Raw genomic sequence first — 70,118 nt, forward strand, 5'->3', positions numbered from 1 at the left:
GTGCCCATGCTGGAAGTGAAAATCCCTAGGCAATTCAGAATCGGAGCGGTCTATGTGCTTGGTTAACTGGGGGAGGACCCATCATCCGAGTGGATGTTTTGAAGTGCTTACTAGAGAAGTTGTAGGCAGGCGTGGAGGCCGCTGATCGCCCCGCGGTGACTCGGGGACTGCGCGTCGCTCTGCGCCCGGTGGTTCGAGAAGTAGCAAAGAAACGTGCCGGGGCGCCCGTAGGCAGAGAAAAGCTCCGGCACCCCTCCCCAGCGGCACCTGGCAACAGAAACGTGCCTTCGCCGGCGGGAGGGGGGGAAGCAGTTTCGGGAAGCCGCGTCCCCCGCCCCCTGCTGTCCTCCGCTTGCCTCCCGGCGGCGGCGCCCCCCACCCGAGCCCCGCCGCCGCTGCCGCCGCGCTGTCCCCGCCTGCCGCCGCGCCTGGACAGCCCCCAGCTGCCGCGGGAACCCGCAGCCGGCGGGGGGGGAGGAGCGGAGCGAAGTGAAGCCACACTGCGCGGCTGCTCGCAGCCAGCCCGGCCGGCTCTGCGGGGAGGCGACTGCCGGAGCGGACTGCGGGGCGCGCCGGGCGGGGCCGCCTCCAGACCTCCCCTCCGCCCCCCCCGAGTCTCTCCCGCCGCCCCGCGGCATGGTCGCGCCCGCCCCGCCTCGCCCCCTCCTCGCTCCTGCCGCCCGCCGGGGCCAGCGGGAAGATGGATGGGCACGTCCTGGGCTGGATCGTCCTCATGTGGCTCACAGGTAGCAGCGGGCAGCAGCCCATTGAGCGGAGGGAGCACGGGCGTCCCGGTGGCCCCGATGTGCCTGTGCCGTGCTCCGCGGGGCTCTTCGCCTTTCTTCATGGGGAAAAGGGGATGTTTGGGGAGTTGCCCTGGCAGAATGCGGGAGGGCAGCTTCGGCGGGAGGGCAGCTTCGGCGGGAGCCAGCGTGAGGTGGCAGGGCTTGTCTGGGGCGTCCCGCGATGCAGTTTGCGGAGACTTCGCGGAGAGGGCTAGTCCCGCAGGGGACGGGAGGAGGCGGCCGGCGCCTCCTGCTTGCGCGGGCCCGGCCGTGGGGCCGAAGCAAGCTGGGGCTGGGGCATGTCCCGTGGATCCCTAGCGCTTCTGGGTGCGAGGCTGCTTGGGTCCCGGCGGCTCCAGCGAAGAGAGGAGCCGAGGAGAGGGGCGTTTGTGATGGGGAAGATAGGAGCAGGACTAGGGGGACAGAAGGAGTGCGGGGGTGCTGGAGTGGCCTTGGCTACGGTGCAGGGGGCATGGTGATAACCCTCCGCTCTCCCGCCCGCCCACGCTGGGCCGGGAACAATTGCAGGAACTTCTCCTTGCCCGATGTCCTAGCCGCGCACGCCGTCTAATAGAAGTGCGAGAGAAGGTTGCTCTGCTTCTGCCCCGGCTTCCAGGGGGGCAGGATCCGTCCTTCCCTGTAGTGGCCAGGCCTTTGTGAGGGCAGGACGGGATTGATGGCCCCCAGCGCGGCTCCCACACCGGCTCCTGCCCGGCCGGCTCCCACAGAGGTCGGGCATACTCTCTCAGCAAGGAGGAGGGGGAACCAGAGGGGAGAGGGGGCTCTGCGGTGGGAAGAGGGTGAAAAGGAGCTGGGCCTGAGGGCTGGACAACGAGGAAAGGAGAGGGTAGGGTCTACAGCGAAATAGAAGCGACAGAGTGTCTGGGAATCGGAGAGATTTGCCTCCACTGAGCCAGTGCAACATCCAAGCGCAGGCAGGAGCCGGAGGCTTTAGGAAAAGCTGGAGCAGGCAGACTTAGCCAGGCAGGCTGGTTACAGGCTGAAAGAAGCATCAGACACACTTGGATTAAGTGGCATATATCTCCCACCATAACCAATGTATCCCACAAAAAAGACCTCAGGCTCTTCCTGTTCAGATTTAGAATTCACGAGCAGTAAATTCGGCTTTTAGTCATAACACCTCTCTCCTACCACCCACCCATCGCTTTCCTTGCTTTTTCACTCTGAGTCATCTTCAACACTGGTGCCTGCCTACTGCTCCCTTCCAGGGTTTCATGGCCCCAGCTGGGACTTCATCAGCTTCCAGCTCATCCTCCCTCCTTGCCTCCGGGCCTCCCGGCCATTTGGCTGCTTCCAAACATGCCCCGCTTCACTGACTTGGTCTGGAGTGCCAGTGCACCTGCAAGTACTAGCACTCCTTTCCTACTAGCTATGGTAGTACACTGATAAATAGCATCTAGGGACTGCTAAAGGAATTCAGGGTGTAGATAAACATGACACTGCATTCCTCCCTCTTTTTAATGATCTGGACAAGTCTGGCTAAATCAGGACTTTAACATCAAGCTGAAAGGATGGGTTGTTGACACCGTTCATGCTCCGTTAAAGGTAGTTCGTGATTACTGGCAGCGACCGCTGTTTGGAGCATGCAAGGTCTATGCAGAGAGAGAGAGGGAGAGAGATACTGCTGCACTAGGAAAACCTTCCAGTCTCCTCTAGTCCTGGGATTTTGAGGCAGGACTGCGTGCTGCTGCCGCTGTCGACCGCCGGCAGGCAAAGGCTTCCGGCCGGCAACAGGTTAGCTGTAGCCTTGTGCTGAGATGGAGGCAGCTGGTGTCAGCTTGTTCTCCAGCCTCCCGTCCGCCGCTTCCCAGCGACAGATCAGGCTCTGCTGTCCTTTTTCACGGCCAAGAGAAAGCAAATAAGCAAAGGTGTGAGTGTGTATGTGTGTGCACAGAAAAGGGAGACAGGCTAGCAAACATGGATTCAAGATTTTCCTGTCCCCAGTGGCTGTGCAAAGGAATGAAAGGTAAGGAACCCTAATCCAGCCAGAGTGGTACACTCCACTCTGGTAAAGAGAAGTGGGGGTTGGGAGGTAGAGGGGCCAGAGTAAGAGACAGAGTGCAAGATGGGGAGGAAGCAGGGAGACAAAAGGGAGTAAGAATGAGAGGCTCTTGCCCCCTTCGCTCCCCCTTCTCTCCCTCCCTTCTCTCCCCCCACTCCCTCCTCGAGGTGGGCTGAGAAATTTCTAATCAGCACTCACAGTTCCTCTTCTCCCAGCAGTGATTCCTCTCCGTGCTTTGTTTGTCTTTAGTTTTTGGCTCTTTGCATTTATCTTTTGTTTGATTATGTGCATTGTGGTTTACTGCAGTTAAAAAAAGTCTGTGTGATGTTCAGTGGCTTTGGTCAGGCTTGTTTGCCTCCAGCCCTGCTCTCCCGTATGCCTAAAGCTGCTGTTTTAATGACAACAGCAAAGGGATGAAGAGCAGGTCATCCTTACTCCTTCCTGTGAAGTGAAAGGGTTTAGGAAATGCGTGGGACTGTGTTCTCTCTGCAGAAAAAGAAAGTACAATTTGTCAAGTATCCTTAAGCCCCATTGTGAAGCTGATTCTTGTAAACTACCCAGTGCAGCTTGATTCTCGAATGAATCCTCCCCTCATGGTTACCATTATTGTTACTGATGCTGTAATTCCCGATGCATATAAAACTACAGAGAAGTGTTGTGCTGGAAGCTGAGCTCCAGTTTTACTTACAGAACGAGCAGAGCAAAGTTTTGTCCACCTCATGACTCAAGCTTACAAAGACTGCAGGTGGAAGACTGCACATTGCATTGCGATCTGCTCTTCCTGATACATAATTTTTCACCACTAGTTTAGCAGTCAGTACCTGTTTACTCTCCCTATGCAGAAGAGTCATGGCAGTGCAGTGGTACAGTACAGAGCAGGGCAGGTAGATTTACAACCTCTATTTTCCAAGCCACACTTTATCAGAGCAGGCAGAGGGACATGCTGGAGCATGGTTATTTCCTGACCAACTGAGCAGACTTCTTGGGAAGCAAGGGAAATGGATGTTTTCTTTTTTATCTGCCTTAAAGTATTCATCTGACTTGCCTTGTCTGGTTGCACACAGCATAAGCATTGTGTAACTGGGAAGAAATCTCACATTTTCCTCCCTTTTTATTCCTGTGAGATCACTCTGAGTGATTCTGGCACCTGTGGAAAACCCTGTGCCATCCCAAGGATTGGTGTTATGTCTCAGTGTTAAAAGGCTTGGAGAGGCTCTTCCCATTCCTTTTCCTTCATTCTTGGGCTTCTGGTGGTAATGAGTTCCTTTGTGATAGTTCTGGGACTGATTTCTGGGGTAGCAAACAAGACTGTAGACTAGGAGCCATCTGACAATGGTGACAGCTCTCAGGGGGATTTGATCTGGTGGTCAAAACTGAGATAATTGCTCTGGAAAGATTCAGGGTGAACTTTGTGAATGTGTGAAAGGGCCAGGTTGTACAAGTGTAGTGAGCACAGGTAAGCTGATGAAGGGAGACCAATGACTAGAAAACCCCATGAAATGTCCAGAAAGATGTCTTGTGGAAAGCCCTTACACAGTCCTTGCCATTTCAGAGCTTTGTACTTTAGCTGGAGAAGTCAGGAACTGGAGTGTCTGGCAGACAGCATCACAGAGAATGGGGAATAGCAAGGAACAGTCCAACATGTACTGTGGTCAGCTTACAGAGCCTGAGCTGTGTCCTACATGGAGTGTTTGTGTGCTGAGAGTCTGTGCTGTGAGTGATGGCTGTGTGCAAGGCCATGCCTTTCCCTGGCTGCTTTGGTTTTGTCCCTTTCCAGATCAAGCAGTTAGGGAGCTGAGATTCTCATTTTTGCTATGGAGCTGTAAAAAGCAGTACTGTGCTTTCACCTCAGATGCAGCTGACCTATTTAGGCACTAGTTTCTTACTGTCTAAAAAAGTTGACAGTTGGTGGCTAGAGAGCTAAGAACAGAAGTGTGATAGGAACCAGAGCAAGACATCCAATTAATTTCCCATAAGCCACTCAACACAATCTGATGGTGATAGCTTTTGCTGATAAATTGCATTTATTTGATTTAGTCCAGCATGAGCAGGCAAGAATCTGTAGCACACAATCTCAGGGAGACCATTATCTCTCCATTCACCTGTTTACACATCTATCATCTCTGACCTTTCAGGCTTGAAGCCCAGGTCTTGCACTTCCTGTTTCAGGCTTGATCCATGCTTGGAAGTGTGGATGGTGTGACTGTGTATGGTCTGCTGGTATTCAGCAGTAGGGGAAAGAACACTTTATTTGATGCAGAGTAGCCAAGGCACAAAAAAGAAAGATGTATCACTCTTTTACCTCTTGTAAAGGGGTTTACTTTGCTTGGGAAAGTGATATAAACTACCCTGGGACCACTGTCTCTTACCAATCAATGTATACTTTTCTTCCAAAGCCCTTTGGTGTAGCCTAGGAGTAGTTTTTCTGAGATGCCTTCCATTCTCCTGTGTGCACAACTGCCACTCCTGTCAATAAAGGTACCTAAAACTGGAGGGTGTAATTTTTGTCATTTTGTAGCATCAGCTGTACTGCCTCAGGCAAGTGGTAGCAAAAGCCAAGTAACTGCCAAGAAAGAGAAGTGGTGCATGCATGGGTATGGAGACACTTGCTGATCTGAAGAATAATGTCTGCTGCCTGCTTTTGGACTCAAATCTTATGCACTAGAAGGATGCAGTCTGAGACTTACTACACTGAGCTACAGTGCTTGGCTTTGAGATTAGTGCTTCAGATCAACTTTATTCTAACTAGGTGATCTTTAAAGTCCCTTCCAACCCAACTGTTCTGTGATTCTATTCATAAAGGCTACCATAAGGCTGTGTAGTGAAGGTGAATCTTCCTGGGATGAGATTGAACACATCCAAGTGCCGGGTTCTACACGTTGGCCACAACAACCCCAGGCAGAGCTACAGGCTGGGGTCAGAGTGGCTGCAGAGCAGCCAGGTAGAAAGGGACCTGGGGGTGCTGGTTGACAGGAGGCTGAATGTGAGCCAGCAGTGTGTGCAGCTGGCCAAGAAGGCCAATGACATCCTGGCCTGCATCAGGAATAGTGTGGCCAGCAGGAGCAGGGAAGTCATTGTGCCCTGTACTCAGCACTGGTCAGGCCACACCTTGGGTCCTGTGTCCAGTTCTGGGCTCCTCAGTTTAGGAAAGATGTTGAGTTGCTGGAAGGTGTCCAGAGAAGGGCAACAAAGCTGGGGAGGGTTCTGGAGCACACCCCTGTGAGGAGAGGCTGAGGGAGCTGGGGTTGCTTAGCCTGGAGAAGAGGAGGCTCAGGGGAGACCTTCTTGCTCTCTCCAACTCCCTGAAGGGAGATTGTAGCCAGATGGGGGTTGGTCTCTTCTCCCAGGCAACCAGCACCAGAACAAGAGGACACAGTCTCAAGCTGTGCCAGGGGAGGTTTAGGTTGGAGATTACGAAGAAATTCTTCACAGAGAGAGTGATTGGCCATTGGAATGTGCTGCCCAGGGAGGTGGTGGAGTTATCATCACTGGAGGTGTTTAGGAGGAGACTTGATGGGGTGCTTGGTGCCATGGTTTAGTTGAGTAGATGGTGTTGGATGATGGGTTGGACTTGATGATCTCAAAGGTCTTTTCCAACCTGGTCTATTCTATTCTATCCCATCCCATCCTATCCTATCCTATCCTATCCAGCCTCAGAGGGCAATTGAAAAGTAAGTCACCACCTTTCAGCTGCCTTCTCTCTTTACTTGTGGAAGGTTCTTGGGAAGATCAGGCTCGCAAGGCCCAGGTGCTCCCCTACAAATATCTCTTGTATAATCACTTACTGGAGTTTTCTTTATCCCCCACTAAAATGTATTAGTGATAGTTTGTCTGTAATGCTGATTGCAGAATTTGAATGCTTCATCTGAGGATAGTTTAGGAAAATAATTGGAGAAAGGGGATAAATAGTGCAGATGTGAAGCAGACAATCCCCACACAATTATATTTCTGAAGTGTGTTGGTTTTTAAGCTGGTTCTCTGGGAGTGTGTGTGTACACATGCACAGGCACACAAACCCATAGGTTCTGCCCGTTTCTGAAGGGTATCTGTGTTTTTAAGATGCACCTGATCAATCAGAACTCTTTGCAGACCTCTTTCTGTGGATACAGGAGGACAAGAAAGAAGGAGAACAGAATTAGGAGAACAGAATTGTCACATAATCATGACCCCCCCCCTTCCCCCCCCAGGCAGATTTTTCTGGTGCAAGTTCAAACATCGTGAGTTTCACAATGAATAGGTTGCTTTGCTGAAGCGCTGGAATTCCATTTCCGTGATGACTTTGAAATAAGGCCTAATCTTGCTTGTCTGCATTAGTCAAAACACAGCAGAGCACAATTAACTTTCTTTTTTAGTGCTACTTGTGTTAGACTAGACAAAGAGCTACCACGGTGCTGCCACGAAGCTTGTCATCCTTTTCATCGCATCCCTCACTCTTTGTTTGTGACTCTGCCGTATAAACAGCCCAGAGTTCTGTCCTGGGATGCTTTTTTTAAGTCTTGGCTAGTCTCTTGAAGACTTTTGAGGTCAGGAGTTTCTTCTTGAAGTTGAGGCAATCCCTAAGCAGCCCTCTGTAATTCACAGGCATGGACCTAAGTGGTGGTCCTCAGGCGGTGGAACATCCTGTCGGCGTTTTTGATGGACGCCGTCACGGCCCTGACATGAACGGATTCCAATCACTCTTTTTTTTTTTTGGCAGAGGAAATAACAGGTGTATAATTTCCCAGTTCAGCCATGTATAATTGTATATAATTTGACTTAAATAGACCTACCTAGAGTTTTCACTGCTCCAGTCTCTCAAGCACTGTGTTGCTCTTAGGTGCTATTTCTGGAAAGGATCCTAAAATAATACTTCAAAAGTTACTAAAGAGCTTGAGATAGGATATAGAAGGTGCCAGATAATTTACAATGCATCTCCAGAGTGCTCTTGGGTGGAAAAAGAATTCCTGTGTTTTCCCAAAAGCTGCTTTTCTTGATACAGACATTCACATGTGGGTAGGGTGGGGGGAGTTAGCCAGAGGAGAATTTGCTACAGTGCGGCTAATCATTTATTAAAGCGGTTCCTGGCTTGCCAAACTCATTAATCTCATTAACAGGGAAGGAAGGCTATGGTGCAGGGTTAGCTGAAAGCACTGTGTTTATAAGCAGTGTACTTCGCTCACAAGGGAAAGATTTAAATATCCCCTGTGTCACTGTTTTATCCCTGAAGTGGTGTGAGGAGTCACTTGATCGGTTTGTGTCACATGCTGGAGCAGATGTTGGTCAGTTAGAGGGCAGAAGGGCTCTGCAGAGGGACCTCGACCCACTGGACAGATGGCGGAGTCCAACGGGATGGCATTCAACAAGTCCAAGTGCCAGGTGCTGCACTTTGGCCAGAGCAACCCCATGCAGAGCTACAGGCTGGGGTCAGAGTGGCTGGAGAGCTGCCAAACAGAGAGGGACCTGGGGGTACTGATTGACAGCTGCCTAAACATGAGCCAGCAGTGTGCCCAGGTGGCCAATAGGGCCAATGGCATCCTGGCCTGCATCAGGAATAGTGTGGCCAGCAGGAGCAGGGAAGTCATTGTGCCCCTGGAATCTGCATTGGTTAGGCCACACCTTGAGTCCTGTGTCCAGTTCTGGGCCCCTCAGTTTAAGAAGGACATTGAGACACTTGAAGGTGTCCAGAGAAGGGCAACAAGGCTGGGGAGAGGCCTTGAGCACAGCCCTGTGAGGAGAGGCTGAGGGAGCTGGGGTTGTTTAGCCTGGAGAAGAGGAGGCTCAGGGGTGACCTCATTGCCCTCTACAACTACCTGAAAGGTGGCTGTAGCCAGGAAGGGGTTGGTCTCTTCTCCCAGGCAACCAGCTCCAGAACAAGGGGACACAGTCTCAAGCTGTGCCAGGGGAGGTTTAGACTCGAGGTGAGGAGAAAGTTCTTCACTGAGCGAGTCGTTCGTCATTGGGATGTGCTGCCCAGGGAGGTGGTGGAGTCACCGTCCCTGGAGGTGTTCAAGAGGGGATTGGACGTGGCACTTGGTGCCATGGTCTAGTCATGAGGTCTGTGGAGACAGGTTGGACTCCAGGATCCTCGAGGTCTCTTCCAGCCTTAGTGATACTGTGATACTGGCTTTGGCCCTGGAGTGCATGGGGTCAGATACAGAGTTGCCAGGTAGAAGTCTGGCCTGCACCCGTTTGTTTCTCAAGGTGTTCCTCATGTCTCTTGCATTCAGATGCAGCTGGGGAGTCAGGAGTCTTTGGGGAACAGAGAGTAAAACAGTGTTACCGCTTGGTTCACCTTGAGAAGCAAGTGTTGATGTTCTCAGTGCTGCATGGCCCCCACATTTCTGCCCCTCTAGGCCCTGGGAACAGGCCTGGCAGAAATGTCCCAGCTCACACTTCTTGACTTCTCTTTCCCCCTTCACCGTGGGATAATGGAGGAGCTGCCTCATGCCTCTGCCTCTCTGGGAGAGCATCTTGTTGGGACCACTGCTGTGTTTTTCGCTCCTCTGGGGGACACCCACGTGTCAGCATTTAGCTTTGCATCCAGGCTCTTCTGGCAAAACTAGTGACATCTCCTGTGTAATTTCTGTATGGCACAAGTACAACGTGCATGATGTCCTATATTCCTTCTGTGCATAATGCAGCATTCCTGTGCAAGTGCCATGGCACCCTTGTGCCTTCACATAGGAGTCCCCAGGGTGAAATCCTGCCAAGATCAGTTACTCTGCTAGTATCAGTGGCTGCCTTGCCTCGCTGAAATATGCTTTCCCCTAGGTTCTGTCCATACTTTTTCTCCCCTGACTGGTATTTATAGACTTCATGGAGATTTGTAGTTTGAACATTGATAGCTTGTTGAGATGAATATTCAGTGTTGGTCCAGCATCTTCACTTTCTTTTGGTTCTGACTGCTGACTATGAGGTCTCTGCTTATTTTTGCTTTTCAGGTGTGCAGCTGTCTCCAACTTAACCTTGTCCCTTCACGCCCGTGGTTGTCATACTCCTGCTGCATTTATTGCTCTCCATCTGCTTTAAGCTCCAGTGCTTTAGTCTATGCCTTTCCCCTCCTCCCTTCCCATCCTAAAGATATCTCCTGTCATTTTGCTTTGTTTTGCCAGCTCCCATCTCCTTTTCATCTCTAGTTTCTATAGTGGGTGGTTTATTTTTTCTGACTCCATTTCCTCTCATCTCTACACTGTTTCTTAGTTGCCTGCAACCTGGCTCCAGCCCTTTGAAATTATTTTGACCTAGGCTGAGACACCTTCTTCAATTTGTTCCAGCTGAATGTAAGCTTCCTGCTTCCATGATTGTCATCCTGCTTACCCTTCTGCTTCCTATACCCTGATACTTTATCTGTACTCTGTTTTGTTACTTCTTGGCATATGCCCTTCTGTCCTGCTGCTTTCCAACATTATGAAGCCTTACTTTGTCCTCAGTGTTTTATTCCTTCCCAAATTTCCCCTTAGTCCACTAGTCCCTCCTGATGTTATATAAACATCCTCCTCTTCTGCTCCATTCTCTTGCATGTTTCTTTGTGTCTTGCCCTCTTTTTCACTGTATGCTGCTCTGGGCTGTGGGGTATGTGGTAATGGGGTGTAGGCCATGATCCCCATCTCCCATACTGGAACTAGTTTCTCTTACAAACCCACTGGCTACTGCTCCTCAGCTGCAGAGTGTGCTCCTGGTTACAAACTTAATTCCTTGCTTCTGGGGTGTTTGTGTTCCTCCACAGGCTGGCACATCCCTGCTTGGGAAAGTGTCAGCATGTGTTTCCAGTGTTGTGTAAGTGCTCTCAGTCGCTGCTGCCTGCAGTGCAAGAAGGAGGGGAGCAATGAAGGGCATGCCTGTGAGGTTTGAGCCATGCTGCTGCGGGTAGATGGAGCACCTCACTCTCCTGAGGGCTCTCTGCTGACATTGCTCACTGACTCTCAGCTTCTCCCTAAGCTACACAAGGATGTGGTAGCAGTCCCATGCATCTTCTCTGAAGTCTTAATATATCAGCTTCAGGATGCAGGTCTGCTGTCAGCTGGTAGATAATCGTTGCATGTAGAGATCCATCTCCTCCCTGGGAATGTGAATAACTTGAGTGTTTGGGCCATTTTTCTCCACACCTCCCACACAGAGCAGTTTCTCTCAGTGCTACATGCCAGCCCTGGCAGGAGCTCTGCAATTTGGATCTGCTTCTTCATGCATCTCTAGAGTTTGGCAGAGCAGTCAGCACTAACTGGGCACCAGTGTGCTGTGGGCTGGGCCAGACACTGTGCGACCCAACTTTTAAAGTGGAGGTGTGGTGCTGCCTAGATTGGGAGGGGGGTGGCTTTTTCTGTGTTGGGATTCTCATTGAACTCTCTCCCCTTGTATGGCCTGATGTTGAAGTGGAATATGGCCAACCCTAAAATATCTCTTCTGTATCTGTGAACCTGCCACAGAAGCTATGAATTGCCACACCAACGTGTTGGAGTCTTCTACGGAGCCTAAGGATACCACATTTGAGCCCTCAGCCCCATCATGCTGTGTTTTTCTTTGTGGCTGTAGGCTGTGAATAAAGCAAAATTCTGCTGCTAACATCTGTGCTTACATACACTGAGGAGTGTTGCACTGTAGCACCTGAAACACAGACAGGTTTTAATGTTATGCATGCGGGGAGAGTGATGCCTTGATAAAAATGCAGTAGCTTCCTGTTTAAGCAATGCCAAAGCATATGACACTCATGTTTTTGTCTTCTAGTTGAGGTGGAAGGGCTGCAAGTCACTGTGCCTGAGAAGAAGAAGGTGGCAATGTTGTTTCAGCCTGCTCTGCTTCGCTGCCATTTCTCTACTTCTTCCACCCAGCCAGCTGTGGTACAGTGGAGGTTTAAATCTTACTGCCAGGACCGGATGGGAGAAGCTTTGGGTATGGTGACTTCTGGTTTACAAACAATGAGCAAGAGAAACCTGGACTGGGATCCCTACTTGGACTGTGTGGACAGCAGGAGGACAGTCCGTGTCGTGGCTTCCAAGCAAGGATCTGCCATCACTATAGGGGACTTCTATAAGGAAAGGGATATCAGCATTGTCCACGGTAACTCTCTTACTCCAGTGATTATTGGTGGGGCTTGGAATGGACCCTTAGCAGTTTGGGATACTGGAGGCTGTCAGTAATTGTTCAGTTAACTCCCTTAGAAAACACTGCTGGAAGGGAGCTGTTGTGTGTCAGACATATAGGAGTCAACCAACCGTCCCCTAGCCCCGAAGGCTCTTCCCTCTGCCCAAATCCATTCAGGTCTTCAATTCTGATACAGTATTATTTTCCCTTTGATGAAATGGAAGGTTTTGATTCCTGGCTTCTGCATATTGCTCTTCATATGGGTTTTCATTAAGACAGGGATGCCAGCAAGATGAGTGCAGTCTTTGTGGGCTAGATTATTCTTCCTTGCAGCCTCCACTGATGTTTTCTTCCTTAGTTCCAAAATACTATAATTATCCTATGTCTCATGTTTGCTCAGCTCTGGGGTTCACCACCTTACCTTGTCATGAGCCTGAACCTGCAAAGCCTTGGGCACTGTGAAGGGAAGAGATTTCCATGAGGTCAAGTTGTGTGGAGATGAGGGTTGGCAGAGTCCTTAAACATTTGGTCTGGAAGTCCATGTGAGAAACCTTGCCCTCAAAAGTGCAAGGCTTCTGCTTGACTCAGGAGGCCACCTCACCAGAAGGGGAGAGTCTTTGGTGAGGAAAGCACATGATGGGGAGTATTTTCCTTTGTAGCCATGTAACCTATTTGGTGGTTGACTGAAGCGCTGTAGTGAGACGCTGTCTAAGCCCTTCTTGCGCAGTATGGATACTCTTGGGACCCCAGGCCTCAGGTGATAGGAAGGACAGAATGTGACATTAGTTGCCCCTTCTCTTGGCACTTGCAGAGTGAGCTGCCTCTGTGGCATTAGCCTGCCTTCCCATGTAAAGCCACAGAGTCCTGAGCCTGTTGTTTTTCCCCCGGTTCTGTGATACTCTGGATGAGGTTAACACCTCTTCTTGACAGGGAGATAAAATGGATTTGGGACACAGAGAGGGATGCAATTCCTTCAATGCTTCACTGCTCCTATAGATGTTGGAAGGAAAGTCTGATGTTTCTTTTTTGCCTTTTAGATGCAGATCTTCAGATTGGGAAGCTGATGTGGGGAGACAGTGGGCTCTATTACTGCCTTATCATTACACCGGATGATGTGGAGGGCAAGAATGAAGAATCAGTGGAGCTGCTTGTGCTTGGTAAGCTCCTTTGTTGGATTCCTTTTTTCAGCATCTAGCTGATGCTTCTTCCCTTCTGCTCTCTGTCTCTCTCTACATTTCTGTGCACCATATTACTATGGGTGTAAGATCTATGTAAAACAGTCCCCTCGGTACCTTCGCCGTTGCCTTGCACCTTGTGCAGTCATTCACACCTAGGCAGAGCGGGTGGCAAATGCTACAAAACCAGAATAGTAATGTTTACACCCACACCACTCACACATTGCACAGGCATAAATGACTACAGAAAGTGCAGGGCTGTGGAAAGTCAGAACCCTTGTTTCTTAAGGCATAAACCCATGAAATTGCAGCAGAGTACTCACTGGAGACAGAGTCTTTTAAAAATAGACACCCAGAAGACATTCAGTCATATGCTGTTGGCAGTCTTTTATCTCTGCCTTTGTATCCCACTCCTCTGACCTGCGAGGGTGTCGAGAGGCACTGTGGTTTATCTGCTTGAGTGTGTCAGTTTGGGATATTTTTCTGTTTGCCTGATTGTAGTTGTCCAGTTGGAGCTGCAGTTTCACAGTGAGCCTAATCAGCTTAGGCTCATGCTGCCACTGAAGGGGTCTGTTCTCTCTGCACTGTGCTTCTGCTTAACTCCTCGAGTAATGTGGTGAGCAGGGTCAGTTTCTTTTCTGTTTGCAGAGTTAGTTTTCAGTAATGGCTTCCATAATCCAGCTCACTGTAAAGGTCAAAAAAAATCACCTACCCCAGCTAGTGGAGAAAAGCAGGGACATCTTTTTGACACTGCCTTGAGCTAGCTGTAGTACTTCACGGTTAGAATGCCCCAGGCGAGGAGGATGAGTTTCCCCCGAGTAACTTTAAGACCTGCTGACAGCAGGGCTTGTCTGTCAGCATCCTTGCATGGTTCTTGAGTGTACAGATTCTGTACATCCTGTGAAGGAAATTTGAAGAAGCTTGGGTCTGTAGTGTGAAGGTGATTTGTGAGGTGTATGGAAGAACATGTCTGTTAAGTGTCCTGCTGGGGTCAGAGTTAAACAGAGATCTATATTTGAGCCTGTAGTTGTCATTACAAACCAAACCAGATTGAGTGCTTGACTGAATATAACAGTGCCATCACCTCCTCTCACTCCTTCAGGTGTCAGTCAAGCAATGGACAACTGGAGAATGTGTTCCTCCAGGAAACAGTGTCATACCCCTGTGTAAATTGGTATCATGAGTTGGTTTTAACAGGCACAAGACTGACATGTTCAGCGGAGGTTATCTCTGCCAGCTGGCAGTTGTAGCTGTCATGTAGCCTCTCCAAAGAACCTGTCTGTGACTCTGGTTATGGGTTGCTGAATTTTGTCCCTTCTTCACCTTCCTGTCCAGGATTTGATGTCTTCCTCTTATATGTGTCTACAACTGCTCAGACACCAGTGATGAAACAGTGCCATGGTAACAGGAAGATTCTATTTTTCGGTGTGTGTGTAAGACTACATATGAGGAGAAAACAAAGAAATCTCCTTCTCTGAAGTTGGATTGATGGTGTCCCCAGATCCAGTTCATTGTGGTTGTATTGAGCAGGCACATGTAGCTTAGGCTGCATCACCTTGACCACATTTGCTTTTCTGTGCACCACAGCCTGTGGATCTGACCTTGCACTACATGAAGCACTCTGCTAAGTTTGGCAGCGTCATGAAAGCATTCTTGTCGTGGGCATACTTCGTTCTGCCTCATGCTGTTCAGTGCAGCTTGTGTGTATTTCTTTTCCTAGGTAGTGTGTATGAAGGCAGCATTCCAGCTTTTGGAGCAGTTCCACATTACCTAGCTATTTTCCCTCCTCCCTTGTTTTCTCTCTGCCTTTGCTCCCTGCTCCTCTCTGCCTGCTTCATTTTCTTTACCATTGATGGAAGCAGCCAGCAGTGAAGATGCAACATGTAAATATGCTATCATCCTACATCTGGACAGATATAGGTTAGAGCAATTCCACTCCTGGAAGACATGGGGTAAAAGGGTTTTGATTGTTGTTTTGCTGTTTGCTGCTCTTTGGGTGGAACTGGTTGAGAGTAGGCTGAACATGAGCCTGCAGTGTGCCCAGGTGGCCCAGAAGGCCAATGGCGTCCTGGCCTGCATCAGGAATAGTGTGGCCAGCAGGAGCAGGGAAGTCATTGTGCCCTGTGCTCAACACTGGTTAGGCCACACCTTGAGTCCTGTGTCCAGTTCTGGGCCCCTCAGATTAGGAAAGATGTTGAGATGCTGGAAGGTGTCCAGAGAAGGGCAACAAAGCTGGGGAGGAGTTTGGAGCACAGCCCTGTGAGGAGAGGCTGAGGGAGCTGGGGTTGCTTAGCCTGGAGAGGAGGAGGCTCAGGGGAGACCTTCTTGCTCTCTTCAACTCCCAGAAGGGAGGTTGTAGCCAGGTGGGGGTTAGTCTCCTCTCCCAGGCAACCAGCACCAGAACAAGAGGACACAGTCTCAAGCTGTGCCAGGGGAGGTTTAGGCTGGATGTGAGGAAGAAGTTCTTCCCAGCAAGAGAGATTGGCCATTGGGATGTGCTGCCCAGGGAGGTGGTGGAGTCACCATCACTGGAGGTGTTCAAGAGGGGATTGGATGTGGCACTTAGAGCCATGGTTTAGTTGATTAGATGGTGTTGGGTGATAGGTTGGACTTGATGATCTCTGAGGTCTTTTCCAACCTTGTTAATTCTCTTCTCCTCTCCTCTCCTCTCCTCTCCTCTCCTCTCCTCTCCTCTCCTCTCCTCTCCGAACCTCTCCGAACCTCTCCGAACCTCTCCGAACCTCTCCGAACCTCTCCGAACCTCTCCGAACCTCTCCGAACCTCTCCTCTCCGAACCTCTCCTCTCCGAACCTCTCCTCTCCGAACCTCTCCTCTCCTCTCCGAACCTCTCCTCTCCTCTCCTCTCCTCTCCGAACCTCTCCTCTCCTCTCCTCTCCTCTCCTCTCCTCTCCTCTCCTCTCCTCTCCTCTCCTCTCCTCTCCTCTCCTCTCCTCTCCTCTCCTCTCCTCTCCTCTCCTCTCCGAACCTCTCCTCTCCGAACCTCTCCTCTCCGAACCTCTCCTCTCCGAACCTCTCCTCTCCGAACCTCTCCTCTCCGAACCTCTCCTCTCCGAACCTCTCCTCTCCGAACCTCTCCTCTCCTCTCCGAACCTCTCCTCTCCGAACCTCTCCTCTCCGAACCTCTCCTCTCCGAACCTCTCCGAACCTCTCCTCTCCTCTCCGAACCTCTCCTCTCCTCTCCGAACCTCTCCTCTCCTCTCCTCTCCTACCCTATCCTCTCCCATCCTACCCTATCCTATTCTAAATCCCCTGTTAGAGCAGTTGGGAGCAGTGGAAGGATAGTGTCTGTAAGAGACACTACTGTTCCCACAGCAAACATTACTGTTTGCTCCCTGCTAACAGTGGACATTTCAGATACAGTTTACATGGTTTATTTTGTGGTTGTTGCAAGATTTAAGGGTAAAGTGAGAATTCTGAATAAAGCAGAGGTCCCACCCACTCATGCTATCAGTAGGGGAAGACAGGAAAATGAAAACAGAAAAGGAAATAGAAGTTTCCTGTTAATGCCAAGATGAAAGGCATGTTTTGGTGAGAGAAAGTTACTGCTGGACAGGACAGTTTACTACTGTGTAGACTTTGAAAGGTCTGGGAGGCAAAATGATTGATACCTAATAGCATGAACAAATTAATGGAAATTAGCTTAGCTAGAAGAGGAGAATCCTGCTTTTATACAGTGAGTTGCACCATTAAAAATTGGTCAAATGCTGCTTTGTCACAACTTGGGGCAAAATCCACAACCTGAGCAACTTACAGCGTTCCTGGCTGTATTTCTTACAGTATTGTTTCTTAGGGAATCAATAACAGAGACTTCCAGTGAAGTCTTAAGTAGTCATCCTGGGTCATGATGCTATTGAATGTTGAGTTCTGTCACCTGGATGTGTTGTGTTGACACAGAAAGCAGCTGGGCAGCTCTGGGTGGCACCAGAGAATCCCATGTGCTCTCTCATTTCAGGCCTGTTTCAGAAAACATGTAATCATAGAATGGCTCAGGTTGGAAGGGACCTTAGAGGCCACACCTTGAGTCCTGTGTCCAGTTCTGGGCCCCTCAGTTTAAGAAGGACATTGAGACACTTGAAGGTGTCCAGAGAAGGGCAACAAGGCTGGGGAGAGGCCTTGAGCACAGCCCTGTGAGGAGAGGCTGAGGGAGCTGGGGTTGTTTAGCCTGGAGAAGAGGAGGCTCAGGGGTGACCTCATTGCCCTCTACAACTACCTGAAAGGTGGTTGTAGCCAGGAAGGGGTTGGTCTCTTCTCCCAGGCAACCAGCACTAGAACAAGAGGACGCAGTCTCAAGCTGCACCAGGGGAGGTTTAGACTCGAGGTGAGGAGAAAGTTCTTCACCGAGCGAGTCGTTCGTCATTGGGATGTGCTGCCCAGGGAGGTGGTGGAGTCACCGTCCCTGGAGGTGTTCAAGAGGGGATTGGACGTGGCACTTGGTGCCATGGTCTAGTCATGAGGTCTGTGGAGACAGGTTGGACTCCAGGATCCTCAAGGTCTCTTCCAATCTTAGTTATACTGTAATACTGTGATACTGTGAACTTTGCTTCTACTGCAGCAGGACTACTAGACTGGTACAGTTTCACAACAGGAGTCAAGTGATACTCTGCACTCCTGTGTGTTGCTACAAATGTGGAACCCCTTATTGAGATTGCAGCCTGGTTAGTGAATCCATTTGCAGCATTACTATTATTTGTTCATGTTAATTTTTTTTTAGAACCAGTGTACTGAATCAAAATGACTGAATGCTCAGTTTGAGTCTACATTCCTAGCAGCTAGGGATTCTGCTTCTTGAACCACAGACAATGCTATTAAGTCGTTATTTGTAGCCCTCGTGCACACTGCTGTTTAGATGAGAATGTCAGTGGCCTGCAGTAAAGTGATTCATTGCAGCCTTGCTTGAGGAGAGCTGCAGGTGTGTGTACCAGCACGATGGGCACAGGGCACCAGAGTAACCTTCAAACCAGTGCCAGTGATACTCCATCCTAGCTTCGTGTGACCCTGCTCACATGAGGAAGCAGTCTGGCTTAATTGTGTAAGGCTGCATGCAACCCAGAGTCCTGGTTTGAGGCCAGGCAGATCCTCTCTTGCCCCTGAGAGGGGCAAAAGAATGACACTCATCACACAAATGGAGTGCAGAAATGATGGAAAGTTTAAATGGAAAAGCAGTAAGTGTTGTACAGAAGCTACAAAGCACAGTGACAAAAGAATCCCAAAGCATACAGAGTCCCCTCCAGCACACCCAAAGCCTCCCAGCACTTCCCTTCTCCCCACCTGAGGGTATACCCAAACCCCCCAGGGCTCTTTCTTCCCCCCACCCACTGCTAGGCTGGGCTCAGGCTGGCCAGGTCTGAGGCTGCCCCTCCTGCTTCTCCTCCTGGCCAGGACTAAGAGACCCTGAGATACTCCCCCAGTGTTACCTGATAGGGAGCATCTCCCACAGGAGCAGAGAGGGAAGAAAGAGGGAGAGAAAGACTTTGCAGCTGGATTTATAGGGCACAGGATATTATGGGTATGAAATACACAGCTCCCTGTGTCCACCTGCTGGGCTGCACCCTCGGGACCCTGGAGGTGTAGCTGTGTGGCAGCAGCAGGAGGCACCCAGCCTGAGCTGCCACAGGCAGTAAGCCTTTCTGAGAGTGAGAATTTACTAATTAAAGTGCAGGGTCGTGGGACAGCAGCTCTACTGCTGCCTTCCCAAGCTGGTACAGCTGTAGGGCAATGGCTGTAGTTAGAGCTAGGCACAGCTGGCTGCCTTGAAATGCCTGCTTCCGTGCATGTGCGGCAGTGTTTGCGTTACGAGGCTTGTCATAGCTTGGACATGCTCCATGAAACAGTAGGTTCATTCCCAAGGATGTGTCAAGTTCCTGGAAGAGGCAGGGGAGCGATCCACTAAGCCCAGCTGTTGGTTGGATGCTTTGGTTAGTGATCCATGTGCTTGGTTAGACAGCTGTTGCTGTGCAGTTTGGCAGCTAATATTACATGAATAAATTATATATTAGTGAAATATTATTCTGTAATGAATCTTTCAGGAGCTTCAGCTTCTACTGTTGCTATGCTTTAAATAACAACTATTAGTACTTAGAATAGAATAGAATAAACCAGGTTGGAAGAGACCTTCGAGATCATCGTGTCCAACCTATCATCCAACACCACCCAATCAACTAACCTATGGCACCAAGCATCCTGTCAAGCCTCGCCCTGAACACCCCCAGTGACGGTGACCCCACCACCTCCTCGGGCAGCCCATTCCAATGGGCAATCACTCTCTCTGTGTAAAACTTCCTCTTAACCTCCAGCCTAAACCTCCCCTGGCACAGCCTGAGACTGTGCCCTCTTGTTCTGGTACTGGTTGCCTGGGAGAAGAGACCAACCTCTGCCTGACTACAACCTCCCTTCAGGTAGTTGTAGAGAGCAATAAGGTCACCCCTGAGTCTCCTCCTCTCCAGACTAAGCAACCCCAGCTCCCTCAATCTCTCCTCATAGGGCTTGTGCTTGAGGGCTTTATTGATTTCATAGAATCACAGAATCAATAAGGTTGGAAAAGACCTCAGAGATCATCAAGTCCAACCTGTCACCCAGCACCTCATGACTAACTAAACCATGGCTTCAAGTGCCACCTCCAATCCCCTCTTGAACACCTCCACCACCTCCCTAGGCAGCACATCCCAATGGCCAGTTACTCTTTCTGGGAAGAACTTTCTTCTCACCTCCAGCCCAAACTTCCCCTGGCGCAGCTTCAGACTGTGTCCTCTTGTCCTGGTGCTGATTGCCTGGGAGAAGAGACCAACCCCCACCTGGCTACAACCTCCCTTCATGTAGTTGTAGACAGCAAGAAGGTCTCCCCTGAGCCTCCTCTTCTCCAGGTTAAAGTCAGCCAGCCCTTGACACGGGCAAACTGGAATCTGAAGTAGTTTGTATTACCAGTCAATATTGATACAGGCTAAACACCAAATTTATCAAGTCTGACACCCATAGGTAGGAAAGAATGTCGATCCATATACACACAGCATATTGCACAGTAATTAATGTGCTAATAGAGACGTGCGTTGGCTTTCAGAGAGGATAAATCCCTGGTGGGACGTGTGTGTATGGCGTGCAATGCTAATAAGACAGCTCTTACTCAGCAAAGTGACTCACGGCTGGTATAAATATAGTCAGGTTTGGAGTCTCTTGTGTGCCAGGGGAGACTGTATTAGAAAAGTTGATGTGGTTTTGGAGACAGAAAAGTACTTGGCAAACTTTTCCCTTGCTAGAAGATGGTATTAGTATTTTGCTCTGTTGTGCTGAAAAGCTGCCAGTAGCATCTGAGCCAGTCCTTGGTCACAGCAGTTGGCAGAGATGTCAGTGCTGCTGGCCGTGTGTTGGGGATGAGAGGGCCAGACCTCAGCCAGGGAGGGGTCTGTAAGCAACTTCGCGGAGGGCTCTCCAACCTTGAGCTGTGTGTTCGTGACCACAGGCAGGGAGTGCCAGCAGGTGAAGGAAGTGATTGCACAGGAACCCTCTGCTTAAGAATCCAGGAAAGGCATTGAGGCCAGGAAGGCTGCTGGTGTCCTCCCACCTCCAACGCGCTCGTCCGGTCCTTGCTGGGCACAGCTGTTGTCCTGCCTTGGACTACTGTGGGGCTGCCTCTGTTACCTAGGTCCAATCCCCCTCATCCTAGCCCAGCCTACTCCTAGTTATTTATTTCACACCATTTAGAAGTGCTACTTGTTGCCAAGGTTTTTTACCCCCCTTTTCCTCCTTACTTGCCAGCGACAGCCACACGCTGCTCACAAAGGAGACTGGCATGATTAAAAGGCCTCTGTTACTAAGGTAGCTATGGCAACAGCCTCCTTGGAGGTCTTTGTTGCCTGTTAAAACTTTGATCTCTAAGAGAGGCTGCTGCTGTTTCTCCCTCCAATTGAAGAGAAGGATAGGAAGAAAGGATAAAGTTTACTCTGAGCAGGAGGAGTGTGGAGAAACTCGCTGCAGAGCCGTGGTCTCCCAATAAATCTCCCAGCAGCTTCTGTGGAGAAGTATCTGATTTGCAAGGGCCACACTTCCTCTCCTGTGCTTTCCAGCCTCCCCTCAGAGCAGTGTCTCGTGCCAGGGGCATTTTGACACAGCACAACTTGGCAAATTTTTCTGCTACTGAGGAAGAAATAGTTCCTTCTGTAGCTACTGTCCCCTGTGGTCCCACTGCTGCAGGTAGACGGGGGGCTGAAGAGGCAGCCCTCAAGAGGGAAACCACTTCAACAGTTATTCCCATGTTTAACCTGTATTTATCACACTTATGCAATTGCCAGTATTTACCATGCTTCTGTGTTTACCCACCTGCCATCTTCCTGGCTGCACTTGCTCCTGCTTTATTCACAGCACCATTTCTTTTCAGCTTTACCACTTACCCTAATTATTTTTGTCTCTTCTCTGCAGACTCTCTGCTAATTGTCTGCTTGACTCCAGGTCCTCCCTGATGTCCTACTATTGGCTCTCTTGCTCTGTCACCTGCCTGCCTCCAGTGTATTAACTCCTGTCCTTGCTTACCTTTTCTGTATCTTTGCATGTTTTGGAGCTGCTCTGCACCTCCTCAGAGCTTTTCCTCTCCCATTCCTTCTTCCACCTTCTTCCACTCTGTCTGCCAGTGCAGTCTGGGGTCTCACAGGCTCCCTCACACTGGCCAGGGCTTGGGACGTGCAAGATGCCCAGTGAGAGGCCACTGTGGACAGGTAAAACCCCACAGCAGCTTGGTAAAAATAGAGATGGGAGTGTGTCCCAGAAGTGCACTGGAATGAGGACACGCTCCTATCCCCAGCAGAGCTCTCCAGAACCCTGGTAAATGGGGCCATCTATTCCTTCTGTCCCTCAGGAGTGTCTGCTGGGGTTCAGTGGTGAAACCTGCACAGAGGACGTGTAGCCCTTGTCGGTGCAGGCACAGAGCTGTGACTCAGCAGCTGTGCCCAGCCATGTCTTGGAGTGCCTGCAGCCCTTCTTCTCAGGCGGGCAGAGATGCTGTAGCCAGATGGTCTTTCAGCAGGACACTTTATTAAAGTGGTTTGGCCTCACCAACTGCAATCTAGGCCCCCAGCCCTCTGTGAGAGAAGTGAGGCGAGCTTGATGCCCGTGGAAGGAGCAGTGTGGGCAGAGGGAGTCAGGAGGGTGCAGGCCACAGGTGCCGTGGTCTCCTCCTGGCTGACATTGAAGCCTGGCTTCAAATGGAGACCCTGCCCTCTGCCACAGCTTTGGGCACTGTGCTGCCCACCTTGGTGTCATCTCAGCGGTGTCATCTCGGGCTCCCCTCTGCCTGGGCCAGGCTACCCCCTCCCCAGGCCAGGCTTGCACAAGGCAGGCAGGCAGGCAGGTGAGAGCCAGTGGTGGCCCTTGTGTCCCCTTCCTGTACCCACCCTGCCCTGTTCCTGCACAGCTCGGCTGCCTGGCTGGTGGGCTGGGAGCTTTTGCTCCACTTCTTGCTGGCCAAGCAGGAGGGAAGTTGCCTTCAGTGAGAGGCGGTGGTAGGGAGCCTCATGTTGCCATGGCGACGGCAGGGCCGCCATTGCCGCGCCGGCTGAGGGCTTGCTCCTGTTGTGGGAAAGGGTTACCAGCGAATTAATTAGGCCCAGGATGGGGACAGCTGTGGTGCACCGAAAGCTGCTGGGGGCAGCGCAGGCCAGAGGTGGGCTTTGTGCTCGCTGGCTCTCTGCTGGGCTGGTCCAGGCAGCAGAGTTCAGGCTGAGCCCGTGGTGGGGTTAACTGCTGCCATGGGCCCTCCTGGGCTCCGTGCATCCCCTCAGCATTGGTGCTGGTGCCCCCAGGGCTGTGCAGGCTGGGCTGGCATGGGTAGGGCCCCTGCATCTTAGCAGAACTGAGTGAGGCTGCAGAAGCTGGGAAATTCTTGGCTGCTGATAGGCAGCACAGGGGAAGTGCTCTGATGACTTCAGAACGAGTTACCAAGTTCTCAATCACGGTTATTTTTGAGAGATTCTTCTTCCCCCTTGAACATATGGCTCCCTGTGGGAATCAGGAGGCACCATAAGACCCAGCACTAGCAGAGACTTGAGGCTCTTTGGGTAGGTTAAATATAAAGCAGGTGCTTTATTTGGACACCTGAGGTGGGTCTTCTGCTCTTTGTAGGTGTCACTCCTTTACTTCTGCTACTACGAATCTCAGCCCTAAACTACCTATATACCTCCTGCTATTTGTTGTCTGTTCTCAGACTATGGCTGCACATGAGTTTGTGTGAAGATAACATGTGGGAGGCAAGCTGTGTGCCTGCATCTGCCCATATGTTCTGTGTGCATGTGGTTCACGTGTGCTTGTTGTACACAGACACACACACACATGCACACAGAGGCCTATGCAAGAACTGGGTATTTTGTGTGTGTACTGGGAAAACAAGGAATATATTTAATATGCACATGGGATGTGATGTAAATCTAGCATACTGTGACACAAGGCATACATGTCTGTGAATATCTGAGGGGTGGGTGTCAAGTGGAGGGGGGCAATCTCTTTTCAGTGGTGTGCAGTAATAAGGCAAGGACCAACGGATACAAACTTGAACAGAGAAGGTTTCGTCTCAACGTGAGGAGAAACTTTACAGTGAGGGTGATGGAGCCCTGGAGCAGGCTGCCCAGGGAGGTTGTGGAGTCTCCTTCTCTGGTGACTTTCAAAACCTGCCTGGATGAATTCCTGTGCAGACTGCCCTGGGTGATCCTGCTTTTGGCAGGGGTTTGGACTCAAATGATCTCTGAAGGTCCCTTCCGACCTGTGTTTTGGCACATGTGCTTGGAGCCCACTTGTGGCAGCCAGGACTTTAGCCACCCATGTTGTGTATGTACCTATATTATGCCATCAGAAGGCATGCATGAGGGCTTTTCTCATAAAGGAGTTTGGACAGTTGATGCTTCCAGAAAATGGACAGCAAAGAATGTCATGAACCTCTATGCATATGTAGATGAAAACGTTGTAGTAGACCGATGGCAAGTGTCCTCCTTCAAAGTAGTAAATTATCTGAAGGATCAGCATTGTATCTTTTGCTAAGTCTTCAGGAGCTCCTCATCATAATGGCAATACTGTGAGCACTAGACAGCTTTGATGAGTTGCAACTGGTTGCAGAACACTGCCAGCATTCAGAGTATGTTTATTATGGCTCCACCAGGAATCTGCATGGATTTGTGATCTCTACAGAACCTCTGCTGAAGGACTGAGACAAACCCACAGTGGGACTTTGATGGTAACACTTCAAGGACAGATTAGAGGCCAAGGAACTTGGGATCCAGTTCAACATTGTGTCTGAGTGCTGCTTAGTGTAGGACCTGCAGGGCATGTGGTTAAAGGTAGCTTTCTGCCACTTTTGCACGGGCTTACCCATAGTTGTTTCTGTTATATCCAGGATGTGTGTCCCTCTTCAGAGTGCAGCTCTCCTACCTTGTGCATGTCCTTCAAAAACCTGGCATGGTCCTGCTGCTGTCTAAAGAGTAGAGAGCAACAGCTGCACAGAGGGCTGCTCTGGCGATGCATGGATGTGTGTAAATTCCAGCTGAACACTGTGCATGGTGTTTGCTGTGTATTAGAAACATCCCAGACACCGAGTGCCAGCACAAGGAGGCACCAAGCTGCCTTTGGGCTTGGATTTTGTTTGTATTCAGTTATAAATCAGAAGCTGACTTGCCACTCCTCCCCTCCCCCCCCCTTGCAAAGTGATTCCACACACTTCTACAGAAACTCTTCCCTTTGCTTGAGAGTTTGGCCTCTATTACACAGACTCACCAAGCTGCTTGTGGAGCTTAAAATAAGCAGCACATGGTGACTTCAGGCGTCCTTTTCCTGGAGCTGCCTCTGCAGGTGCAGAGCCCCCATGCAGAGAGCACCACCTGCAGGTGTCAGTTGCATGTGGCTGACTTGTCAAGGGCCTGTGGTTAAAGGTGCTTCACATCCACACGAGCTACATGAGTGCTTTTAATGCCCTTCGGGGGCTGTCATGCATTTCCAGGAGCTTTTTGCATGTGTAGAGCGTGGCTCCAGAAAGATGTTACCGTGTAACCATGCAAGGGGACCTCCCTCTTCTTGTTATTCTGTGTCTGGATCCGAGAAGCTCTGTTCCACATTCTTTCCCCCCAGCTCTGCCGCCAGAGATAAAATACCAGGACACAGAAATGGCAGAAGTATCAGAAGCAAACACCAAGCGTCGAGCAGGATGGCATCTGTGGTTGATAGGAATTCACTTAACAGAGTGCCAGTGGGCTGATGAGAAAGGGGACTGGAGGCTAAGGCAGGGGCTGGGGAGTGTGTTTTTCTTGCAGTAACCTCTCTCCTTGTTCTCCTCCTTCTGTCTTTTCTAGGCAGGACAGGGCTGCTTGCTGATCTCTTGCCCAGTTTTGCTGTGGAGATTATGCCAGGTATTCAGTCATTTCACCCTTCAATCACCCAGTCCTCTGCCATCATGTCTGTCTATCCTTCTGCAGCATCCGTGTGTGGTGTATGTTTCGCTCTTACGTGTGCTTTATCGGGATGAAAAAGAGACAAACCTACTGCTCACTGGGAAGGCGTGTTGGGTAGTGATCTGAGAGCGCTGATCCTGGGTCTTGGGGGCAGAATGGTCATGCTGGCAGCCAACATACAGAGATGGTTGATGCCATGCCAGGATCAGTGTGAAAGCAGAAATGCCAGTGCTGTTCAGGGGAGGTTTTATATCAAGCTCTCTTTGCTCTCCCTTTGCTAGCACAAAGGTAACACTGCTCCAGCCTGTGAGACCTCGGCAGCCTCTTGTGACCGTATGGCTTTGTGTCAGCTACTCTTGTCGGAGAGTAGTTCCCACTCCCCAGACCCTATCTTGTGGGGTACCATTATAGCTATCACCACAGATGGTGGCACAGGAGGTGCTAGAAATAGAGCACTGATTAGCAGCCCATCAGTGGCACAGCACCTCTAGCGCTACATGGCCAAGGCATTATCTAGGTAACAGCAGGTGGCTGGACGAGGCATGGAAACTCTGTGCCCATGATAAATCCCTTGATAACCAAACGAATGAGAGCCCCCAGTTCTGGCCCTCCTTGCAGAAGAAACAGAGACTGTGCAACAGATTGTCCTTGAAAGGGAAAATCTGTGAGAACATTTAGCCCTTGAGTCATCTGATCATCCCCTGACGGTGCCCAAGGAATGTTTCTTTCATGTGTTTGTGAAAAAATGCAACTCCACATAAATGTGTGAAGCTATTTGCAAGTCTGTCCCAGAGATGCAAATGGAGAGAAGGCAGACACTCCCCCACCTTCAGTATAACCCAAAGCTCCCTGGAAATTCAGCGTGGAAGCAGAAGGATTGGTGTTTTCAGCAGACTGAAGTTGATTTTCCGTTGCCTGACACTGTTGTTGCCCCACTATTTACAGCTTAATTGAATGAGTATAAAATTCTTCTGTGTTAGCCAGGTAGGTCTCCGTGGTACCCTCACTGCAGGGATATAAACAAGAAAGTCTGAAAGGCAGCAGCAAAGCACATTTCAGCTGTTTGCATTGCCTGTTACCTGAACAGACCAAAGCAGATGCTCCTGCAAGCACTAAGCAATAGCTTCCAGACAGCGAAGACACAGTGTTTCAGTGTGGTACTCATTTGAATTCTAGGGTTACACTTTTCTATCTAGTACAAGTCCAATCCCAGCTTTGGGCATAAAGGCAGGGGCCAGCAGGCTCTTTTGCTGTTCTCTTCACCTCATCAGAGAAGCAAATGGTGTAACTTCTTGTGGAGTAAAACCCTCCCTGATTCAGAGGTCCCCATGCTGGGACACCGATTTCCAACATCCAGTTCTGGCGCGGAGTGATTATCTTGCAGTGTGCAATGTACGTAGTAACCTGACCTTTTGTACTCCTAGGAAGTTTGCAGAGACCACAGATACACTTAGAATGGACTTGCTGTTTGATCCCTCCCCCCACCCTCCACCTTTTATCCTATATGGAGTGGTTGTGAACTCTTCACTGGAGGAGATCTGACATCAGAGCTTTATTGCATCGCTGTGGCTGCCCACTTCTGTCACGCAATACTGTTTCACCACCTTCTTGGTATCAGGGATGGTCGTAGCGAACAAGATGAGAACCTTACAAAAGGAAAAGCTGTTGCCCTGCTGGGATTGGCAGAGATTAGGAAGCACAGGACTGGAAAGGATTGTCTGGCTCATCATCTTGCTTGCTATTCTAAACACCATGCAATTTCATCCTTTCCATAAGCTTAACAAGCTTAAGAGTAGCCTGGTTTGGGCTTTTCTCTCTCCTATCAGACCACTTTCTTTGATGTGCTGCTTCTAGCTTCCATCTACATTACTTGTAGCCTCTTTATGCACTTTTATGTAAGACCTTTAACCACAATAGCTGCTTTTCCTCCTAGCATACAGGCAGCAGCTATGTCTGCTCTCAGACTTCTTTTAACAGACAAATGCCGCAAGCTTCAGTTCTCTGGCTGCAAGGCAGGCCATGGAAACCCTTCATCCCTTCAAATCTCTGCTTCACACCAGATCCAACCTGAATTAACCTTTCCTTGTACAAAGATGACCAGAGCTGTGCAACGCATCAGTAACTTCTGATGAAGTTAACGTGGAGGCCTTGTGTGACGGCTACTGGAAGTTCCTCCTCTTTTGGACACAGCCTTAGGTTTGCCATTTCTGTGGCTGCACTGTGTAAATGTTTACAGCTGTCCTGTGATGGACTAGCATTGCTCTTAGGTTAATTTTCAGTTCCTTTCAACTAATGAAGTCCTGATCAGAACAGAAGTTAGAATAGAATAGACTAGAATTAGCCAGGTTGGAAAAGACCTTCAAGATCATCAAGTCCAACCTGTCACCCAACACCATCTAATCAATTAAACCATGGCACCAAGCACCCCATCCAGTCTCTTCTTAAACACTTCCAGGGATGGTGACTCCACCACCTCCCTGGGCAGCACATTCCAATGGCCAATCTGTCTTGCTGGGAAGAACTTCTTCCTAACATCCAGCCTGAACCTCCCGTGGCACAGCTTGAGACTGTGTCCTCTTGTTCTGGTGCTGGTTGCCTGGGAGAAGAGACCAACCCCCTCCTGTCTACAACCACCTTTCAGGTAGTTGTAGAGGGCAATGAGGTCACCTCTGAGCCTCCTCTTCTCCAGGCTAAACAATCCCAGCTCCCTCAGCCTCTCCTCACAGGGCTGTGCTCAAGGCCTCTCCCCAGCCTTGTTGCCCTTCTCTGGACACCTTCAAGTGTCTCGATGTCCTTCGTAAACTGAGGGGCCCAGAACTGGACACAGGACTCAAGGTGTGGCCTAACCAATGCAGAGTCCAGGGGCACAATGACCTCCCTGCTCCTGCTGGCCACACTATTCCTAATACAGGCCAGGATGCCATTGGCCCTCTTGGCCACCTGGGCACACTGCTGGCTCATGTTTAGGCAGCTGTCAATCATCACCCCCAGGTCCCTCTCTGTTTGGCAGCTCTCCAGCCACTCTGACCCCAGCCTGTAGCTCTGCATGGGGTTGCTGTGGCCAAAGTGCAGCACCTGGCACTTGGACTTATTAAATGCTATCCCATTGGACTCTGCCCATCTGTCCAGTCGGTCGAGGTCCCTCTGCAGAGCCTTTCCACCCTCTAACTGACTAACATCTGTTCCCAACTTGGTGTCATCTGCAAACTTGCTGATGACTGACTCAACCCCCTCATCCATATCATCAATGAAGATGTTAAAGAGGATGGGGCCCAGCACCAATCCCTTGGGGACGCCACTGGTGCCTGGCTGCCAGCTGGATGTGGCACCATTCACCACCACAATTCTCTTTGAATTCTCTCACCGCATTTCTCTTTGACTCTTCAGCTGAGTGATGCATGTGAGAGGTGCACTGTTTTTCCAGTGTGAATCTGTACTCACATTGCAATCCTTGTATTGGTACTTTTCCATCCTACATGTTAGCCTACCAGGAGACCCCTTAGCACTGGAGTTCTGTTCAGAAGCAGTGGTCTGCTGCTTTATCTCTCTGAGATGGGAGTAAACCCTTCCCCACTGCAAAGCAGCCCCATCACCTCTTCTTGTGCCTTCTTACCATCTTTCCAAGGTTGTTGAATAACCACCTGGGTACACCTGGAGCCTTCACCCACCAGGCATCTGATTTCTGGGTAGGTTAGAATACATAGAATACGTAGAATAAACCAGGTTGGAAGAGACCTTCAAGATCATCGCGTCCAACCCATCAACCAATCCAACACCACCTAAACAACTAACCCATGGCACCAAGCACCCCATCAAGTCTCCCCCTGAACACCCTCAACAATGGTGACTCCACCACCTCCCCAGGCAGCCCATTCCAATGGGCAATCACTCTCTCTGTATAGAACTTGTCCAACCTAAACCTCCCCTGGCGCAGCCTGAGAGGTTGGTGCATCTCTCTGGCATGAAGCCAACTCCAGGATTCCTGCACTGGACACCAATTATTTTTTGTAATGTGGTGGGTTGAAGTTTCCCCTCACCATTAACTTTTGCCAGACCAACTCAGAAGCAAATGGAGCTGTATTTACAAGTCAAAACTACACTCTGCAATGGATATGCACAAAACAGACAGGAGTTACAATATTATACAGGTGTTTACAATTGATAAACAGCACAAGGATCCCCCTGGCCAAGGAACAGGGGAAGCTACCAGCTTCTCCCTCCCTTACCCCCCTGTATAAAAGGGACAAGAAAGAGGAGCAGAGAAGTTAGACTTAACTAAGGCCAGCCGATAAGCAGGTTATCTCTCCTGAGCAAAGCAAAGCAGCTGAGATCAGAAGTGAAGAGAAAAGGGCAGAATTGTTATGGTACAGCTCCTCCTATCCCAGATATTCACCCACTGAACTTGTTTAGAGTAGTCTTCTGTTTTCCTTTCTACACCCAAGAGTGATTGATTCATATTTTTCTACTTTTCTGCTCGAAATCTGTAACTGAATTGTAAAGGCACAGCCTGAAACCACCACAATCCAGGGTCTTGAAATGTCTTGGTCCAGATGTGTTCACTGACCATTCCCTTCATGCAGAAAATCCCCTTGCTGCAGCAGGTGCAGCCCTGTGAGCACAATCTCCCCTACAAAGGGTGGCCAGATGCTGAGCTGGGAGCTGCCCCCACACAGGCTGGGCTCTGCTCCCACCCACTGTGGCTGCTGCTGCTGCTGCTGCAAAGTTGGAGAATCTTTACCACTCCCTTTCCCACTCCAACTCCATCCCACTTTTTGTGGACCAGCTCTTTGTGCCTTCACTTGTAGGATGTTTTCCAGCCACTCCCTTTCGGGGCCTGAGAGACGTCATGTGAGGCTTCTCGGGAGGGGGTGGGAAGTGCTTGTTAGGTTTGCTGGCTGGCTGCAGCGCCTGAATAGGATGCTGGCTTGGCACATTCAAGAGAATAATTGCCTGCGTGGGCCTCGCTGGGAAGGGGCAGGCCTGGCACATTTACGAGGCTATTTATAGCCTGCTTTTCACCATCGTTTGTCCCATTGAAACTAGAATGTAGGGAGGGAACAAACACACAAGCAGGGCAAGAACATGGCCAGGAAGAATGAGTCTTTCATGAGATCCAAGTGCTAATGGAGCACGTCCTGCGGCGTTTATACAGGTCTGCTGTGGGCTGAAGGTCCAGAGCTCCTGCCTTTGTGCTGCTCACCTCCTGAACAGCCAGCCACATTCCAGGAAGGGACCACATCTTTGTAGCTCCACTTCTCACTGTCATGTGCCATTTCTGCCTCAACACAGAGGAGGATGTAGTCCTAGATCTGCAGAGAGTTTGTAGCTATTATTCACCTACTTATTTTGCCCCTATTCTCTCCCCCGGCAGGATGTAGCTAAGGTTTCCTTCCACAGCGATTGCAATGGTGCAAGTATCTCTCTTTCTTCCCTTGTTTTCCAGAGTGGGTCTTTGTGGGCCTGGTGATCCTGGGAGCGTTCCTGTTCTTCCTCCTGGTGGGGATCTGCTGGTGCCAGTGCTGCCCACACAGCTGCTGCTGTTACGTCCGCTGTCCCTGCTGTCCTGAGTCGTGCTGCTGTCCCCGCGCATGTGAGTGACCCTGTCCAAGCCTGGTGCAAATCTTCTCATGCACTTCTGCTCCCTGGTGAAACAGGAGGAGAAATTGCTAATACTGCTTCCTTTGCCCTGAGCACTTTGCTTCACTTAAGAACTAATTCTTTGGGGGTAAAGCATCTGACCTATTGCTCAATGGTTGAGTGCTCAAAGTTAATTACAAATGTGATTTCCCGAGCCCTCCCTGCCTTGGCAGATGTGCCTCCTACTACAAAGTGTCATGCCTCCCTTCCAAAGTCATCATGTCAGTGAGTGTTGTGGGTCAGAGGTGGAGCATCCTGGGGGGTTTCTTCCCAGCAATGCAAAGCAGCTGTCCTCTACAACACTGCAAAATCCTTGCAACCCAGCAAGGTTCCTGGTCAGGCTCAGGCAGATCTGTCAAGCTTCATGAGTGTCAGTGCTGATACTTGAGTCATCAGTGGTTTTTAAAGCTGAGCTGCCACTAATTCATGGCAGTGGTAAAGCCAGATATAATGTGCTGAATGTCCTTCTGTTGCTGGGCATCTCGCAGTGCTCGTCTGGCTGCTGTGTGCTTTTTTAAACTCCCCTCCACTGGTACTCAGAGAAATTCAGACTTGCCCTTGTCATTTATTCGCCCAGTTGTCTCCTGTTGACTTGTCACCAGTGTTGGTGATGTGCAGGTTTCAGCCATGTGGCTCTGTGGGAGGTTGGTGTGATGCTGACTGCTGTCCCTTTCTCTTTTTCCAGTGTATATAGCAGGCAAAGCAGCAAAGGCTGGGTACCCTCCTGCAGTCTCTTCCATGCCAGGCGCATACTACATCCCCAGCGTTCCTGTGACTGGTGTCCCGTCTCCTGCTGTGCTGATGGATAAGTCGCACCCACCTCCCTTAGCCCCAAGTGAAGCCAGTGGAGGAAGCCAAAATGGTAATTTGCAGTGGCAAACACAACATTCAGACCTCTTACTGGAAGCAGGGCTGGGAAAGGGAGGAATGATTGTCATTGGTAGAGCGCTATGAATGGAAGAAACACAGAGAAACCGTGGCGCTGCTTGACCTTTGATAGGAGTTTTGGTCGCAGCATGTTTTCCCGTCCCAGTGGCATTTTGGGCACAGGGACATGTTCCTTCAGTGTTTCTGCCCAAGAGCATTTGGGGCTGGATCCTCTTCCCTGCCTTACAGAAGTCAGTAGGTCACTTCTTTTGTTCAGCCTTTGCATTTCTGAAATGTGAGCGATAAAAGGTTTCTGACTTGAAAGCGGTTGTGGGTCAATGTCAGACGCGTTGACGCTGTTGGTAAGGGTCACTTCTCGCTTCAGGAAGCTGCCATCCAGGAAAAAGAGGGTAGCTATTCAGCCACATGCTGGCATTTCAGCATCAGTGTGGCTGTCTGAAATCAAACATGCTGCAGCAGAAGTGACTCTCAGCAATGCAGAGTCACCACCGTGGCACAGCCGCATTGATCCAGCCACGTCTGAGTTCAAAGCGCCACACTAATTATCAGTTGTTAGATTTGCTCATGACAATGTATTGATAAGACACTTCTGAAAAGACAAGATCAAGTACCATAATGAAATAATTAGGCTTTTGATGCAACCCTACACATCCTGCTGCTGCCCTAGTCAGCATATTAACCTTTCTGGAGTTACAAAATGTATTTTCCTTCAACAACTGGATTTCCCCCCCCCCCACTGAAATCAAACAGAGCTCTGGAATGAAACATTTTGAAATAGGAAATCAATCAATCAATCAATCACAGGCCCACAGCAGAATGTATCCAGTTCAAAAGCCTTTGTCAGAAAATGATGAATGACAGCCCAGTGCTAAGGTTTTTGGGGTGTTTTTTCTGTCCTGTGAAAACTGTCACTGCATGTAGAGCGTGGCCTTGGCCATGGGAACTCGAGGGACTTTTTAAGAGTCAGATCACAGCCCCTGTCTCCTCTGTGTTGTTGCCAGCAGAGCACAAAAGCAGGATGAAAGACTGTGGAGGTGTTTGATAACCAAATGCAGTGGCTCTTAGCATCCCCTGTTCATTACACAGGAAGGTGGATTTATTATGTGATCCAAATCAGCTGGCTGGACTTAATCCCTCAGCTAGGGGTTTGACAGGTGCATGTAAACCCACTGTTACAGTTTCAACTGTTGTGGCAAAACAGTAGAAGTTCTTCAGCTTTTTCTTTTTTAATTATTATTTTCAATTCACCTTTTTGCAGTAATAAAGACAAACCCTTAGGCTGGATCATGCACTTGCCACTCAAGGCGTTCTTTGAGGTGTGGAGCTAAGAAAAGGTGATACCCTGCACCGTGTCACTTCTCTTCTCAGCTCTTCTGCCATGCTAGAATATTCCCTAATTACAGATTGTAGAAGAGTAGGGAGATTGCTGTTCCAGGCTTCTTTCTTGCATGTTGGCCAGACAGTGAACTAAAGAAACCAGGTATTGCTTGAGTTTGTTACAAAGGCTTTTTTTCTCAGAGGGAGCGCTAATTATGGTCTCTGTGTCCTCCACACATCCAGCGTAGTAAGTCTGATCTGAAACCTGACATCTTTACAACTTCAACCTTTCTGTCACATTTGTTTTAAAAAATGGGAACAGAAGTGCTGGGTGACAGAGACTGGGGAATTCTGCAATCCTGGCTGCCAGGCTGAAAAGGACAGCCTTTGCCCTAGATAGTTTCTCTGCTTATAAATGACCGCTGTGAGGTGATCTAGTGAGCAAACTCGGGCGCGAGGATTTGTTTAGGGTTACATAAAAGCCATGTGATGAGCCTCCAGTGAAGCCCAGGAACTCCAGCCTAACCTTAGGGCTGAACAGGGGAAAAAAGTAAGCTGTCAGCTCTCTTGTTTAGAAGGGTATTGGTGGTAACACACAGTTAGGAGTGTGTTGGTGGTGGTGTGAGCTGCGTTTTTGTGCTCACAAAGCCAGCAAACGCTCTGTTCATTTGAAAGGCAGTGGTCACCTGGATACTCTTGCAAAGATTCCTTAAACCATATGCCCAAGGAAGCTTTGGTCTGAGAGCTGGACTCCAGACCTTCAATGTGAAAAGTGTGTAAGGATGAGGCATCATTTACTTCTGCACCTTACTTATCTGAAAAAAAAAATAGTAGTGCTGTCCTTTTTGAGGAGGGAAACAGCAGAGAGTTTTGACTGATTCTGTTCCACCCACAGAATGAAGCAAAAAGTGTCTAGTTAAAACACCAATTAAACATTAGGAAATGATGAACTATTCAGAAGAAGAAAACAGGGTCTAGCCAGAAAGAATGTTCCATTTGCTTTGACTTCAGTGAATGGTTCTGGACAAGTGGTTAAAGCCTTTTCCATCTTGATTCCCTTTATAATTAAGATGGGCCTAAAAATATTCAGACATTAATAGAAGGTTATGGCAATTTGCAGATGAAGGTGGGTGTGAGGAGGAAGCAATAATACCTTTGGTTCTCACATGAAGGAATAATAAAGAGACTTAGTAAGTCATTGCAAGAAGTATTTAATAGATAAACAGAGAGACAAAATGTGCTTCAGCAGCAGTGGCAAATACTTGTTAGGAGCTGGTCATAGTCATAGAATCATAGAATGGTTTGGGTTGGAAGGGACCTCCAGAGGTCTTCTAGTCCAGCCCTTTGGTGGTGAGCAGGGATATTCCCTGTTAGATGAGGTTGCTCAGAGCCTATTTGAGCCTGACCTTAAATATCTTCAGGGATGAGACCTCAACTACTTCCCTGGGCAACCTGTTCCAGTGCTCCACTACCCCCATGGTATAGAACTTGTTCCTAACAACCAATATGAATTTACTCTTCTCTAATTTAAAACCATTGCCCCTCATTCTATTACTGCAGGCCTTTGTAAACAGTTCCTCTCAAGCCTTCTTGTAGGCCCCCTTCAGATACTGGGAGGCCACTATTAGGTCTCCCCAGACCCTTCTCTTCTCTGGGCTGAACAACCCCAGCTCCCTCAGCCTGTCCCTGTAGCAGAGGTGTTCCACTTCCTTGATCATTTTCATGGCCCTCCTCTAGACCCACTCTGTCAGGTCCATGTCCCTCCTGTATTGAGAGCTCCATAGCTGGGCACAGTTGTCCAGGTGAGGTCTCACCACAGCAGAGTAAAGTGGCAGAATCACCTCTGTGGATGTGCTGGGAGCACATCTTTTGATTCAGCCCAGGCTGTGATTGGCCTTCTGGGCTGCAAGTACACACTGTTAGCCCATGTTGAGCTTCTCATCCATCAGCACCCCCAAGTCCTTTTCCACAGGGCTGCTTTCTATCACCTGGTCCCCCAGTCTCTAATGATAATGAAGATGGTTCTGACTTAGGTGCAGGACCCTGCACTTGCTCTTGTTGAACCTCATGAGGTTCACCTGGGCCCAGCTCTCCAGCTTGTCCATGTCCTTCTGTGGGACATCCCAACTCTCTAACATATCAAGAGCATCACTCATCTTGGTGTCATCTACAAATTTGCTGATGGTGCACTTGATCCCCTTGTCTATATCATTGATTAAAATACTAAACACTGCTGGTCCCAGTACAGAGCCTGGGGGACAGCATTGTCACTGATCTCCATCTGGACTTTGATCCATTGACCACTACCCTCTGGATGCAACCATCCAGCCAATTCCTTACCCACTGAACAGTCCACCCATCAAACCCACTTCTCTCCAACTTGTCATCTTTGCATACTTAAATTCAAACTTATTCTCTAGATGCTTACAGAATTAAGCAAGAAGTTCATTTGCCTTTTGATACACAGCTGCAGCAACAAGTCAAGCATGGATCTAGCAGGAAGCCTCACTAATTCTCCAGCAGTTCCAAGAGCTATAGATGTTGTCCAAATGGATACTTGGCACAGGCTTAGTGTGAGTAGTGGCTCTGAGGAGACAGTCTGGAAGCTGCCTGTTCAAGTTCCCCAAAGGTTATTGGTAGGTCAGAGTAATTCCAGATGATAGGTGTTTGCTGGCCTGTGTATAAATGAGGTGGCAGTTTAGCTGAGTTCATAGTAAATACATTAGAAGAATAGTGAGACACCTCATTTCTGGCAAGGAACCAGGCAGAGGTCAGCCACAGTGGTGGAGAACTCACCTTGCTGTTGCTCAGAGAGGACAGCGTGAGTCAGTGCCTCCAAGGCCAGTCAGTCCAGCCCCTCTTCACAGCAGCAGCTTTGCTTGAAGAGACGTGATGGCCTTCCACTTCCTTGTGCTCTGTAAATCACTGTGTGCATCTGCAGCCATTCTGCACACATGCATGGGCATAATAAAATACAGTGAGACTTCAGACTGCTGTCAGCTAAGCTACCTGCAGACACATGGAAAGCAGGAGCCTGACAGACATGCTATAGAATTAGGATAGAAGGGAAGGGAAGGGAAGGGAAGGGAAGGGAAGGGAAGGGAAGGGAAGGGAAGGGAAGGGAAGGGAAGGGAAGGGAAGGGAAGGGAAGGGAAGGGAAGGGAAGGGAAGGGAAGGGAAGGGAAGGGAAGGGAAGGGAAGGGAAGGGAAGGGAAGGGAAGGGAAGGGAAGGGAAGGGAAGGGAATAAAATTAACCAGGTTGGTAAAGACCTCAGAGATCATCAAGTGCAACCTATCACCCAGCACCATCTCATCAACTAAACCATGGCACCAAGTGCCTCATCCAGGCTCCTCTTAAACACCTTCAGGGATGCTGACTCCACCACCTCCCTGGGCAGCACATTCCAATGGCCAATCTCTCTTGCTGGGAAGAACTTCTTCCTAACCTCCAGCCTAAACCTCCCCTGGTGCAGCTTGAGACTGTGTCCTCTTGTTCTGGAGCTGGTTGCCTGGGAGAAGAGACCAACCCCCACCTGGCTACAGCCTCCCTTCAGGGAGTTGTAGAGAGCAAGAAGGTCTCCCCTGAGCCTCCTCTTCTCCAGGCTAAGCAACCCCAGCCCCCTCAGCCTCTCCTCACAGGGCTGTGCTCCAAACCCTCCCCCAGCTTTGTTGCCCTTCTCTGGACACCTTCCAGCAAGTCAACATCTTTCCTAATCTGAGGGACCCAGAACTGGACATACATGTCTTAACATCTAATACTTCCCCAAAGAGAGATGCACAAGGTAGTATTGCAGGATGTAGTTAGTTACCTTACAAGCACACAGCCAAATGCACAGTGCAGCACTTCTCTCCTGAAGCAGTTTGTGTGATTATTGCAGGAATCATTCTGCCTGTTTCTATGGCACAGCCATTTCTGAGGCAGAGCATGGTTATTTAATAGTGCACAGACACATGCACAGCAGTTTAGGACAGAAGGTGCCTAAGAATACCTCTGCCAAGTCCTTGTTCAGCCCACACTGTGCATACTATGCAACGTACTACCAGGCCCATATGTTAGTAGCTTGATGTATTGGGGTGTGGGATAAACCAGAAAGAAGATGTTGGCTCAGAACCACCATCCAAGTATTTAAATTGTGCCACAAGAGGAGCACTCCTGCAACACTGCAGCATTCACACAAGGGAACAGATTAACCCCACACGAGGCAGAGAGGTTCTGTTTTGTAGCGCTAAGTGGATTGTCCTCACAATTCTCTAGTGAGGATAAGTTTGAAGGATGTACTCCTCTTTTGGACATAGAGCTGTATTTCTATCAACCTTGAAATGACTCCAGGCAGAGGCCTTTCTTGAATGTTCTGCTATAAAAGCCTTACTTTGCTCGATGTCCTGATAGTTGGTGGTCTAGGCTTGCTGACTGTAGACCTGCTGTGAGATAGTCAGGCTGTTCGTAGGGTTAGCAGGTGGAGTGTGTACCCTGCCAGAGGCAGAGATGCTGTGATTCCAGGACTGCAGGTGCTTCTGTTCCACACACAGAAAGTGGAAAAACAAACCAAAAGAGCTGCCCAGACTTTGCATGCAAGTGGAGTAGTCCTAGAGTCAAGCATTTTATGTATCATTTCTGTAAAGTAAAGCATGCAAAGAATGCCAGAGCAGGCAGTTTCACAGTCACCCAGTGACCTTATTTGCCCCATCACTGAATTTGCTAGAAACCTCAAAGCAATGTGATGTACTTCATAGGACTTCATGTGTTTCCTTCTGGATTCTCTGGATGTTCTTCTGCCACATGCCCTTGAGCCTGTGTGAGCAGAATTCATAGGGATGGGAGGGTGGAGTGGGCCTGTAGAGTGACAGCTCTCAAGTGCTCAGCCACCTGCTTCCCCTGCAGACTGGGACCTTACAGACCCTGCTGCCTAGTGGAAGCCTGATCTTCTGGGGCTGCCTCTCCCATACCAGGCAATTTCATTCTGTCTTTCTGTGGAGGGGGAAATGAGTGCTGCTTTTCTGTCTGCCATCCTCTGTGGGAGGTGGAAGCGGTTTGTGGCAATGACACCACTTACCAGACTTGTATGGATCGGGCATTTCCGAACTGCTTTTTGCTTCTACCATGAACTTCAGAAATGATGCAGCTGCTGACAGCTTCACATCCCACATTACAGGCGAATCTTTTCTGAAGCAAGGGGTGACTCACTCTGTTTTGGAAGATGCAGCCTACCTGCTGCAGACGTGAGCTCAACCATAAGAGCAATGTTGGTGGAAAGACTCCCTGGACCTTGCCTTTAATGCTTTTCTTCTCTCCCTAGCGGTGCGCAAAGGGTACAGGATCCAGACCGACAAGGAGAGGGACTCCATGAAGGTGCTGTACTACGTCGAGAAAGAACTGGCTCAGTTTGACCCAGCCAGGAGGATGCGAGAACGATGTGAGGAGCAAGCATGGCTTGATTTATTGTTTCCACAGAATCATAGAATCAGTAAGGTTGGAAAAGAACTCAGAGATCAACAAGTCCAACCTGTCACCCAACACTTCATGACTAACTAAACCATGGCTTCAAGTGCCACCTCCAATCCCCTCTTGAACACCTCCAGGGATGGGGACTCCACCACCTCCCTGGGCAGCACATTCCAATGGCCAATTACTCTTTCTACGAAGAACTTTCTCCTCACCTCCAGCCTAAACTTCCGCTGGCACAGCTTGAGACTGTGTCCTCTTGTTCTGGCGCTGGTTGCCTGGGAGAAGAGACCAACCCCCACCTGGCTACAACCTCCCTTCAGGGAGTTGTAGAGAGCAAGAAGGTCTCCCCTGAGCCTCCTCTTCTCCAGGCTAAGCAACCCCGGCTCCCTCAGCCTCTCCTCACAGGGCTGTGCTCAAGGCCTCTCCCCAGCTTTGTTGCCCTTCTCTGGACACATTCCAGCAACTCAACATCTTTCCTAAACTGAGGAGCCCAGAACTGGACACAGGACTCAAGGTGTGGCCTAACCAGTGCTGAGTACAGGTCAGAATGACTTCCCTGCTCCTGCTGGCCACACTGTTCCTGATACAGGCCAGGATGCCATTGGCCTTCTTGGCTCATGTTCAGCATACTTTCAACCAGTACCCCCAGGGCCCTAGCGAGGTGCTGGAGTCACCATCACTGGAGGTGTTCAGGAGGAGACTTGATAGGGTGCTTGGTGCCATGGTTTAGTTGATTAGGTGGTGTTGGATGATAGGTTGGACACGATGATCTTGAAGGTCTCTTCCAACCTGGTCTATTCTATTCTATTCTATTCTATTCTGTTCTGTTCTGTTCTGTTCTGTTCTGTTCTGTTCTACGTGGCTGCTCTCCAGCCACTCTGACCCCAGCAACCTGAAAAAGACTGCAAATTCATAGTGAAAACTTCACCAACTTGGCCTCAGAGACAGCTGCTAGGATGTGGTGCCCAGGATATGGTACTTGGGGCAGATAAAGTCTAGAGTCTGGGCATCTACAGGTATATGTTCTGATTTCACAGACCTGCTTCTTACTGTATCATCCTTAATTAGAGCTAATGAGGTGAGGGATAATCAGATGCTCATGAGGTTGTCCACTCAGATAATGAAACTTTTGGATCATTACCATCTGAAAAGCCAAATCCATACTCCTACAGACTGCAGTGTGATAAAAGCTGGCATGTTGTCTTCACAATTTCTCTCTGTCTTGCAATGTGATGCCTGTAAATTCCCAGCATGGTAAAGCAGGAGAGGGATAACATTATTGAAAGTGTGTTTTGTGGGCTTCAATGACCACAGTGTGGTTTGAGGGATGCAGGAAGATAGTTTGGAATATCTGTTGCCCTGCAGAAGAGGAGAGACTGTAAGAAAGACTAAAGAAACCAGGGCATCATGAGATTTTGTCATGCTGGTCAACACAATATCGCACAAGTACTGGTGGCTTGGCAGTCAGGCAACTGGAGGTGAAGGTGAGGAGGGTGATGAATAGGGGCATGATGCAAACTCAGAACTGAGCTGCCCTGTGGAGCTCCTCACTGTCTTCAGATAGCCTCTTGCAAGCTTTATTTCCCTAAATAAAGGCTGAAGCTGAGCTTAATGGGTGTCAGAATATAAGCCTAAGCGAGGATCCATATTAGGTGGCAGAGGTGCAGTGGTGGGACAAGGTAATGTGCATGAGGGGGGCTTGCAGTGCTGCTCTCTGTCCCCTCCTGCTCTGTGTGAGAACAGCAGTGGTCTTGGGGGCTGGATTCCTCCAGGTACCAGCCAACTCAGGCAGAGCTAGCCCGTATTAGACACTGGTGGAGGCTCATTTAAAAGAGATGCATGAGACCCTGCAAATGGGTGAAGGTAAGGCTTTAGGGAATGACACCACATCAAAGCTCTGCTCAGATTAGGCATAACTAACAAATCACATATACTTCTAAAATAGTCATTGCTGAGCACACTGTATTCTCCACCCACAAGATTTGCTATAAAAAGACCTCTCCACATTGGTATATCAGGCCTCCAGATGCCAATGTGCTTGACAGGGTAGAGACTGACAGTGATTCAGACAGTCTATTATTTTTTTCTCTAATCTCTTTTTCCTTTTTTTCTGTAGGGGTGTGGTTCAGTTTTAGCTGGGCAATTTAGGCCAAATCCAGAGCCAGCCTGTCTCACACCAAGAAAGGGGGAGGTGGCACAACTGTTGTGATGATGTTCTACCAAGCTCAGTGCCCACCTCCTGAGGACAGGCGGCTCAAATGTGTTACTGTTGCAGGGCTGAACGGGGATTTCTGCATGAAGTCAGTTACCTGGGACACAGGCACCTGATGCCATTTGTGACACCCTTACAATAGCCCAGCTGGCTGCCAGCTAGCAGTTCAGAAGCGCTGGAGGTCTGACAGCAGCTCTATGGTCACGCTAAGCCCAAGATGTTAGGAGGAAGTTCTACACAGAGAGTGATTGCCCATTGGAATGGGCTGCCCGGGGAGGTGGTGGAGTCATCATCACTGGAGGTGTTCAGGAGGAGACTTGATGGGGTGCTTGGTGCCATGGGTTAGTTGTTTAGGTAGGCTGGATTGGTTGATAGGTTGGACGCAATGATCTTGAAGGTCTCTTCCAACCTGGTTTATGCTATTCTATTCTATCTATTAAAGGGTTTGGAACGGGGCCTTGGATTCTGTTTTGATTTATTCCTAGCAGAGGAGGGCTCAGCCTCTTTCTGAAGGAGCTGCAGCTAGGTTCAGCACAGCCTTGCTGTACTCTTCTCCCTCCTCACGCATTCTGTCGAGCGGTGCCTGTCTCACCTCTTTCCCACAACCTCCCCTGCAGACAACAACACCCTCTCCGAGCTCAGCTCTCTGCACGAAGAGGACTTGAATTTTCGGCAGCCCTACCGCCAGGCGCGAAGGAAACCTCTGCCTCCTGCAGAGGACCTGGATGGGGACCCCGAATACTGGGCAGGGATGATTGGCGGGGGCAGCACATCGAGAGCGCAGGCGGTCTCCGACTACAGGGATGAGCGGGACAGTTTCCGGCACAGGTGAGGAGTGCCACGCCGGCAGGCAGCGGTGTCTGGTGGAGTAGTAAGGAAAGGAGAAAGGACAGGTGGACTGCTGGCTCTTCTTTGTTTTCTGCTGCTCTGATTCTGCTTGGCAGGACACAGGGGTTAGAGAGAAATGTGAAATCTGGAGAGGTCATTAGATGAGGCTGAAATGAATCTGAGTCCCACAAGCCTGCTGAAGCCTACCCAGCTGGGCAAAGCTAGGTACTGGTCCCATTCCCGGTGGGTTGTAAAAGTGAGATCAGTAGGAAACCAAGCTGCCCTTCCCAGAGTTCTCCTTTGAGATTTGTTCCTTACCTCTCCAGCACTTCCCACTAGTGCTGTGCTTTATTAGGAGTCACACTCTGATCTTTGGTGCAGCAAGACCTGTACCCCAGGCATAATTTTGGTGCCTAGAGGAGCACATTTCCTTACATACCATCAGCCTAGTCTCCCAAAAGCAATGGCAGGAACTTTCTTCCCTCTGTACAGGGCTGTTGTGCCAGCTCACTCTTGAAAGCTACTTCAAAATAACCCTGCTGTGAGCTTCTGTAGCCAGGTTCTTGGGTTTTGCTGGTGGAATATAATCCTACAAGCTTTGAGGCCAAGGAGAAGCAAGTCCAGACATAAATACTGGAGTACAAGGGAGATGCACTCTGAGGTAGCATTAGACCTGTAGAGTCCAAGCTGTCCATGCTAAGCTGCCTTTACAGTCAGTAAAAGGAAGTAGGGATTTAGAGGACCGGACAGATACCTTCCCACAGAACTTGATGCAAACGGGTTAGATGATTCATGTTTGAGGAGTGCCTCCGTTGTCTGCGAAGGCAGCCAAGGGGATGAACGTAGCTGAATCCCACCCTCTTAACACTGCCTCTTCCCCCCTCCAGCCAGGAGAGATCCAAGTCGGAGATGCTGTCCCGTAAGAGTTTCTCGGTGGGAGTGCCGGCCGTCTCGATGGACGAGCTGGCAGCCTTTGCGGAGTCCTACGGCCAGCGGCTGCGTCGCGCGGAGAGCCAGGAAACGCGGCGTTTCGAGCGCTCAGAGTCGCACGGCGGCCGTGGTGGAGGGCTGCCCCACCAGGACAGCTCCTTGGAGGAGTACTACAGCAAGCGTAGCAGAGGGAACCGAGAGCTGCTGACGGACTCAGATCGGGGCTGGTCCTACAGCCCACCCCGCAGACGGGCCCACGAGGAGAAGCACCTGCCCAGGCTGGTGAGCCGGACTCCCGGAGGCAGCCAGAAGTATGATCACTCCTACCTCAGCAGTGTCTTGGAGAGGAAGTCCCGGAGCTATGATGAGAGCAGTGACCATTGTGAAACCCCCACAAAGCTGAGCTCACAGCCCAGCCAGAGAGGAGGGGGAACATACTATGCCTGGTCACCACCCTCTACCTACAAAGCTGAGAAGTCGCAGCAGCAGCCACAGAAGCCACCACCAGCGCCTCAGCAGGAGGAAGAGGAGGACACCCTGCCCCCATACAGCGAGAGGGAGCTGAGCCGAGGCCCTTCGTATAGGTCCAGGGAGCAGGCCTACCTCAATGCCTCTGAGAAGAAGAGGAAAAAGGACCCCAAGAAAACGGTGAGGCCATGTCTGGTGCTGCTGATCCAAATAGGCTGAGTGGGATGCCATCAGGCAGGGGTTACAAACCAGAGTTCATGGGAAAGGGGGCTCTCCAGGAGGGGCTGTGTGTGGGAAACCCCAGGTAAGGGGAGCTACTATAACAAGAGGGTAGTCACTGTGGGTGGTGCAGACCAGAAAGGGAAGTAGCTCTTACAGAGGGCTTCATGATAGAGAGGCGAGCAAGATGTGCCTGCAATTGGGGAGGTAAGGGATGGTCTTGGTATCCGTGGCCTGGGATCCAAGGAAGTGGGAGATCATCTAGGGTTTAGGAGGATCACGGTAGGGAAGGGACCTTTCTCCAGGCTTACAGGAATGACAGGACATTGCTTTACCCTTGGCACTTGTTAGGGCAGGATTGAGAGGCTTTGTTCTTCTGGACTGGGGCAGAGCTAGTAGCAAGGTGTGGTATGGGAGATTTTGTCATTCTGAAAGGGGTGAGATACAGGCTCCAGTGGGTGCATTCCCATGGGCAAGTGTAAGGCCAGGCACACCAAAAGCATTCCTTACACAGGATACCAGGAAGTGCAAAGCATCCTGCCACAGTCTGGGCTAGTGAGAACTGCTGAGTTCATGGTTGTTGGGAAAAGGGAGCTGGCTGAAGTCTGCTCTGTAAGGGAGACTTTGCTGCTAGAGCAGCTTGGCTGTTAGGCCAGTGCTCAGGTGGCATGTGTGAGGAAGTGGGTGCAAGAAGACAAAGCTGTTGCTGTTCAGTTGTGTCTCTATCAAAGCTATGTCTATCTCTTTGTTCCATAGGAGCTTTCCTGACATTCACATCTTCTCTTTTTCCTCTCAGAATGATTTCCCAACAAGGATGTCCCTTGTGGTTTGAAGTTACTGTGGGCATGTCATATTGATGGGCTGGACACCATGAGGTGACTGCAGCGGAAGAGATACAGAGCAACGTGCAGGACAAGCCTCTGTGAACCTTCACAGCCATCAGTTGTGGACTGTTCCAGTTGTTTGTTTCATCAGGGGAGCAGAGGCTTTGATAAGCGATGGACTCCCGTGAACAGCTCTTGGTCTCAGAGGCTCTGGGAGTCTGCCAGGAAAATGAGGCAGGGCTCTCTTTGGCACCCCATTTTCCAGTGCCCTCCATTCTGCACTGGAAGGCAGCCACGTCCCTGCTGTCCCTACAGCCCTGAACTGTTACAAGCAAGTCTGCCTTTGTGCCTCTTGCCCTGTCTCATCTGCAGAGGCCTGTGTGCACACTGCTTGCTCTCTCTCTGCTCTCTTTTGGATCAAAATTGTCTTCATACTTCAAGCCTTGTCTGTATCATCCCCATGCTGGGAGGAGGCCTTGTTCTTACAGCTGCTGACTGCCTCCAGCTGATTGGGCCTTAAATTGTGAAGGAAAATCTACATCCTTTCAGACACCATGGAAAAGGACTGATGAGGTGTTACTTTGGCAAGGGCTGAACAGAGAGAGAGACAATTATGAGCTGGTTTGTTCAATATATTAAGTTCTGTTCATAGTGTGATGAGAGTTGCAGGTGAGGTTGGTGTATTGTTTTGAAAGTGGATCAAAGTAGCTTTTATTGTAATGAGAGCATGATGTGTTTTCCCCATCCCCACTGTGATTTGTTTTGATACAGTTGCACTTGCTTGCAGCTGAGCTATGACCCTGTAGAGCTTCACGCTACAGTATCTACTCCATGGTATCATAAGCGGTGCTCTGGCCCTGCTGGCGCTCTGCTTCCATGTCTGCATAGTGAGTGGCCTTTTTGTTTTAAAGAAGGTGAAAAAGCAAAGTCTTATTGAGAGGGCAGCTGCAGATCTTCGTTCTGTGCCACTGGTGTTGGTCCTTTCTGGTGTTTGTTCCCAGACACTGGACAGTAACAGCAATGGAAAAAGAACCCTGCAGGTGAACACAAGCGTTGAAAGTCGGCTTTCTCACTTAAAGCCATTTCATTCACTTCAGTGGGGATATGGTTTTAGTGGCTGTTGTCTCAGGAGCAGCTGAGTTCAGAGGTGAGTGCTTCACTCCATTTGGCAGCCTGACATTGTGGTTTTCATAGGGTATAACACAGTCATTTGATTTTTGGCTGCTGAAATCTGAAATAGGAGGAAGGACAATGGGAACATTTTAAGGTCCAGTATTGTGATCCCTATTGCCCCTGGAATCAACTCAGTACCCTCTGAAATGCCATCTCTGTTGTTACTCTGGAAATCTGGGGAGCTGTCTGGCCTCAGGTGCTCACCCTGGCAATACTGTTTTGAACACGACATGTGTTAACAGCACTGCAGTTCTCCATGGAAATGATGATTCATTTCTGTATCACTCCCTTGCCAGCTCACCAGGAATGGGCAGAGGAGAGTAATGTCCATACTTTTCATGGGCAGTGCAGTTTTGATGCTAGCAGGTGAATTGATAAATGCATGTCTTGTTTCTCCTCCCATGCTCCTTCAGCAATGACTAGTTATGGAAATCCCAGTCCTGGGTCTTCCTGACCAGAGAAGAGTTAGCCTGCAGGGACATGCAGTCATGAATTCACAGAACAGCCTGTGCAGGAAGGGACCTTTAAATGCCATCTAGTTCCAACATTGAACATCTTGCAGCAGATTAGGTTATTCAAAGCCCTGGCCAGCCTCACCTTGAACACTTCCAGGGATCAAACATCCACAACCTCTCTGGGCAACCTGTGCCAGTGTCTCACCACCCTTGCAGCAAATAATTTGTTTCTTATATCTGATCTAAATCTGCCCTCTTTCAGTTTAAAGCCATCACTTGTCCTGTCACAACAGGCCCTGCTAAAAAGACTGTCCCCATCTTTATTATGGGCTCCCACTAAGTACTGAAAGGCTACAAGTTTTCCCAGGCTGAACACCCCCAACTTTCTCAGCCTTTCCTGATAGGGGAGGTGCTCCAGCTTGCTGATCATCTTCATTGCCCATGTCTTTCTTGACACTGGGGGCTCCAGAGGTGGGCACAATACTCCAGGTGGTGTCTCACAACAGCAGAGTAAAGGGAAAGAATTACCTCTCTCAGCCTTCTGGCCATGCTTCTCATGCAGCCCAGGATACAGCTGGCCTGTGCTGCAAGTGCACATTGCTGTCTCAGATCTAACTTTCATCTATCACTATCCTCAAATCCTCCTCCACAGGGCTGTTCTCAATCCCTTCATCTCCCAGCCTGTATTCATACAGGATTTGCCCTGACTCAGGTGCAAGATCTTGCACTTGGCTTTGCTGAACTTCCTGAGGTTCACATGGGCCCACTCCTCAGGCCTTTCAGGGCCTGGAGGGCATTCTGTCCCTCCAGTAAATCAACTGCATTGTTCAGCTTGGTGTCACCCACCAATTTACTGAGGCTACACTCAGTCCCACTGTCTGTCAATAAAGATTGAAGAGTATCAGCCTTAATACAGACCCTTGAGGGACACCACTTTTCCATTTGGGCACCTTTGACTACAACTCTGGATGCAGCCATGCAGTCAGTTTCTTCTCCTTCAAATAATCCATCCATCAAAGCCCTCTCTCCAGTTTAGAGACAAGGATGTTGTGTGGCAGTGGCAAAGATTTTACAGAATTCAAGGCAGATGACATCAGTTACTCTTCCCCATATCTAGCACTGCAGTCACTCCATCACAGAAGGCTTCCAGATACTCAGGCAAGATTTGTCTGTTGTGAAGCTATGTTGGCTGTCTCTAATCACCTCCTTTCCTTGGCACAGCTTCCAGAAGGATCTCTTCCATGATGCAGCTGGGCACAGTACCCTGGTCAGTAGTTCCCAGGGTCCTCCTTTTAATAAACCAGGTGGTTTCCTTTTTTCCAGTTCCTGGGGGCCTGGCTGCCTGACCACCATGACTTTTCACTTAGGGAAAGCAACTCAGCAACCACATTTGCCAGCTCCATGCCAACTACATGTGTTATGGCTGGAGAGACTGAATTTGAAGTATTTTCAATTTTTTTCATCCTTAATATATGTTGCTAGGAAAATCACAGCACAGTTCACAAGAGGTAGGCAGGTGGTTGCCATTTGAGGTCTCTGTGGCCTTGAGAAGTCTACAGAGGTATACTGAAGACTTCATCCCTGACACACAATGATACTAGCAGCAAGAAATGGTGGTGGTTTCTTGGTCTGAAAACCTGGGGAATCCCTATGCTATGAAGTTCAAGGAAGTTTGGGCTGCCATCTACTCCATTAGACATCCAGAGAAGGCAACAAAGCTGGTGAAGGGTTTGGAGCACATCCCTATGAGGAGAGGCTGAGGGAGCTGGGGTTGCTGAGCCTGGAGAAGAGGAGGCTCAGGGGAGACCTTCTTGCTCTCTACAACTACCTGAAGGGAGGTTGTAGCCAAGTGGGGGTTGGTCTCTTCTCCCAGGCAGCCAGCACCAGAACAAGAGGACACAGTCTCAAGCTGTGCCAGGGGAGGTTTAGGCTGGAGGTTAGGAAGAAATTCTTCCCAGAAACAGAGATTTGCCATTGGAATGTGCTGCCCAGGGAGGTGGTGGAGTCGCCATCACTGGAGGTGTTTAAGAAGAGCCTGGATGAGGCACTTGGTGCCATGGTTTAGTTGATGAGATGGTGTTGGGTGATAGGTTGAACTCGATAATCTCGAAGGTCTTTTCCAAGCTGGTTAATTCTATTCTATTCTATTCCTACTAGCAGACCCAGCAAATGTTTTGTGTAGGAATGTGAAAGTGCATCTGCAGCAGTGACCATGTCAGAAAGGCGCCAAACCAGTGATTTAACGGTCTCTGAAGAGCAGTACCTTGCAGATCATACTGAAAGTCAGTGTCACAAGCGCTTTCTCATTTAGGTTATGTCTGTCCCTTATCTCAGCCACTGTAGTTTATTTGGTCGAGCCCTCAGGAATGAGTTGTGTGCATCAAAAATACAAGCCTTCCCCTCACTTGCTGGGATCAGCTTTGTTTGCTTGATGCTGGTCCCTGGGGCATTTGGACACTACATGCAAGAAGTTGCCTTTTATTTGTCTAGTTTAGCAATAGGTAGGTGGGAGTTGAGTCTCTTAAGGAAACGTGTAGAAACAAGGGTTCCTGAGAACCATCCAACATTCCCTTCTGAATCCAAGTACCTGCAAAAGTATTGGAAGTTTTATGGTTAATGATTCTGTGAGTGCTACCAGCTCAGCCTCAAACAACAGAGTGTGTCTTTCTTAAATCCCTGAAGCTGGGTCTGAGCAGCACCTATCAGCTGGCTCCACCGTACTCAGGTAGTGATAGGACTAGGGGGAATGGAATGAAGCTGGAGGTGGGGAGATTCAGGCTGGACATGAGGAGGAAGTTCTTCACCATGGGAGTGGTGAAGCTCTGGAGTGGGTTGGCCAGGGAGGTGGTTGAGGCCCCATCCCTGGAGGTGTTTAAGCCCAGGCTGGATGAGGCTCTGGGCAGCCTGATGTAGTGTGGGGTGTCCCTGCCCATGGCAGGGGGGTTGGAACTAGATGATCCTTGTGGCCCCTTCCAACCCTGACTGATACTATGATATTATGATACTCTAAAATTTAGACTCCCTCTCTCCCTATTCAAATCTGAAAGACTTTTCAGTCACTGATAACCTCTGTCTTCAGGCTGGTTTTGGTTTTCTTCATTTTAAACAGTGTCTGCAGCAGCACCAAGTGGACCAAATCAAGACCTTGAGAGGTGACATAGAGAATCCATCTCTGTAATTACACAACCCTGGTGACGTGTGTGACTCTTGGCAGAGAGGGCCAGAAGCTGATGGAGAGGCTGCGAGGAGCCTCCTGTTTCAGAAAAGAAAGGATGGTTTATGTCTGTGCCATCTCTCAGAGCACCTGCAGATGCTGGCACTGGAAAATAACGAGCCTGGTTATTACAGTCTCAAGTTCTAATTTTCCAGTAATCAGTTTTTGTTGCTGGCATAAAATTAAAATCCTTTTCATAGAGGATATGGTTGCCTGGGCTATCATAGAATCAGTCAGGGTTGGAAAGGACCACAAGGATCATCTACTTCCAACCCCCCTGCCATGGGCAGGGACACCTCACACTACATCAGCCTGGCCACAGCCTCATCCAGCCTGGGCTTAAACACCTCCAGGGATGGGGCCTCAACCACCTCCCTGGACAACCCATTCCAGGGCTTCACCACTCTCATGGGGAAGAACTTCCTCCTCACCTCCAGCCTGAATCTCCCCACCTCCAGCTTCATTCCATTCCCCCTAGTCCTATCACTCCCTGAGATCCTGAGCAGTCCCTCCCCAGCCTTCTTGTAGCCCCCTTCAGATCCTGGAAGGCCACAATGAGGTCACCTGGGAGCCTTCTCTTCTCCAGACTGAACAGCCCCAACTCCTTCAGTCTGTCCTCACAGGAGAGGTGCTCCAGCCCTCTGCTCATCCTCGTGGCCCTTCTCTGGACACCTTCCAGCACCTCCAGATCCCTCTTGGAATAGGGGCTCCAGAACTGGAGGCAGTACTCCAGGTGGGGTCTCACCAGAGCTGAGGAGAGGGGGAGAATCACCTCCCTTGCCCTGCTGGCCACACTTCTCTTGCTGCAGCCCAGGATCTGATTGGCTTTCCGGGCTGCCAGTGCACACTGAGAGCTCCTGTTGAGCTTCTCCTCCCCCAGCACCCCCAAGTCTCTCTCCTCAGGGCTGCTTTCCAGCCAGTCCCTGCCCAGCCTGGATTTGTGCCTGGGGTTGCCTCTACCCAGTTGCAGGACCCTGCACTTGGTGTTGTTGAACCTCATGAGGTTGGCTTGTGCCCAGCTCTCCAGCCTTTCAAGGTCCCTCTGGATGGCATCCCTTACGTCAAGGGCACGATGGTTTTGTGGCTTTAAAATGAAGCATCGCAACAGTGACTTGCTAAGAAGACAGTGAGATGCTGAGTAAATTCTGTTAGCAAAAATAAAAGGAGCCCTTAGATCAGGCATCCTCAGTAAACTGGGCTGTGTTGTCAGAAATGTGATCTGGGCTACTGAAAAAAAATTGACATAATGGAATGGGAAAATAAATACCAATGGTGATGACTTCTCAATAATCCTCTTATGCCTTTCAAGTACACTGTAAACACTGCAGTGGGTGGCTGCAGTGTGAATATCCTCACACCACTCCATTTCCATGGAAATGGCCAAGTAATGAAACTAGCACTTTGAATACTTGAAAAATGTGAGAAACTCCAACATACATCACTTGAGACAGTCAGCCAGAACCGATTCGAGTCTTTGTTCTGGCATATGCAGACTGGAACTGTAAGCATCCCAACCTTTGGTACTGTTAATCAGTCAGAGAAGGCCATCAGCAGCGTGCCCCGGGCCTACCTCGCCTTCCCTGCACCCAGCATTGGCAGCTCTGTGTGCTGAATTTTCCCAGGAGGTCCCAGCTCCTGGTCTGATGTCTCTGAGTCCCTTTCTAGCTCGCTTAATTGTGGGTTTCATTCTGGCTTGTGACTCTGGGTACCTGCTGCCCCTGGATTAGCAGTTATGCTGGTTTCCTAACCTTTTCCAACAACCCACCTCCAGGTAGACAAACACAGTTGTCATAAGAGACATGATTTTGCAATGGCTAAGGAGACTTTTATATGCCAACCCTCCTGAGTCAGCTAAAACTGGCCAGAGAAATTTGTGGGAGTAGTAAAGAAAGTGTTGAGCATTTCAAGAGGGAAGCTTTTGCAGGGAGGAAGGAAGGGACATTATCAGAGCAATTTTTTTCCAGGGAGTTTCAGAAGAGTTAGCCACACATGGATACCACCACTGGGCTGTGACCAGCTTCCTCCAATAACATAGATGTGAGATTGCACAGAAGAGCTTTGCTTGGTCAAGTTGCTGGCCTGCTCCTGCAGCTCCAGGTTGTCTTGAGCAAAGTACCTGCTGAGTCTCCATGTACTCAAAAAGGACTGTGTCTCTTTTGAACTAAGGTCCCTCCCAAAGCTTCTTCCCTGAAGAGAGGCAGGACAGCCCCTGCCTGGTCATGTCAGGTGGAAGGGCCCAAACTCTTTTTGGTGGTACACAGTAATAAGACAAGGAACAACTGGTTCAAGCTTGAACATAGATTTCGCTTTAACATGAGGAGAAACTTCTTTACAGCGAGGGTGACGCAGCACTGGAACAGGCTGCCCAGGGAGGTTGTGGAGTCTTCTCTGGAGACTTCCAATATTCATCTGGATGTCCGGTGCAGATTACCCCAAGTGATCCAGCTTTGGTAGGGGGGTTGGACCCAATGATCTCTGGAGGTCCCTTCCAACCTCTAATGTACTATGATACTGTGGTTTGTACCAATATAGATCCCTGAGAAGGAGCAATCACAAAATGTTTCAGCAGTCAACCCCTGCCGTGTGCACACAGCACAATGCTTATCATGCCCAGGCTATTCTGAGAATGATTTTAATGTCATGGAGATGGTTTTGGTGAGAAACTGCTTGGAGCTAGCCTCCTTTTTTGTCCAGGGAGCTTTCACACAAAGATGTGGGTAAGGATCCGTTCTGTGTTACTATGTACAGAGTTTAGGATATGTGGAAACAGAAGTTAAAGGGGCTTTAGCTCATTTCCTGGCTAAGTCTGAGAGCAGAGACCTTTGGCATAAGCCAGGTGCTGCAGATCTGCCCCCATGACTCTGGAAATCTCTGGTGGAGCACCTCCACAGGGTTACACTGGCCATATGTACTTTCTGCAGCAGCTGTGCAACCATGCTCATTGTCACTCGGGGCTCCTAAAGCTCCTTCCCCATTGCTTGGCAGATCAGAAAGGAGGTCAATTACACAACGTGATGGGACAGCTATAATTTGTATATGATCTTTAACATCCCAGATGGATTAGAAACAGAAACATCTTAAAGTTAGCCAGTGCTCAAGGAACGAATCCGTGATGAGTCCCATATAAGGTCACTTGTGACCTCTGCATTTGCTTTGTGACATTCACCCCTGCCAGGAGAGACCTTCACCTCCTTTTCTGCTGGTCATTTCTTTGGTCATGCTTGTAATCCTTCTCTGACCCCTTGGCTATTTCCAGTTACCCATCAGCATTGTGCTTAGGGGTTCCAGTCAGACGCAGAGTGAGTGGCGTTTTGTAGAAAGACCTTTTTGCCCCCTGTAAAAGGGAAAATTATGTAATACGCAGAACACAACCCCCCATGTCCCTCAGATATCTTTATTGATGATCTGGATGAGGGCATTGAGTCCATCATTAGTAAATTTGCTGACGACACCAAGCTGGGGGCAGGAGTTGATCTGCTGGAGGGTAGAGAGGCTCTGCAGAGGGACCTCGACAGGCTGGACAGATGGGCAGAGTCCAAGGGCAGGAGACTGAACACATCCAAGTGCCAGGTTCTGCACATTGGCCACAACCCATGCAGTGCTACAGGCTGGGGTCAGAGTGGCTGGAGAGCAGTCAGATGGAAAGGGACCCGGGGGTGCTGGTTAATGGTAGGCTGAACATGAGCCTGCAGTGTGCCCAGGCAGCCAGGAGGGCCAATGGCATCCTGGCCTGCATCAGGAACAGTGTGGCCAGCAGGAGCAGGGAGGTCATTCTGCCCCTGTACACTGCACTGGTTAGGCCACACCTCGAGTACTGTGTCCAGTTCTGGGCCCCTCAGTTTAGGAAGGAGGTTGACTTGCTGGACCGAGTCCAGAGAAGGGCAACAAGGTTGGTGAGGGGCTTGGAGCACAGCCCTGTGAGGAGAGACTGAGGGAGCTGGGGTTGCTTAGCCTGGAGAAGAGGAGACTCAGGGGTGACCTTATTGCTCTCTACAACTACCTGAAGGGGGGTTGTAGTGAGGCAGAGGTTGGTCTCTTCTCCCAGGCAACCAGTACCAGAACAAGAGGGCACAGTCTCAGGCTGTGCCAGGGGAGGTTTAGGCTGGAGGTTAGGAGGAAGTTTTACACAGAGAGAGTGATTGCCCATTGGAATGGGCTGCCTGAGGAGGTGGTGGGGTCGCCATCGCTGGGGGTGTTCAGGAGGAGACTTGACAGGATGCTTGGCTGCATGGTTTAGTTGATTAGGTGGTGTCGGATGATAGGTTGGACACGATGATCTCGAAGGTCTCTTCCAACCTGGTCTATTCTATTCTATTCTATTCTATTCTATTCTATTCTATATTCTCTCAAGCCCAAGCACAGATGTTAATGGGAGCATTAGAAAAATTAAAGCTGATCATCATTTCAAAACAAGTATAAGTATTGTTTCCAACCCCATGGCAGCAGTCAGAGCTCTGAAGTGCAAACAACAGAAGCAAGCACGTGCAGTGTTCACTGTCCTTGGTGAGAGCTGTGGCAAGGGAGAAGCAGCATAGCATGAGTCATAGAAAGCAAATGGGATTAGCAAAAGATGCCATTAGTTACATTTGAGTTTGTAAGTATGACAAAAGAATTTGAAAGGCAAAGTTCAGTTCAAGGAAATAGCAATGGTTTATGCTCTAATGCCTGGTGCTGGCTCTCCACCTGCTCACTTGGCACAGAAAAAGTCTGCAAAGCCTCTACTAGTGCTCTGAGAACAGCATGCCTTCTGTGCCCCAAACACCAAAATGAACTTGGAGGTGAAGGAAGCCTCTTGTGCATCCCTGGCCCAGGCAGACCAAGTGCAGAGCACCAACATTGTCCCTTCTCATGTGTCCCAACAGGCCCCCTAGTCTGGGCTGGGAGCTAGGTGCTCACTGCTGCTGACTTTTCATAGACCCTGATGAAAGCCTCAGCCCAGGGGTATAGTCCTCTTGCTGTTTCTCCATGAGCTGGGTTTTTCTGCTGCTGCTCACCCACACCAGATGATTTCCCACACATCATGCAGGGAGTGAGTGGCTTTCTTTGCTGTAGTTGGCTGGGGTTTGTTTGATTGGCTTTTTTGTTTGTTTAATTTTTGCTGGGTGTTTGTTTGCTTGCTGTTTGTTTTCCTTTTTCCTTCGTTTGTCCCTCTGAGCTGTAGTAAACTTATTTTCTATAAGGGGAAGAGAAGGAAATAACAATACTCTGTATAATAAAAACACAACACTTTTATAGCTTTTTGGGACACATCTTCATCTCCAGTTACCAAGCATTTATATACTTGCCATGCTTGCAGTTTCAAAGTGGTTGCTTTGAGTTGTCACCATGGAGAATAAAAGCAGGAAAAGCTACTGCCAATCTGCCTTTTTATTACCCTGCAGTAAACAATTTGCCTGCTTTTTCCCCCAAGAAACCATCAGTTTACACAAGTGATTTTTCAACCCTTTTTTGATTAATGGGTGATAAACCAAGCATTTTTCTGTGAAGCAGCAGACCCCTTCATATATTTCATACCTAGCTCAGCATGGCATCCTGGCCTGCATCAGGATCAGTGTGGCCAGCAGGAGCAGGGAAGTCATTGTGCCCCTGTACACTGCAATGGTTAGGCCACACCTTGAGTCCTGTGTCCAGTTCTGGGCCCCTCAGTTTAAAAAGGACATCGAGACACTTGGACGTGTCCAGAGAAGGGCAACAAAGCTGGGGAGAGGCCTTGAGCACAGCCCTGTGAGGAGAGGCTGAGGGAGCTGGGGTTGTTTAGCCTGGAGAAGAGGAGGCTCAGGGGTGATCTCATTGCTCTCTACAACTCCCTGAAGGGAGGTTGTAGCCAGGTGGGGGTTGGTCTCTTCTCCCAAGTAACCAGCACCAGAACAAGGGGACACAGTCTCAAGCTGCACCAGGGGAGGTTTAGGCTGGAGGTGAGGAGAAAGCTCTTCACCGAGCGAGTCGTTCATCATTGGGATGTGCTGCCCAGGGAGGTGGTGGAGTCACCGTCCCTGGAGGTGTTCAAGAGGGGATTGCATGTGGCACTTGGTGCCATGGTTTAGTCATGAGGTCTGTGGTGATCTTTGAGGTCACTTCCAACCCTGGTGATACTGTGATATGTGATCAGATCCTGCCTGGCATAATTTCATACAAGAAATCCCCACAAGTATCCTAGGGACCCATGCCCCTTCACAGAAAGTGTGAACTCCCTCTTGGTTTTGCAGACCTAGAACCCTTTTCTCTGAGGATTTTATAAGGAAAGTTTATCTTTTCCCTGCAGCTATGTTCTTTCCTTTTGGCAGTCTGACCCCTTTGTCCTGATGCCTGCAGTACTCCGGGCCGGTGTATTTCACGTCTTACAACAGCTTCATTCAGATCCTGTCTCTACGCTATAAATAATGGATGTAAACTCTCGCACCGTAGCTGTAACCTGAACAGCACTTTCATGTTTATATCCATATCTGCTAGGCATAATCAGCAGCTGGGAGCAGGATGAGTGCAGTTGGCTCCCAGCTCTGTTTTGTGTGTTCCAGTGCGAGGCACGTCATCCCTCGCAGTGGAAAGGGAAGCAATCCAGGGCCACCTGTTTCCTCGGGCAACGCTGGTCAAGCCTCAGCATGCTCAGGCCTGCTCTGGACGCCTCTCCTGGATGCTGGGCTGCAGCACAGCCCCTCTTCAATGTTCTGGCTCCACACTGAACTACCTGGCTTGGATTAGGAATTGTGTGGCCAGCAGGAGCAGGGAAGTCATTCTGCCCTGTGCTCAGCACTGGTTAGGCCACACCTTGAGTCCTGTGTCCAGTTTTGGGCCCCTCAATTTAAGAAGGATATTGAGACTGTTGAAGGTGTCCAGAGAAGGGCAAAGAGGCTGGGGAGAGGTCTGGAGCACAGCCCTGTGAGGAGAGGCTGAGGGAGCTGGGGTTGCTTAGCCTGGAGAAGAGGAGGCTCAGGGGAGACCTTATTGCTCTGTGCAACTCCCTGAAGGGAGGTTGGAGCCAGGTGGGGGTTGGTCTCTTCTCCCAGGCAACCAGCACCAGAACAAGAGGCCACAGTCTCAAGCTGTGCCAGGGGAGGTTTAGGCTGGAGGTGAGGAGAAAGTTCTTCACAGAAAGAGTAATTTTCCATTGGAATGTGCTGTCCAGGGAGGTGGTGGAGTCCCCATCCCTGGAGGTGTTCAAGAGGGGATTGGATGTGGCACTTGGTGCCATGGTTCAGCAGTCATGAGGTGTTGGGTGACAGGTTGGACTTGATGATCTCTGAGCTCTTTTCCACCATTATTGATTCTATGATTAAAGTAAGCTGAAACTACGCACACACACCGACACACAGACACCCCGCCATGCCCTCCTGTGCTGAGGGGAGGAGCGGGAGTCCATTAAACTCCTGCTTCGCCTAAAGAAGGAAAGCACTCTGCCGCCCCGGTTCCACTCGGTTTGCATCGCGCCTCTCACAGCCCGCAGCGGGCGGGGCGGGGGGAGCGGGGAGCGGCGCCCACAGCACCTCGCCAGCCGCCGGCTGCGGAGGAGCGCCGCCTGGCGGCCGCAGACCCACGGCAACGGGCGGCGCGCCGCCGTCCCCCGCGGCGGCAGCGCTGTTGCGAGTGGCAGCTCTGGCGAAAGGCTGCGGGAATGGAGTGTGCAGCCTGAAAGAGCTCTGAGCTTAACCGCCGGCCTCTCAAAATCGTCATTCACTTCTTCCCCCCAACGTGTGAGGAGGCTCGACGTTATCTTAGCGCCTCTTTATTCCTTCTCTTTCTCTCATGGCTCCCTCCCCATCCAGGGAAGAAATCTCCAAGCCCACAAGAAGAAAAGCTGCCTGTAGCTTGGAGACTAATGGGGTGAGGAAGACATGACAAGAGAAATCCTGAGAGGTCACCCAGCTCCCCAGGAGTTCACCTGTGGCTGGGAAGGTAGAAGCCAGAGGTGCCCCTGCAGCTCCTGCTGTAACTTGTGGCTACCCCTCACATAGCTAAGGCTCTTCTGCATTCAGACTCAGAACGTCTGGCTGTAGATAGAAGTTTGGGATTCAGGACCTTTTCTGAATTGGAGAAATGAGCCTGAAAAAATACCTAAAGTTGCACAGGACCACTTCACAGAATCATAAAATCAATAAGGTTGGAAGAGACCTCAAAGATCACCAACTCCAACCTGTCACCCAACACCTCATGACTACTAAACCATGGCACCAAGTGCCACATTCAATCCGCTCTTAAACACCTCCAGGGACGGTGACTCCACCACCTCCCTGGGCAGCACATCCCAATGACGAACAACTCGCTCGGTGAAGAACTTTCTCCTCACCTCCAGCCTAAACCTCCCCTGGTGCAGCTTGAGACTGTGTCCCCTTGTTCTGGTGCTGGTTGCCTGGGAGAAGAGACCAACCCCTTCCTGGCTACAACCACCTTTCAGGTAGTTGTAGAGGGCAATGAGGTCACCCCTGAGCCTCCTCTTCTCCATTACATTTCAAAATGTATTATTTCAGAAACACCACCATGGCAAAATATTTGCATGGCAAAGTCTTAGCTGCCAATTACTCTTTCTTGGAAGAACTTTCTCCTCACCTCCAGCGTAAACCTCCCCTGGCACAGCTTGAGACCGTGTCCTCTTGTTCTGGTGCTGGTTGCCTGGGAAAAGAGACCAACCCCCACCTGGCTACAACCTCCCTTCAGGTAGCTGTAGAGAGCAATAAGCAGTAAGACTCTTCAACAAGGGTGAAGTTACTAAAATGAGGATTACCTCAGCTATATAAGCATTTTCTGGATTTCTCTTTCAAGTTTTTGGCAATCTTAGACTTTGAAGATTAGACCTGCATAAAGTTTGAGGAGTACCTGCTTAAAATGTAGGTTATACAAATCATTATGTGTGGACTTGGCTACTAAGTGTGTGCAGAAAGGATGTGTGGGCCTGGTAACTGGGACATTTCTCTTTTGCTCTCAGAGCCCCAGCACTTAGAATCCTAGAATCAGTCAGGGTTGGAAAGGACCACAAGGATCATCTAGTTCCAACCCCCCTGCCATGGGCAGGGACACCCCACACTACATCAGCCTGGCCACAGCCTCATCCAGCCTGGGCTTAAACACCTCCAGGGACGGGGCCTCAACCACCTCCCTGGACAACCCATTCCAGGGCTTCACCACTCTCATGGGGAAGAACTTCCTCCTCACCTCCAGCCTGAATCTCCCCACCTCCAGCTTCATTCCATTCCCCCTAGTCCTATCACTACCTGAGATCCTGAGCAGTCCCTCCCCAGCCTTCTTGTAGCCCCCTTCAGATACTGGAAGGCCACAATGAGGTCACCTCAGAGCCTTCTCTTCTCCAGACTGAACAGCCCCAACTCCTTCAGTCTGTCCTCACAGGAGAGGTGCTCCAGCCCTCTGCTCATCCTCCTGGCCCTTCTCTGGACACCTTCCAGCACCTCCAGATCCCTCTTGGAATAGGGGCTCCAGAACTGGAGGCAGTACTCCAGGTGGGGTCTCCCCAGAGCTGAGCAGAGGGGAAGAATCCCCTCCCTTGCCCTGCTGGCCACACTTCTCTTGCTGCAGCCCAGGCTCTGATTGGCTTTCTGGGCTGTAAGTGCACACTGAGAGCTCCTGTTGAGCTTCTCCTCCCCCAGCACCCCCAAGTCTCTCTCCTCAGGGCTGCTTTCCATCCAGTCCCTGCCCAGCCTGGGTTTGTGCCTGGGATTGCCTCGACCGTGCCATGGTTTAGTTAGTCATGAGTTGTTGGGTGACAGGTTGGACTTGATGATCTTTGAGGTCTCTTCCAACCTTACTGATTCTATGGGTATATGATTCTATGATTCTATGACACAGTTGCAGGACCCTGCACTTGGTCTTGTTGAACCTCATGAGGTTGGCTTGTGCCCACCTCTCCAGCCTGTCCAGGTCCCTCTGGATGGATCCCTTCCCTCCAGCCTGTCTGCTGCACCACACAGCTTGGTGTCATCAGCAAACCTACTGAGGGTGCACTCAATGCCACTGTCCATGGCACCCACAAAGATGTTGAACAAGATGGGTCCCAGGACTGATCCCTGAGGGACTCTGCTTGTCCCTGGCCTCCACTGGGACATGGACCCATGGACAGCCACTCTTTGGGTGCTGCCATCAAGCCAGTTGTGTATCCATCTAGTGGTCACCCATCACACCCATGTGTCACCAGCCTGGAGACCAGGATGTGCTGCGGGACAGTGTGAAGGCTTTGCTCAGGGCCAGGTAAACGACAGCAGTTGCTCACCCCTCATCTATGAATGTTGTCGCCTGTTCAGAGAAGGCCACCAGGTTGGTCAGGCAGGATTTACCCTTGGTGAAGCCATGCTGACTGTACCCACTTGCACTGAAACTATCAGCACACTTGGGTTCTTAGGATTTCTTAGGAAGTAAAACTACTTAAAAGAGCAAAAGCACTGTCTACATGCATTGTAGTGCAGCCAGAGTGTGAACAGTGCACCCCTGGCAGCCAGAACTAATCAATGCAGCTTGAAACCTGTACCTTCGCTGAACTGAGCCACCAAGACTAAGTGAGCCTTGTTCCCATGCACAAATGGACCCTTTACTGGATGACCAAAGTGACAGATCTTGTGTGGGTAGCAGACTCAAAGCCTAAGGTATGTTTTAAGGAGGACTGAGGAAGGGAAATGTGGTTTATTTGTTTGTTGGCTTTATTTTTGTTTTTTAACAGAAGTGTGTATTTATAATAGTATTTTTCATCTTCACTTCTGAGAAGAGAGAACTGAGGCTGCCCTCTGTTCAGGCCAGTATGGTGGAAAATTTCACTCCCCGGTTTCAGTAAGATGCAACTTGAATAGAATAGAATAGAATAGAATAGAATAGAATAGAATAGAATAGAATAGAATAGAATAGAATAGAATAGAATAGACCAGGTTGGAAGAGACCTTCAAGATCATCGTGTCCAACCTATCATCCAACACCACCTAATCAACTAACCCATGGCACCAAGCATCCTGTCAAGCCTCGTCCTGAACACCCCCAGCGACGGCGACCCCACCACCTCCTCAGGCAGCCCATTCCAATGGGCAATCACTCTCTCTGTGTAAAACTTCCTCCTAACCTCCAGCCTAAACCTCCCCTGGCGCAGCCTGAGACTGTGTCCTCTTGTTCTGGTACTGGCTGCCTGGGAGAAGAGACCAACCTCCACCTGTCTACAACTTCCCTTCAGGGAGTTGTAGAGAGCAATAAGGTCACCCCTGAGTCTCCTCTTCTCCAGGCTAAGCAACCCCAGCTCCCTCAGTCTCTCCTCACAGGGCTGTGTTCCAAACCCCTCACCAACTTCCTTGCCCTTCTCTGGACTCGTTCCAGCAAGTCAACCTCCTTCCTAAACTGAGGGGCCCAGAACTGGACACAGGACTCGAGGTGCGGCCTAACCAGTGCAGTGTACAGGGGCACAATGACCTCCTTGCTCCTGCTGGCCACACTGTTCCTGATGCAGGCCAGGATGCCATTGGCCCTCCTGGCTGCCTGGGCACACTGCAGGCTCATGTTCAGCCTACCATCAACCAGCCCCCCCCAGGTCTTGTGAACAGCTGTGAAAGGAAAGTTACTGCAGCAGAGCTCTCTAATCAAGAGGTCTCCATGGACAGCCTGTCATCCTGATGAGAGACACTTCTGATTTAAGCAAAGATGCTGCATTGTAGCTGAGACACTTCTAAGTGTTCCAGCCTCCCTTATTGTATCAATGAGTCTGGAGTTAGAGAGCTCCCAACAAGGGGTTTTAAGGTATTTCACATCGAGTACAAGTCCAAAAGTTCAACACCCAAGCATGTGCTGCAAGCAGGGAACACATTTCAAAATGCATTTGAAGAGCAGTAGTAGAGTTTTGTACTACTGCACAAACCTTTGGAAGGAAGAATGTGGGTAGCATCCCAAGTGCTGCTGGGGAGATTTGAGATCTGTGCACTTCTGTGAAAAGCTCAACTTGTGGGCAAATCAATTAAGCAGCAGCCCTTGCAGCAAAGCTTAACTAATTTCCTGTTTAAGCTCTTCAATTACACTGATTTAATGATTAAACTTGTTCCAATTAATGGGAAAAACAAAGAATCCATGGTCAAAATATTGGACAAGCCATTTAAGCTAATGAGGGAGGCTCGTGTTTGCAAAGCAGCTATCAGCGAGAGCCTGGAGGAGAAAAGGAAACAGCTGCCTGCAGATAATCACTAAATGCAAGCACAGGAGCAAAGTGAAGGGGAAGGTGCTGGTGTGCTTCAACACATTAAGTAGCAGCACAGGCATGCTGCATGAGTGTTGATCACCCTACTCTGCTATTGGTGCCCTTAGGTTATGCCTGCACTCATGTGTAATACAGCCCTAGGGAGTGAACCTGGGTGCTCGGTCCCTGAATGTCCACTCTGCATAACATGTTAGGGTACTGTATTCTGTGTTATATTCTGCAGTAAAATTGTTTCCAATAGTCCTTGTTCAGTAACTCCAACTGCTCCTGAAAGACCACTAGTTAACTGTGGGAGAGCCACATGTCCAGGAGACATACAGGTGCATCAAAACTAGCGTGTGGTCTGGGCCATGTCTAATTAGATATCAACCTGGCGTTGTTGAGACATGAAAGTCAGGCCTCCAAAAGATCAGAATCATACAGCACAGTTACAGGTGAGCTCTCAGAGCATTTTTGGTTGCCTTTCCTGGAAAGAGGCTGGTCCCAAAACTGCCCACTGCCTGTTCTTCCTGCACTAAGAGAGAGACTATAAAAGGTGTAGTATAGAAAATGTCCTCAGATGTTGTTTCTTAGTTCTGCTCCCCACTGCTGCCAGGTAAGGGAACCATGTATTAAGCTGTTTTGTATGCTGTGGCCTGTGAACTATGGAGTTTGTAACAGCTGAACAGAGAGAGTGTGAAGTGCCCTGGCTTGTCATGGCAAGAGTGAACAGTGATGGCACAGGGGTGTGCAGTGCCTGTATGAAGACTCAGTGAGTGTAGACAGTGCCCATTGGCAGGTTTTCTGTGTGCCTAGTTTGAAAAACAAACAGAAGCAGCATTAGAGCAAGACAGTGTCAAGTGCACCTGGGCTAATACTATTTGGCTTCTGTGCTCCTTGTGCCTTTTACTTGTGGAGCTCTAACTGCCCCACTCATTACCTTGCTTCGCTCCTTCCACAAATCTCCACGACAGGCTAACGCTCCAGCTCTGAGGCAAAAGATGTGTTTACAGCCAGATTTGCTAACGTGCAGCAAAGGCACCAGAGAAATCACTTGTAGTTTGCATCAGGCTGTGGCAATGGGGGCTGGGAGAACGGGGAAACAACAAAGAAACATTAAAAAACAAAGTAAGAGAAGTAACATCTTAAATGATGTGTTTCTTGGGAACTAACAGCAGTGCTGGCTGTGTTACTTACTTCCTTTTTGGTCTGCCCTCTTCCAACACCAAGCTTTTCAGTGGGATGTACCCCATTGCTTACAAGGCTGTGGTCTAGACTGGACTAATGCAGTTTAAAATGAACTCTTCAAAGTCTGCAATTTAAAAAGTGTGGACCATCTTAAAGATTTGACTTGGGGCACAGCCCTGTGTAACTCAGCACAGCTGTATTAATTCAGGCTCTAGGGAAGGAGGCAGGAGTACAGTGAGACAGAGAGATCAGTTCTGGGCCCCATCCTGTTTAATATCTTTATTGACAATCTAGATGAGGGGATTGAGTCAGTCATCAGTCAATGTGCAGATGACACCAAGATGGGAGCAGATGTTGATCAGTTAGAGGGCAGAAGGGCTCTCCAGAGGGACGTTGAAGGGCTGGACAGATGGGCAGAGTCCAACAGGATGGCATTCAACAAGTCCAAGTGCCAGGTGCTGCACTTCGGTCACAACAACCCCATGCAGTGCTACAGGCTGGGGTCAGAGTGGCTGGAGAGCAGCCAGGCAGAGAGGGACCTGGGGGTACTGGTTGACAGCTGCCTAAACATGAGCCTGCAGTGTGCCCAGGTAGCCAAGAAGCCCAATGGCATCCTGCCCTGCATTAGGAATAGTGTGGCCAGCAGGAGCAGGGAGGTCATTGTGCCCCTGTACTCTGCATTGGTTAGGCCACACCTTGAGTGCTGTGTCCAGTTCTGGGCCCTTCAACTTAAGAAGGAAATTGAGACACTTGAACGTGTCCAGAGAAGGGCAACAAGGCTGGGGAGAGGTCTGGAGCATAGGCCCTATGAGGAGAAGCTGAGGGAGCTGGGGTTGCTTAGCCTGGAGGAGGCTTAGGGGAGACCTTATTGTGGTCTGCAACTACCTGAAGGGAGGTTGCAGCCAAGTGGAGGTTGGCCCAGGCCACCAGCACCAGAACAAGAGGACACAGTCTCAAGCTGTGCCAGGGGAAGTTTAGGCTGGAGGTGAGGAGGAAGTTCTTCACAGAGAAGAGTTGTTAGCCATTGGAATGTGCTGCCCAGGAAGGCAGTGGAGTCACCATCACTGGAGGTGTTCAAGAGGGGATTGGATGTGGTACTTGAAGCCATGGTTTAGTAGTCATGAGGTGCTGGGTGATAGGTTGGACTTGATGATCTTTGAGGTCTCTTCCAACCTTATTGATGCTATGGTTCTGTGAGACCAAACGATTTAAACCAGATCTTCACGCCAGGGGAGCGTGAAGCTGTGCCCTCTGTGACAGCAACTGGTGACTAAGGAGGGACCTATGAGTGTATCTGCATTACTCAACCAGCCACATTCCTTCTGTTCACAGCTTGCCTCTTTCCCCAAGATCCAGCTCTCTTCAAGCTGGGTGTTCTCTTTGCCATTAGCGCTAAGCCCCCGTTGGGGAGTGCACCTCCATGTGAGAGCTCACTGCTGGCATCAGGCCCATCTGCTGTGCTGAAAATCAAAATTCCACAGCACCACAGGTTTGATCACTTGATTTTCTTGCCTGAGGCACACTATGATTTCTTCCCATTTGGCTCTGTGGGTGGAACAGGCATTTCAGTATACACTGCCACATTCATTACAGGGAGTTCTGTGCTAGAGCTATTAACATCTTTGTTAATACTGCCAGTTCTCTCCTCCCCTGTACCAAGTGGTTGCCTGAGCTGGAATTCCTTTTAAGGACCCACTCCCAGTAGTAGTATTCTCCTCCTCAGAGTGACCTCTTCAGAGGTGAGTTCCTTTTGCTTTCTCAGAATCCTGCCTCCTTCATATTCCTTAGAAAGTCATTATTAAAGATGTCAAAACCGCTCACAAAAATATCACAGAAATTCCAGAAATGGACATCATAATTACTTCCTTGTAATCACCAACAACTTCAAACCACAACATTTGAGTTGAAAAGTTTTATGCAAGAAAAGATGTTTAACATTTAATATAAAACCAAAGCTTGACAGAGCTGATTTTTCAAATGTCATCCTTTTCCTATTCACCAAACCACAATCAATTGAGGAAGGACTGAAGGAGTTGGGGCTGTTCAGTCTGGAGAAGAGAAGGCTCCAAGGTGACCTCATTGTGGCCTTCCAGTATCTGAAGGGGGCTACAAGAAGGCTGGGGAGGGACTGCTCAGGATCTCAGGTAGTGATAGGACTACGGGGAATGGAATGAAGCTGTAGGTGGGGAGATTCAGGCTGGAGGTGAGGAGGAAGTTCTTCCCCATGAGAGTGGTGAAGCCCTGGAATGGGTTGTCCAGGGAGGTGGTTGAGGCCCCATCCCTGGAGGTGTTTAAGCCCAGGCTGGATGAGGCTCTGGCCAGGCTGATGTAGTGTGGGGTGTCCCTGCCCATGGCAGGGGTGTTGGAACTAGATGATCCTTGTGGTCCCTTCCAACCCTGATACCATGATACTATGAATTAGAAGATCACAATTTAAAATGTCACCCTAAATACTTTAAGAAGCTTTATAAAAACATTATCATAAAGTGCTCCTCACAAAAGCACCTAAACAAGAATCTGAGAGAAATACCTATTAGGATGTTAATTTACCTAATTGCTGCTGAGGGCTAAGCTGTAAGGCAGCAGTGTAATTTGTGGAACTGTCAACTTAGCAACCATACCACCCAGGAAAAACATTGTTCCACAGACATGGCCCCAGCAGTGCATCAACTGGGCCCACAATGCATATGCAGAGGCAGCCAGCAGTGCTGTGGGGATTTGAAATAAATAGATGCTAATGCCACCTGGAAACAAGAGCACTGGCAAGGGGGAGATGTGGATTCTAAGGGAAGAGATCATCCCAGGCTGTGTCCCTACCACAAGGGAAAGCTTATACAGATTCACCTGCTTTTTACTGGGATAAAAATAATTTCCCACTAGAAATAACTGATCCTTGGAACAGCTCTTCATTCTCCTCTCTGGCCTTGAACATACCATATGGATAAGCACCTTTCTTTCCCCTGTCTCCAGAAGAGGGGCTCAGAACAACCATCATACCACACTGAACATAGCAAAAAAAAAAACCCAAAAACTGAATAGAATAGACCAGGTTGGAGAAGACCTTTGAGACCATCCAGTCCAACCTATCACCCAACACCATCTAATCAACTCAACCATGGCACCAAGTGCCTCAGCCAGGCTCTTCTTAAACACCTCCAGGGATGGGGACTCCACCACCTCCCTGGGCAGCACATTCCAATGGCCAATCTCTCTGTCTGGGAAGAATTTCTTCCTCACCTCCAGCCTAACCCTCCCCTGGCACAGCTTGAGACTGTGTCCTCTTGTTCTGGTGCTGGGTGCCTCAGAGAAGAGACCAACCCCCACCTCGCTGCAGTTGTAGAGAGCAAGAAGGTCTCCCCTGAGCTTCCTCTTCTGCAGGCTAAGCAACCCCAGCTCCCTCAGCCTCTCCTCATAGGGCCTGTGCTCCAAAGGTGAAACAAGCAGCTAAAGCCTTCAGTTCTGCAAGGCCTAATAAGGAGGCCTCATGAACATTCAGCTGATAGTGTCTGAGTAAGGAGGTTACTAACATGTACTAGCTCGTTTGGCAGTGGTCTCCCTCTTTGCTCAAGTGTCTGGGCAGTGCTCACAAACAGGTTTACCCAGAATGAAAGGGGACAGGCTCCGAGAGCTCCTTCTCCAGGGAGAGGCTGCCTATGGCCTACGCGGCCTTCTCTCCACCAGCTACTGCGTGTGGTGCTTCTGGTGGCGTACCAGCTGGGGCTGGAACCGAAAGCTTTCCCCACACTGGGTGCAGTGGTAGGGCTGCTCCCCAGTGTGGATGCGGGCATGCTTGATGAGGTTGGAATTGCCGCTGAAGCCACGGCCACACTGGTTGCATTTGTAAGGCTTCTCCCCTGTGTGGGTGCGAGTGTGGTTAATGAGGTCAGAGCTCTGCCCAAAACATTTGCCACACTGACCACAGGCATAAGGCCGGACACCGGCATGGGCTCGCTGGTGCTGAATGAGGTGGGAGTGTTGGCTGAAGCTTTTCCCACAGGCCAGGCACTTGTAGGGCCGCTCGCCGGTGTGCATACGCTGGTGTTTGATGCACGTGGAGCTGTCACTGAAGATCTTCCCGCACTCGCTGCACACGTAAGGTTTGAGCCCAGTGTGAATACGCTGGTGCTTGAGGAGATTGGAGCTCTGGCTGAAGCTCTTCCCACACTCAGCACAGGTGTAGGGTTTCTGGCCTGTGTGGACCCGCTGGTGCTGGATGAGATGGGAACTCTGGCTGAAGCCCTTGCCGCACTCCCCGCACAGGAACGGGCGCTCTCCAGTGTGCACTCGCTGGTGCTGGATGAGATGGATGCTCCGACTGAAGCCCTTGCCGCACTCGGAGCAGATGGTGGGCCGCTCCAAACGAGGAGCTTGCCGTGAGGCTGCTGCCATCCTTCTCTCCCGTCTTTTCACCAGGCTGATATCAGAGCAGGGCAGCTTAGCCTCTTCTTCCTCCTGACAGCCACCTTGCTGAGCTTCTGAGGAACTGTATTGACTTCCACAGCTGACCCCAAACTGTTCATCTCCTCCTCTAGACCCCACTGCCAACATGTCCTGCAGATCCGTGCTTGCAAGGTGATCTGGAAGGTGACCGAGCTCACCACCTGGAAAAATGTTTGATTAATTGTGATTGTTGGTGAGGAGTGGCACAGCAGAGAATGGGCAAGCTGTTATCCTAGAGAGCATGGTCTGCATCATGTAGATGCATGTAAAAGGAAGACTGGTAGCAAATGGAAACCTAGCTGCAGGAGAGACTGCATGGCCTTGTCATGTGGCCCAGAGAAGACTTGCTGTGAACAGCAGAGCCAAGGGCAATGTTACAGGTGTCTCCTTGCCCCTAGTCATCACACTTTGACAAAGTCATCACACTTTGTCTTAATATTCTCTCTTCTTAGACATACTCTTAACAGCAGGCTGACAAAGGCAAGCTGTCTGCCTGCCCCGAGGGGCAAAGAGCAGACCTCAATGTGAGCTGCACTACATGAAGTGGCTTAAATAACACTGAGGCAGCTCAAAGAGCATTTTCCTTGCTCTGTGTTTATAAACTTACCTAACTTGTTCCTTACCCATGTGCATCTCCTCCACAGGCTCATGATCTTGTTCTTCTTGGTCCATCTGGGCAGTTACGTCAGGTTCAGCAATCAGGAATCCTTCTTACAAAAGCAAACAAAAGCAATCTTAGTGTAATGTTCAGCAAGAGCTTGTCATATGTCTTAAATTCTACTGCCCCTGCTGAATATCAGGAACAAACTGAGATGTTGCATGAAAGAATGAAGTCAACTGAGCAACAAATATTTATGGACATCTTGTGCACTACTGAAGTGTCTGGTGTCAGACATTGCCCTTAATTCAGGGTTGCCCCGCTTCCAATATGTGATATACAACAGGACATACACCAGATGTGCTGGGCTTGGAATTGGTTGACAGCAATCATAGGTGGAAGCAAAAAGCAAAACTCAGATGTACTTAAATGTCTTTAATAGTGACAGTCAAGACTAATTACTTTCCTAAGATTATTTTAAATGAAGCTCTTTAGTCACCAGAACCTGATTTTCTTACGTGCTACTTCATCTCGTCTTTCTCGTCCAACACTCTTAGGCTGAGGTAGCAAAACTCAACAGAACAGGCAATTTGATGTCTGGTCTGCTCCAGCTGGATTCTCTTAGTTCCCATCTGGGCATCCCTACTGAGCTCCAACAATCACCATGAATGCAGCTCTTGGGCAGCGGACTCTTACAAATACAACCAGCACCAAAGACAAGAGTTTTCACTTAGCGTTTACTATTTTAAGGACCAGACCAGACAAATAGTAAGCAAGAGCAGTCAGCACCAAGAGGAAAAGCATTAACAGTTGCTGCAGAAAAAATGGGGAAGAACAAAGAAAATGGAGTGGTAGGAGTTCCACTTTATTTTTTAGAGTATGAATCAAAGATGGCAGGGAAAGGATACTACAAGGATGAACCTAGGACCAGAGAGTGATGGGCATCAGAGCTAAAGCTGAGATCACTTACGGGAATATGTTTAAGGCACTTCAGACAATTTTCCTCTCTTCCCCCCACCTTAATCTTTATAGTCACTTAGTATTAGTTTTTATCACTTCAAAAATATACTCCCTGAACTCTGCTTCAAGCTACCAATCTCTCTGGACAACCAATACCTCTGGGTAACTACTCAAGCTCCAAATGGAACTGACTGACTGGAGAGATGAGCTTTGGTGCAAACAAACTGTAAACTGATGCATGTCCAGTCCTGGACCACTTCATCCATCACCAACAGATACATGGCAACTGGTATCAGGTAAGAAGGGATTAGACAGTGTCAGAATCAAGGAGACAACTCACATGAAGGGAAGGGATTACAAAACCACCAGTCTTGAAGTCTCTCATTCTATGGAAAAGCTGGACAGAAATAAAGGAAGCAAGCAAAGGAGAAAGGCTGCAATCTTGAACTGCAGAACCATGCAGGAAAAAAAATCATAGAAAAGGAGCCTTAGGGGGAAAAAAAGAGTCTTAAAACTTAATAATCTGAGTCCCTACTTCAATTATTTGCTGAATGTTGAAGTGGACCACCCCTGCAAATGGATCATTTCCAGCAGTTCCAAACTGATATACAAAGGGAGGTTGCTTTCTGCAGCCCTACGGCCTTGAGGACTTTGCCACTAAGGAGAATTTCTGCTGCCAAGTTCAGCAGTACAAGCCAACCATTGGGATTTGTGTGTGGCAAGTCTGTGTGAGACTGGGTGGAGTCAAACCCACATAGAGACCTTCCCCCCAGGCAGCTAACCACAAACAGCAGGGTTTCTCCCTAAAGGGGACAATAAACAGGAACTTTGCAGGAGCAAATCCCTCAGCACTTCAGAGGTGGTACAGCATCTGACAAATGTCCAACAATCACCACCCAGGGAAACAAGCAAGAAGAATTCCTCCTCTATTGAGAGCAGCCCTGAAGAGGAGGCCTTTGGAGTGCTGGTGAATGGAAAACTGAGACAGCAATGTGCACTTGCAGCCCAGAAAGCCAATTGCATTGTGGCCTGCATCGAAGTGTGACCTGCAGGTGGAGGGAGGTGATTCTGTCTCTCTTCTCTGCTGTAGTGAGACCCCACCTGGAATACTGTGCCAGCTCTGGAGCCCCCGATGTAAGAAAGACATGGACTTGCTTAAGCAGGTCCAGAAGAGGGCCATGAAGTTGATCAGAGGGCTGGAGCATCTGTTCTACGAGGATGGTCTGAGAGAGTTGGGTTTGGTCAGCCTGGAGAAGGTAAGTCTCCAGGGAGACCTTCTTGCAGCCTTTTGGTACCTAAAAGGGGCTTACAGGAAAGATGGGGCCTGGCTCCTTATTAGTGAATACAGTGATAAGGAGTAATGGCTTTAAACTGAAAGAAAGTAGATTTAGATTAGATGTAAGGAAAAAATTCTTAACTGTGAAGCTGGTGAGGTGTTGGAACAAGTTGCCCAGAGCAGCTGTAGATGCCTCATCCCTGTAAATGTCAAAGGCATAGTTTGGGTGGGGCTTTGAGCAACTTGGTCTAGTGGAAGATTCCCTGCCCATGGCAGGGAGGTTGGAACTAGATGGTCTTTAAGGTTTCTTCCAATGCAAACCAATCTGTGATTACCTTCAGACCCTACAAAAATCTCCTAGCTGGGTTTGCCACTGACACATCATTTGAGATACTCAGGTTTGCTATGTCAGCTCAGCAGAAGGCAGGC

The 70,118-nt window shown here is 49.6% G+C and overlaps 2 protein-coding genes across 4 annotated transcripts; one reads left to right on the forward strand and one right to left on the reverse strand.

The window, feature by feature from the left end:
- The first annotated feature begins 347 nt into the window (after window positions 1–347).
- ILDR2 (immunoglobulin like domain containing receptor 2) lies at window positions 348–45,269 on the forward strand. Of its 3 annotated transcripts, XM_054166104.1 has the most exons (10): window positions 354–746; window positions 11,509–11,841; window positions 12,903–13,022; window positions 25,376–25,432; window positions 30,918–31,064; window positions 31,797–31,973; window positions 38,614–38,730; window positions 41,592–41,802; window positions 42,690–43,380; window positions 44,216–45,269. In XM_054166104.1, the coding sequence occupies exons 1-10, from the start codon at window positions 701–703 to the stop codon at window positions 44,249–44,251; spliced, it is 1,935 nt and encodes a 644-aa protein (XP_054022079.1). In that variant the 5' UTR covers window positions 354–700; the 3' UTR covers window positions 44,252–45,269. The 3 variants fall into 3 exon arrangements, with proteins under 3 accessions (XP_054022078.1, XP_054022079.1, XP_054022080.1); XM_054166103.1 differs by lacking the exon at window positions 44,216–45,269 and having other exon boundaries at window positions 348–746; window positions 42,690–43,477; XM_054166105.1 differs by lacking the exon at window positions 25,376–25,432 and having other exon boundaries at window positions 355–746.
- A 20,819-nt stretch (window positions 45,270–66,088) lies between these two features.
- LOC104299533 (zinc finger protein 436) lies at window positions 66,089–67,246 on the reverse strand. The gene has a single exon (XM_009899698.2). It carries the CDS (start codon window positions 66,961–66,963, stop codon window positions 66,097–66,099), a length of 867 nt encoding a protein of 288 aa, XP_009898000.2. The 5' UTR covers window positions 66,964–67,246; the 3' UTR covers window positions 66,089–66,096.
- Between the last annotated feature and the right edge of the window lie 2,872 nt (window positions 67,247–70,118).

The sequence above is a fragment of the Dryobates pubescens genome, chromosome 12, assembly GCF_014839835.1.
Source record: "Dryobates pubescens isolate bDryPub1 chromosome 12, bDryPub1.pri, whole genome shotgun sequence".
Taxonomy (NCBI): Eukaryota; Metazoa; Chordata; class Aves; order Piciformes; family Picidae; genus Dryobates; species Dryobates pubescens.

Coding starts and splice junctions, on each gene's coding strand:
- ILDR2 (XM_054166103.1), top strand. CDS start 701: ATGGATGGGCACGTCCTGGGCTGGATCGTCCTCATGTGGCTCACAG. Junction 11,842..12,902: donor GGATATCAGCATTGTCCACG/GTAACTCTCTTA, acceptor TTTGCCTTTTAG/ATGCAGATCTTCAGATTGGG. Junction 41,803..42,689: donor CGGGACAGTTTCCGGCACAG/GTGAGGAGTGCC, acceptor TCCCCCCTCCAG/CCAGGAGAGATCCAAGTCGG.
- LOC104299533 (XM_009899698.2), bottom strand. CDS start 66,963: ATGTTGGCAGTGGGGTCTAGAGGAGGAGATGAACAGTTTGGGGTCAGC.